The 72,089-nt window shown below is 34.4% G+C and overlaps 3 protein-coding genes and 1 long non-coding RNA gene across 6 annotated transcripts; all 4 read left to right on the top strand.

The window, feature by feature from the left end:
* The first annotated feature begins 3,836 nt into the window (after positions 1 to 3,836).
* On the top strand, positions 3,837 to 6,217 carry LOC128214949 (uncharacterized). 3 transcript variants are annotated; one of them, XM_052921669.1, is made up of 4 exons: positions 3,837 to 4,047; positions 4,800 to 5,004; positions 5,140 to 5,379; positions 5,678 to 6,217. In XM_052921669.1, the coding sequence occupies exons 2-4, from the start codon at positions 4,824 to 4,826 to the stop codon at positions 5,998 to 6,000; spliced, it is 744 nt and encodes a 247-aa protein (XP_052777629.1). In that variant the 5' UTR covers positions 3,837 to 4,047; positions 4,800 to 4,823; the 3' UTR covers positions 6,001 to 6,217. The 3 variants fall into 3 exon arrangements, with proteins under 3 accessions (XP_052777629.1, XP_052777630.1, XP_052777628.1); XM_052921670.1 differs by having other exon boundaries at positions 3,838 to 4,047; positions 4,795 to 5,004; positions 5,140 to 5,398; XM_052921668.1 differs by having other exon boundaries at positions 3,843 to 4,047; positions 4,795 to 5,004.
* A 590-nt stretch (positions 6,218 to 6,807) lies between these two features.
* LOC128215481 (receptor-type tyrosine-protein phosphatase alpha-like) lies at positions 6,808 to 21,041 on the top strand. Its single transcript, XM_052922163.1, has 18 exons — positions 6,808 to 6,974; positions 11,647 to 11,768; positions 11,875 to 12,056; positions 12,560 to 12,647; positions 12,807 to 12,880; positions 12,996 to 13,032; positions 13,265 to 13,362; positions 13,705 to 13,824; positions 14,013 to 14,164; positions 14,371 to 14,506; positions 15,510 to 15,653; positions 15,971 to 16,070; positions 16,184 to 16,260; positions 17,950 to 18,081; positions 18,350 to 18,478; positions 18,714 to 18,859; positions 20,029 to 20,161; positions 20,439 to 21,041. The coding sequence occupies exons 1-18, from the start codon at positions 6,808 to 6,810 to the stop codon at positions 20,520 to 20,522; spliced, it is 2,121 nt and encodes a 706-aa protein (XP_052778123.1). The 3' UTR covers positions 20,523 to 21,041.
* Positions 21,042 to 23,689: 2,648 nt separating this feature from the next.
* LOC128213044 (uncharacterized) lies at positions 23,690 to 25,779 on the top strand. The gene is made up of 4 exons (XR_008257671.1): positions 23,690 to 24,720; positions 25,005 to 25,066; positions 25,324 to 25,410; positions 25,677 to 25,779. It is a non-coding gene; the product is annotated as an uncharacterized LOC128213044 (long non-coding RNA).
* A 10,321-nt stretch (positions 25,780 to 36,100) lies between these two features.
* Positions 36,101 to 69,171, top strand: LOC128215480 (receptor-type tyrosine-protein phosphatase alpha-like). Its single transcript, XM_052922162.1, has 22 exons — positions 36,101 to 36,140; positions 54,022 to 54,258; positions 54,868 to 55,113; positions 57,361 to 57,543; positions 57,891 to 58,002; positions 58,433 to 58,545; positions 58,667 to 58,836; positions 59,373 to 59,460; positions 60,426 to 60,499; positions 60,869 to 60,905; positions 61,015 to 61,112; positions 61,990 to 62,109; positions 62,777 to 62,928; positions 63,226 to 63,361; positions 63,523 to 63,666; positions 63,829 to 63,928; positions 64,024 to 64,100; positions 64,340 to 64,471; positions 65,164 to 65,292; positions 65,624 to 65,769; positions 68,080 to 68,215; positions 68,583 to 69,171. The coding sequence occupies exons 1-22, from the start codon at positions 36,101 to 36,103 to the stop codon at positions 68,658 to 68,660; spliced, it is 2,748 nt and encodes a 915-aa protein (XP_052778122.1). The 3' UTR covers positions 68,661 to 69,171.
* The last annotated feature ends 2,918 nt before the right edge of the window (positions 69,172 to 72,089 follow it).

The following is a 72,089-nucleotide window of genomic DNA, read 5'->3' as shown; positions in this document are numbered from 1 at the left end:
AGTTGACGGTTAAGAGGAGACGCTAGATGTTAGGCCATATACCACTGTTACTTCATGATGCAACAAATGTCAATTTTGGGTTAAAAAGATGTTAAGCCGACACATTAAAAACGGACGGGCATTCTTAAATAACCAACATGATATGGTACTTTCATGACATTGGGCCTAACCATGAAAGAAGTGTCAATTAAAATGATATTCAGTAATCACCTTTTGAATGTTGTGGCGAAGAACTCTTGCAACACCATATATTGCGACAGTTTCAAACGGTGTGACTACACCTGTATGCTCATTGTTGATCATTCGGTGACTCGGTGTGATACAAGTGAGTCAAAATTCATTTTTCAGGGCAAATCGGTGGCGATTACGGCTGTAGCCAACTAACAGCGCCGTTCGACAAACTAAGTTTGTATTGGTGTTTAATACTACCAAGTCTGCCACTGAAATTTCTATATCAAGTGCAGGTATAGCAATTTAAACTTCAAGGCATCCTTATATGTTTAAATTGTTACCGTTGGCAACAACAACAAGATCAAGATCAATACCAAATCATTAAGTTAAAGTAATGGTGGCTTATTTGTAGTATGATAAAAAGAAGAAGAAACCTTTGTAACCATGACACCATTGTCAGTCGGTCCTTTTGTGTCGTACCACGACCAGGACAGTTCACTCCTAACAGTAAGGCTGAAATACTTGCCCTGTGATTGTGGTGAAATAAAGCCTGAAGGAGGGAAAGCGACATCCAAATGCGGTGACAAATTCATCAACACGCTGGCCTGCGTAAAAGAAATCCTGCATTGTAATGCTTTTGCGGGATGGTTCTCCATAATTTACCTCAAGCGTATGTAGAATGTAGTCAAAATCTACATGTGTCTCCAAGGGAAACATGAGTTCCTCGAAGGGACGACCGAGTAGCTAGTGTAGCTGAATTGGCTATATTTTTGTCATGTCGCAGGCAGCGTACCTTATATCGCCAAACATAGAATGCAATTTCAGTCATTGGGACAGGGTCATCTCCAGAAAAGGGAGGTAATTTAGATATTTCATAACTTGATAATTTACCCAAAGGGGTTGCTAGTGAAGGCACTGGAGAAAATTGAAATGCACCTGGTTGAGATATGAGCGATGCTAGAGGCTGGGGCTTTGATTTGGGATTGGTTCCTGTCTCCTGAAATGAAAATTTGACAGGGAGGTTTTCTTAAAGGGAATATGAATATTTTTTAAATCATCTGCTCTTCAGTTATTTTTGGAGTACCAGAAGTGGGTGTTTGATCCCCACGTCATACTGCTCCAAATGTGTCCTCTTAAGAATCCATGGTGAGAATAAAACAATCAAATGAGTAAATTATATCAATGTATATTTACCAATACCAATTACCGTGTGGTAATGATATTTAAAGAGAAAACAACAGGACTGTTATATAACTACCGAGATATTTCAAAGGTGCTAATGTAAATTTTACATATGACACATTCAGCCAAAATGTGTTATTACATAAATTAAATAGTTTTGGATTACTTAACGCAAAATTTTATCTGTAAAATTTTTTATGACTTAATGGGGTTTATGTTTAAACTTCTGGCTTATTAGCTTCTTTCCGTAGTTTTTCACATAAATAGTTATGCGTAATTTTTAATTAATTTATTGCCGTGGAATTATACAAGAAGAAATAATTAAACACTTAAATTAAAACACTAAGCAGTTTCCATTCCAATTGGTAAAGTAAAAAATATGCTAAAAGTACACCACTGATAAAAATGTGAGAAAATATTTTACTTGGATGAGTTACTGAAAACCTGATAGAATATGTATATATATACGTCCTGACATACACAGTAATTGACCCGGGTGTGTGAAAGAGATTTGAATACAAACCGAGTAATCAATTGACAGAAATATAAACATTTATATACATGGGAAGTTATTGAAATGTTCTAGTAAAGAAAATAAAGTCAAGCAAAAACAAATATGTATGAGAGTGAATACAAACTGAATTTGTAAAAAGTAACAAAAAAGAATACTCCCAAAAGGAGAAATGTATGAAACCTAAAATATTGTATAAAAATATGGACACTGAACAGTTATTGATAAGATTTCACGCAAATGAAATCTAGGCTTATGTCAAAAGGCGCAAAATGTTTTAAGAAATTATGAAACACTAAATAACAATAAAACAATGACATGCACTTACTCACCATTTAGGAATAGCATCAGAAAGAGTGTTTAAAGATGTGGGGAAGAAATTCACAATAGGCCGATAAATTAGAAGTTTCATCAATTTGGTTCGCAAAATGATTATTATGACAGTTTTAAAGAAATGTGGCTAGAATAATTACCGTATTTGATTTGTTTGAAAAGAAAACAATAACTTTGTCAAATTTGTAATGGAAAAGAAATTTCATATGTTTTACTAATATCGAACCGAAAAAAGATTATCCAGCTAAAATCTACCCAAATATCAACACGTTCATACATTAATTCGTTACAAATTCAAATAAAATTATAGCATTTTTTTATTTATTAACATTTAAAACACACAAAACAGACAAACAAAAACAGCGATCCTTCCGCGATGATCAAGAGGTAAAACTTCAGAGGGCACAGCTGATTTTCACATGAACTCAGCAGTCAATGTTTATGATACACAGGTCGCACTAGATTTTTTAAGTGTCTGAATGCACTATGGATGGGATGGTGGTGGGGAATAGTGGGGGTATACTTTAAGCTAACCGGAATACTCAATGTCGCCGGCGGGAACGTTTGATACGGGACTGGTCTGGAACCGTATGTCGTTTCCTCATGACTTCACCGATGGAGGACGGCGGGCAATTGGTTATGTAGTTTTCTTTACGTCAAGCGCCACTTGTAGCTGGGTCTGTTTGTCAACATTAACGGTGTGGCTTCATGGTATTATAGGTATTGCTGAAAAACCACACTCGAGAAGACTGGATCCAGTATATTAATATAATTATATACAATAAATCAAAACTCATTCATAATAATCAAATCGAGCCCTACAATATTCCAAATATATTAATAGGATGTGGCATAAAATGATGCACGTGGCATCCACGTTGAAATACAAATTACATTCTTCAAGGTTCAAATATATTGTTAATTGTTTATACTAAAAATATAAATGTAGTTGTGCTTAACAGGCACAGCGTTGCTTAATATTTTTATATTTAAAAACGTTTTTTCAAACACATGTAGAAACTATTGAAATCCTTTATATTTGTTATTGCTTTAAAATCACCTTGCGAAAATTAATGTTTTTTGTATGGCTTTAACTAACGGATTAAGAAAAATGCATAAAACATCAATTTTTTAACTAAAATTATATAGATATCGATCTAAATTTTTGTCAGCAGTCTTATATAACTGGTATCCATGCATTTTTGCAAAAATTGGCTCGTTCCAAAACAAAATATAAAAAAGTTGTCAAAACGTTCTATCTGTGATAGCGCAGCTTTAATATATAGGTGAGAAATAATACACCTACATGAATAATACAGATCGTTTGTAGTGAGTTACCATGATATTTAAACAAAGTATTCCTATCTTTTACCGCAACTAATAATGAATTTATCATAAACAATAGCTAATCATGTTTCAGTTGGACCAGCGTCTTCAGTGAAAGCCGTAAGAAAATAACATGGAAAGAGGTTACTTTAAGACGCCCTTCACATATCCAATAACTTAAAAGCAACACTAAATTTAAATAGCCTTATTAGTAAATTTCCCCATCAGTTGTTGTATGCTTCGAAAACAGACACAAATTCACTTTGAAAAAACATTAAAAGATATTCTGTCAAGTAGATATGATGGCTGTAATAGTCGCACAAGTATATCAATAAGGAAGTTTTTAACTCGAGGCGGATTTGATAGGTTGTTAAGTTTTAAACCGTCAGAATCTTCGACCTAAGCATGTGCGTCGCTGGTATTTTATTGTATAAAAATGGCTAAAGTGAACATGATATTTACCTTGATGCTGCTTGTTCTGCCTGATACAGCTTTCAGTAATTGGGCGGACTGGCATTTTACAGGTACGTGCAACGTTTGATGATGGATACTTCGTTAATCTTATCGTTATTGTGTTGGAAATGATATCTGAAACATGTCTTTTTTTGAAAACGTTAGGACTTTTTTTATTTTGAAATCGTCTTTTATGACTCTTCAAAAAGCACAATTTGATTCCTTTATTCATGATATAGTTCATTTTATATTGGATAGGCACTACATTAACATCAATATCTTTTAAATTGGAGATCTGTTATTGAAAGTATACATAAATAGCGCGATAACTATTACTCATCAAGTATTTGAAGTATGGATACAAATAATTTTAACATTCTGGTCCTTCAGAACTATTGACTTAAAAAACTCCGTATGTATTTAATACCGCATAAAGATCTTCCATCCAAATATTATTAGACTAGTACAAAAAATAATTGTGATTTAAATTGATCTGAAATTAAATTGTTTGGGGCTACTCCGATATCCCTGTAGTTTCAATTGTTTATTAATAAAATATCTTAAACAAATTAAACAATAACAAGTGCCTTTAATGTCAGATAGTTAACAGGAGCCAAAGCACCATTTTCATTAGTTATTGAAATTTGTGTTGTCCAATGGAATATCCAGTTCTTCACCCCGTGCCTTAAATGCATTACGTGGCAAAACAAGTTAGAACAATAACGTTATGATTATTCACCAATATAAATTCAAGGAATGTTCAGTCTGTTAACTGTCATCTGTAATATAACCGTTAACTGTACTTCTAATTATGACAGGACAGAATGTTGCGCTGTACCGGCTAGCTATGCAACATCCTGAAGGTTACATACACAGAAATGCGTCTCTTGCTGTGGACGGCAATAACGGCTCCGATGTCAGAATCTGTGCGCAAACAAATGAGTCGCAAACTGAAGCATACTGGAACGTTACCTTTGACAAAACCTATCTTTTGAAGGGTGTTGTGATTATTAACGGAGAACGGAAAAGTATGTATGAGTTTATTACATTATCAATCTAATGGTTTAATAAAAGTAACAAGTTAATACTTTTCTAACTTAGTTAATATGTCAAATACAGCTAATATCATGGTAAAAAAATCTGATTCCATGAAAATATTTTAGATCGCCGTCGCCGGCTTATTCGTGTGAATGGCGACAACGGTGTGATCTTACATCAACATGATGTCGTTCCTAAGAATTGCACTTATGAAGAATGTCCTGACCTTTTGTTCATGGAAATTTCTCAAAGGACTAATACGGCAACGCTGAGTCTGAAACTATCTGTTGATGTAAAGGATAATCCTATAAATGGCGAACAAAATACGGTGTCTCTTACGCTTTGCGAGGTGTTTGTGTTTGCAGGTAGACCTTATGTAATTAGGTACTTGCGCTATGCAATAGACTTTTGAAAACATTGCGAATTAGAAATAAAAAACATTCCCATATTAACATCAAATCCACATTTGCCATTAATAAAAAATGTTTTTTAACAGTTTACATACTATGACAAAATACTACTGTGTACATATCAGTAAACAGGGTACTACTTTTAAACTGATGCAGTACATTTGTATCTTAATTAGTAGCCGTTTTTTTCATCGTAATATCACAGTTTATCACTCAAGTGTTTATCTTGATATTAACATGAAGTATATTTCAGTTGTTCGTTGCCCATTGATTAAGATTCCAAACGGCCAACCATTACCGGAGTCATATGAAGGTGCTAACACTATGGTTAAATGCCAGTATGGACACCGAGCAAGTATCGAGAGAGTTACTTGTTTAAATAGCGGCGAATGGAATGATTTACCAAAATGCGACCAATGTGATTGGAATGTCGACAATGGATATATCGTTGATAATCATAACAACATAATAAAGTCGCCTAAAAATGGTTGGATCAATGTAATATGCAATTTGGGATATTGGTTGGGTAACAAAATCACGAAAAGAAACTTTTGTGTTTCAAACAGCGGATGGTAATATAAACCGAGACAATCGTGTGAACCCTTGACATGCAAGTGCCCACCTTTGAGTTTCGGTTTTTACGAGGTCAAAACAGATCATACGGTATGCGATGGATTTAAAAAATATGATACCGTAATTGTTCCGAAATGCAAAGATGGTTACAACTTAGAATCAATCACTGAACTAAGGTGTTCCAATGAAGCACAATGGAATGGCAACGAACCAAGATGTGTTCCTATGAAATGCAATACTCCAGGAATTATTACGAATGGGTATTACGATTCTCGAAAAACTGCATACCAATATGGGGACACTATTTACGTCAATTGTGGCAGAGGCTATAAGCTCAAAGGAGGTGGCGGAACGCGCATATGTTCTGAAAACGGCACATGGAGCGGAATAATCCCAGAATGTGTAATAGTCACATGTCGAAAACCATCCCGATTCGTCAATGGCTATTATACACTTGAATATCAAACACAGAAACTTTTGAAGGAAGAATATAACTTCAATACAACAGTGGTACCTCATTGTGATTTAGGTTATTACCTTAGACACTCTTACGTTCGTTCATGTGATTCAACCGGAAACTGGAAAGGCATTGAACCAAACTGTAAAAGAATACAATGTCCTGTGACGAATACTTCTGACCATTTTCATAAATTTTCGGCAAACCATACAAGTGTCAGTACAAAATTTATTGATGTAAACACAAGTGTGTATCTAGAATGTAGAACCGGCTTTCATTCCACAACTTCACAAAATATGCAGACATGCCTATTAAACGGCAGTTTAAGCGGAAGAAAACCACGATGTAGCAAAATGGCATGTGTTTCATCTGTTGGACAAGTTGAAAGAGTGGTATCAGGAATTCATCTTACTGTCGTAGGTCCGATTAAATACAACGAAAACCGGAACGTCAGTGTAAATGATTCCTTATTCCTTCATGAAGGCGGTGACCTCACTGTGAATTGTGCTGCTAATGGATCGTTGGTGTGGGGCATCGCTGGTCCTCCTAGTGTACGTAAGTATGTTTATAATACACCATAAGTACACTGAATCCACATACAAATCACAGTTTTCTGACTGACTAGCCAATGGAGTGATAGTCCTCCTGAGTAGATCCATTTCTATGGTTAATGAGGCGTTAATTTCATATGAATAAATCAAGCTGCAATGGCAGTTTCATTTAATAAAAGCTCATCCCATGACTTCTTTGAGGCAGAATGACATTGTAATGCATTACATTATGTTGAATTACATTTAACAATAGAAACAGTTTATTCATATTTCGCTATTCCAATTTGTTTCATATGCATTATAATCTTGTACTTGTTGAGCATACACATATGTTAAAGGACCAGTATGTCCTCTGATAACTCCTACCAATGGTTGGACGAACCATACCTGTGTCACTAAAAACAGATGTGAGGTTGGAAAATCGGTCAATATCACCTGCAAAAGGGGATATACAGCAGCCCATGGTATTGCGACATGTATGCCGGACCACACTTGGAGTAATGGATTGTATTGTGAAGGTAAACTAATAACCATTTAAAGAATGGCGAATTTATTATGAGCAAAGTTATGACCCGGGCTACACAGGTAGAATATATATTGCTTAAATATCATTTTAATGTTTTGTGTTCTGGGTTTGTACTGGTCCTGTTGGTCCAAGTGTTTGGAATTGAGATGTTCTTCTTATTTCTTTTATTATAAACTGACAATGTGTTGTTATTACACGGTGCGTCGGCGCCGTGAGATGAGGAATGGTATATGAGGTTGCCTATGGAGGGGCACGTGACTGGTGGTATCCAGCTTCTGCAAGAATATCGTTTAGTCGATGGTTTCAAGCATTTTCCGTGGCAGTGGAACCATTAATTTAAAGCTCAATGCGAAGGGTCGGGTACCAGACAAAGTTGCAACCTAATCTATAAATAGAACGTATGCTGCATTGAAAGCAAGTTTTATTAAAAAAAGTAAGAACTTGACCCGATATAAACAGTCACTACGTATAAACGTATGGATGAAGATATTATTATTTAGTTCTCGTGAACACTTCGTACGAAAGTTTCGTGTGTATTTAGTCTTTAAAATGACGATGAACCAGACGTAAATGTAAACAAACCGTAGATGTGAGTACGGTAGGTGGGATTACCAGATAACAGAATAACCGAAAGACCGAAAAACACTTTAATTTATATAAGCATATACAATAGAGTGCGCGAGGCGGGGTGGTGTGGCTGGGTGCGTATATTTAAAGAAACATCGTTTGTGTGGGCAAATATGATTTGCTATTCGACAAATCAAAGGATATATTAATTATTTATTTTAATATATATATAGATGGGTGGCTACCTGCCGTCGACAACGGTTGCTATGGCACGGTTTGATATATTTAAACAGCTGTTTCATGTGTCACGTTGCACTGAAATGTAATTTCTCATTCTGATTCATCTATTCTACATGTACTGCGTTTACAGGTTAAATAGATACATCCTAAAAGATAAACATACTTGTCCGTACTGCAGTACGTTCGTTAATAGTTTTCTTTCATGCTTTTCGATGGAATATGGAGTTTTACCAGTGAAATAACAACAGCGAAAATATAAATCTGATATTTTCACTGCAAAATAAGGAGTGAAAATATCAATTTTCAGAACTACTTTTAATATGCATTGAAGTCACTTCCCCTTGTTCAAAACAGAACACTTCACTTTGAACTAGAAAATATTTAAAATTTTGTATGCAAGTCTTTTAGTTAAAATTGACGTAAAAACGCGAATTTTAGAGGAACTAATTTACGTCAATAATGATCTAAAATTAGTCGCACACACTTTTTGGTGAAATAAACAAAAGTGCATTTTCTACGTCAATCCTTCCACAAATTTATGATTTAAGATATATGCGGGAAAAAAAGAAATATTATTATACGGTCTGGATCGAAAAATCCGACTCTCAGGCCCGCTGCGTGGCGGCCAAGTTAACTAGGCTAGCCTCGTTACCGGCTTAGGCGCGTGCCATTGGGTCGGAATTTTTCTATCCGTACCGGAAACACATGATATATACTTAATATATTCTTGCATACCGGACGTGTGTTTCCAGTCATGTGAACAGTGCTTGAAAACGCCCATCTTACCCCTCCATGTAAGATGATCACGCGGAACAACGCGCCATTTCTTATTTCTTTTGTGGGTTTATGAAATGTATAGTATGTCATTTAAATAAAGTGCAATCAAATATATAAGTATGCAATACTGTTAATTGAATTTGAAAATTAATACAGGAACTATTTGTAGTCAATAGAGAATTATAATTACTGCGGTTAATGACATGCAACAACGTTGCACATGTTTTTTGGTGAAATGTACAAAAGTGCGTTTTCTACGTCATTTTTTTAAAAAATCGATAATTTTAAATATGCAAGAAAAAATATCAATCATGTTTTTCCAGCTCGGATAAAAAAAAATCCGACCCACGGGCACGCCTTGTTACTTGGCAACACAGGTGCCCTTGTGTCGGATTTTTATCCGAACAGGTAAACATGATTGATATTTTTCTTGCATATCTAAAAATATCGATTTGTGAAAAAAATACATAGAAAATGGCATTTTTGTACATTTCACAAAAAAGCGCGTGCGATGATGTTTACTGACGCCATTACGCGCAGTAATTTATTTTCACTGCATACGTCAAAAAGTTCCTCCGATGTATTTTACCGTTCTGTTGATTGTCCTAAATAAGACCATTGAAACAAAAGGCATCTACAGTAGACATGTTTTTCCTGAACAAAACTTGTACATCGGTGATAATATTGTACTTCTCATAGTTCAGATAAGTGGTGGTGAATAACAGATGTGAAAATCTAGGCGAAACAAAGTAATACCTCTGTAATTATTTACGTCATTTTGGGCTCCCTTTTTAAATACTGTTACTATAATACCAATCATCCATTCATTAGGGAATACTCCGCTGTGTAGTATATGGTTAAACAAATCGACTATATGACCTATCAAAATATCGCCCGCTTTAATAAAATATTCATTAATAAGCAACTCAGGTCCACCAGCTTTCCATCGTTTTAATGTCTTCACTGCACGTTTAACATCGTCCACCGTGACGTCGACGTGTAATTCCTCGTGCGGAACGGACTCATCCGCTTCTACATTATTCGCGGCAGCATTATGACCGCTATCTGTTTCTTCTGATAGAGATATAAAGTATTTATAAAGGCCGTCACACTTATGTTTCCTCCAATCGGCGACTTTTTCTTCCCGAAGTCCTTTGGGCATTTACGTTTTAAACCTTCAATTTCTATAATTTTCATGTTCATGATATGTTTAGTCTTTCGAGCTATGATTTTATTCGCTTTCTTCATTTTACTCAATATATTTCTATTTTCTGCATTTTTAGTTACTTTCAAAGTTTGCAACACAGTTTTATATTCCGATTTTCTCTCACGGCAATCGGCATTAAACCAGTCTGATAAATTGTATTACAGACCCCTTTTATTGTTTCTCTCTTTATACAATAGTGGCAAAGCAACACCGTTAATTAATTTCGCAAATTTTGAAACACCTTTATTCATGCTGTCCTGACTATTTCTGTCAATTCAATTACATATTGAATTAAATTCAGGCAATGAATATATTATACTTCAATGTAATTTGTCGTTATTCCTTTAGTCCCATTTAACTGAATGTGACCCATTTGAATCCGGAGTATTTGTGATGGAGTTATTACAATTAATTGTAAACATAATAGGGGCATGAACAGAAATGGTGTTAAACAGTGGACCTGGGCAGTTAAACTTTGTTATGACCTTAAAGTTGCATTCCTTTATCAAAAGATAATCTAACAAACTATCAAACATTATCACACACGAGGCTGGAATACAATTCCAACAACGTCATTAACGAAATGACGTCTTATTTGCCTACAATTTGCCACGCTTTTCTAAAAAACGACAGTTAACTGTCATTTTTAATCCTATATAACAAAAGTATTTTGTTTCATTTTAAGATCGCAATATATTTCACCCCAAGAACACAAAAAGTAAATGTTTTTCATTCGAGCCACTCATGTAATCTAACTATTGGTGCTCACTTGGCTTGGTGAAATACATTTTCATTGTCAACTAAGATAAACATTATACTGTATGTACTCGGCTCTTTTATACCAATACTTTATCGTACAACTAATATACCTACAGTACATGTACTTAATTACACATGATTAGCCATTTCCGATTTAAACTAATCAAACGAATTCGTTTTCCGCCGTGTATTCTCTTTGCTGCATTTGTAGCAATTTTTAATTTGCGTTTAATTTTATGAATGCTATTCCTGCAGAAGAAGACAGTGATTCTTACAGTCAAGGGGCGTTAGTTGGTGGGGCAGCCGGGGGAGCTGGGGTTTTCTTGTCGCTTTGCTGGCCGTTGCTGGGTTTGGTATTTATCGAAGGTGCAAACATTGTCCCTTACATACATATCCACAGGTCAATTGTCTTGCATTAAACAATTATATTGCATATAACGGGACCGGAGTGCGAATTTTGGTTCCATTATATATCAAATAAACAAAAAGTTAAATTAAGTCAATCTTTTGCATGTCATGCAGTTTTTCATTATTTAAAATGATGTCTTTGTAATGTATTTCGCAGAAGATATAAAGGTGATGAGAAGAACGAGACCGAACGGTACGAAAAAAGCCCATCTCAAAATAAGGATCAACAAAATGCTTATTCAGAAATTGGAGCTATCGAATCAGCATTTGTATCGAAAGGTAAATTTCTCTTCTGGCTTTTAATCATTTTTCGGGCCTGTTAAAATTGGAAAATGAACATATTACTTTTTTTCTGAAGGTAGTTCAGATTATGTTTATGCGACAGATTCAACAAAGGCAAAGTGTTTGAACAACGACTTCGAGGAAAAAGATGAAACTCAAGTTGACAAAGCCTATTATAGTTTTGATATGCACGATTTGATACCTCGAACTGCTATCAAAATTGATCATCTTTATGATAAAGTTCTTTCGACTTCATATTCAGAGGAAATGGAAATCCAATTCAAGGTATATCTATTTTATTTCTTTGACATAACATTTCGCTACCAAATGAATTAAAAAATAGTTAAAAGATCCCGTGGCTTATTAATAGAACGCATTAAGCCTTTTATTAAAATCGTAGTGTATGACAGCAAATACAACGATCGTTGTATTAATAGAATAATCACTTATGAAGTTAACCAAATTATTACTCGTCAATTGTGTAAATGATTACTCGTCAATTGAGTAAGCCCTATACATGCTAGTCTAAATCCAAACGAGAAAATATCATAATATGATTCGATGTTGGCAATAACCAATAGGCAATCATCAACTTTATGTCATATACTTAATAATTTGAATACTAATCAAACTTAGTTCGAAAATAATCGAACATTTCTATTCGATTTTAGACTATTTATACTACCTTGTGTAGTTGTAAGACGTCATGCTAAGAAAACATCAGACAAAAGGCAATCAGTAAAGTTATCGTTTGATTCCATGTATTAAATCTTTTTTTTTAATTTCAGAATTTCCCGAAAGGTTTAACTAACGACTACAATGAGGCTCTAAGTATTCAAAACAGACCCAAAAATAGATACAAAAACATATATCCATGTACGTAGTCTCGTAGCACCATTTCGAATATGTTATTTCAAAATGTGTTTCTTATATCATACAAAAATCCAATGAACAATTTTATAATGGTGAATTTCATGTGAGCAATGCATTATTCAAATATTTGCTTATCATTTTACAAAAACGTTTTTTTTTCAGATGACGCTACGAGAGTTATTCTTCAGAAGGATGAACAACACTCTACAAATTACATAAATGCCAGCTTTATTCACGTATTGTTTATGTTGTTTTCATAATGTGAAATAGACTTCTATATGTATTGTTTTATTCATTTATTTGTTTAAAGAAGGTCAATCCTTTAATCCTTTATTTTAATATTTGCTTCAGGGCTACAGTCTAGCAAAAGAATTTGTTGCAGCGCAAGGTAATATAAATTAGGACAAAGATTGATTGAAATACAGATAGCTGTAATATTAATTCAAAAACAGATCGACTGTTCTTATATATTTGACTTTAAGACTATGGCATATGTGAACGCATGGCAATGAACGGCATTGGTTGAATATGTAATATATATATATTCGTTGTAATGTCGAGTATCAATATCATGCAAAACAGTTGTGACAAAAGTAATAAACATTGTTTCTTATATAAAGGCCCAACTGACGAGATACTAGTTGACTTCTGGCGTATGGTTTGGCAATTACGAGTTGGCAAAATTGTAATGTTGACCAACCTGGAGGAGGATAAAAAGGTATCTTGGCCTTTCGCATCTTGACAGGGATTTTCTTTAAATGTTTGATTGCTGGACTCCTCTTTTATGTTTTCATTGTTGTTTTGTATTTATATGTAGTGTTAAATTTGCCTTTGTTGTATTATTCGGCAAAGACCACATTACACTTTCATTTACTTAATACTCGGGAGCTTACGTCAAAATTTCCTTTAAAACATTCTAGATCCTATTGCCTTTGTATAGACAGCGTTGATGCGATCATTAAATAAAAGTATTTGTTTTTAAATCATTTCTTATGTATAAAAAATGAATAATACACTTGTTATATGTTTAAACTAGTATACACTGCGTGTATTCTTCTAGATGAAGTGTGTTCAGTATTGGCCTGGTGAAGGAAGCATAGAATATGACAGTTTTAAAATAACACACCGAAGCGCAGAACTATTTTCAGACTTCGTCATACGAAAGCTAGCATTGCAAAAAGTAAGACATGTAAGATAAATACTTGTGGACCAATACCTTATTTGAATCACACCCTCTCAGGAATTACCTTAAGAACGTATAATGTATTAATTCTATTACCGTTTATCGTGGAAATAAAACTAAGTTGAGTTGAATTAAGTCATTTTAAAGGTTGTCTTTTCTAACACAATTGAAACTTTATTCACCAGGATGGAGAAGAAGAGAGAATAGTTTATCATTTTCAATTTACTGCCTGGCCCGATAAAAGTGTACCAAAATATGCATCATCACTTGTCCACTTCCGCCAAAAGATTGTCACCACCGCTGTAAAAGATAAAGGCCCTATTATAGTGCATTGCAGGTTTGTGCGACTTGTTTGCTGAAATGGAATATACAATATACTCAGTCTGGTTTTCATTACCTTTGTGTATTGACGTACAGGTTTACAACCAATTCACTCTGCACAAGTGAGATAAATAATGACAACGTGTGGAATATATTTATTAATTGTTTAAAATAATTTTCTAATAGTATTATATTTAATGATAACTAGCAGTCAAATTTTAGCGCCGGTGTGGGGCGGACGGGTACGTTCATAGCCCTGAATGTACTGACAGAGCAAACCTCCACGGTGGGATATGTGGATCCAGTGGGCTGTGTAAATTCACTGAGAAGGCAGAGGCTCGATATGGTGCAAACATCGGTACGAAATTATAAAAATGATGACCATTCACTTAGCAATTTTTCTAATTTTTCTAATTGGTCACTTTTTACAGTCCAATATATTTGTAAATGTACAAATAAAATCACATCGATTGTAATATCAAAACTATCATACCTTTTATAGCAAATACTAATCAGATAGGATTGTATCAGTGGATGTAAGATTTGCTATGGAACACCACTTTCTTCATATATGTACAAGAAGTATATCTATATGTGAAAAATACATTTCGTTTTGCTAAAACAGCGGACCCCCAAATTCATTCATACTAATAATATTTTAAATGATCTCCCTTTCAACTGAAAATAAAAGAATACTTAACCCTTAAAATATCTATATCAGTGAATGTCAGCTAAATGAATCTTTCAGCAAATAATCTCTCAATCGACATTGCTATTATACATTAATTATTCTCAATTATCTTTCCTTTTAAACTCTAGTTGGAGCGTTTACGTTTGTAAATTCATTAGAAAAAGCGCGAATATGGTACAATATCAAACGCTAGATATATACGCTATAGGAGTATGACAAGATCACTTTTAACGTCATACTATTATATATGTAATATTTATATACTGATTATTGTGATAATGATTATTTTGGTATTTTCAGTTCATCCAAATGTTCGGTGACAAATTATATATTTTTCAGTATATTTAATACAAAGCAGCTTAGATTGATCTAAGAAGATATTTTCTGGCTTGTTAATGGAATGAAAGAAAGCACTTTGGCCTGATTAAGGATAACGACTAGTTTACATTGAATATGGTTTTTGTTTCGAAAATGGTATTACTAAATGACTAGTGCGCGACGGTTAAGACTTTTATATCATTCTGTTATAATAGTGTTCTAAAACATGCAACATACCTGCCTTAGAAGGCGAGAAATTCAGAAACGATATCCAAGACATACCAAAAGAGACACCTCTAAATGTGTTAGGTTTTGTTTATTCGAATTTGACTGTCACTATGGTTTCCATCAGGAACAGTATATATTCCTGCACATGGCACTTCTGGAGACGTTGATGTTATCCACCTCGGATTTACCTGCGTCAAAATTCATGAAAGCGTATGAAGAACTTCTGGTTTTCGACAAGCACCGACGGAAACTTGATGTCGAGTTCTCTGTAAGTCAAAGTTATAAATTCGATCTGTACGACACATTTCAGGAAATAATTGCTAGTTGAGTTTCTTTTCTTTTATTATATTACAAGAATAACCATGTAACAACACTAAAATGCACGTCTTATCCAAAATACAATGGAAACTACAGGGACAAAGTCAAAGCCAAAGCCAAACTCTGGTGAATGTCTAACCGACACTTATCGCTATACACAAACAGACAGACCATAACATACAAACCAACATAGACACACGACACATAAATCAAACAATATCTATTAGCAACTGTAGGGTTTACCACGTCTATGTGGTCTTTTCACAGAGGTTAGAGAAAATGTCTCCCGTAGCTGATGAATGTCAAAACGTCAGTGCGAAAGAAATGAGGAACAAGAATAAGAATCGTTATTCAAACATTCTCCCAGGTAATTTTGTTTTGTTTCATTCACTGAAATAATGATGTGATATGACCTGTAACTTAAACAGTTCTTTATTCTTATGTTGATAAATGTTTTCTTAAAACGTGGTTGTTTTAAAGTCGCAGATAATATGCCGTACTTGACTCCATCTGGTAACAGATCTGATCCTGATTACATCAACGCTGTTTTTCTACCGGTATGTAGTATTACCATGACAAAAAAACATCGACGTCGTGTTATTTGTTAAATTATATGCTTTAACATTGACAACAATACTTTGATGTGATTTGTGGCACAATAGTAAGTCTTGAATTTCCTACTTTTAAACCTGTGTGGTTATAAAAAAAATAGTCCGACATAAAAATATAGTATTATTATCTTTTATAACATATGATCTTCAATGAGAAAATATCCATGAGTTATAAAGCATTTGATTATGTTGTTATATATATACTCTGGTACAACTTAATAAAATTTGGTGTAAGGGGAAAGATGTTAGATATGATACGTTCTATGCATATGAATGTTAAGTCAAAAGTGAAATATAACAATGAATTAAGTAATCTCTATCTCCGTTTTTATTCTCAATGCATCTTAATGGCATAGAAGAGTATTTATGTGCTAATAACGTTTAAGGTAATGATTTTGATGTGTTTAATATATTTCTATTACTCTATGCAGATGATATAGTTTTGTTATCTGATACAGAGTCAGGATTACAAGAAGGGTCGTTATTATTAAAAAAAATATTTTAAAAGATGGAAATTAAGTTTGAATCCAGCAATAACGAGGTAATGGTGATTAGAAAAGGAGGAAGATTATGTAGAAATGTAAAATTTTGTATAAGGGTAGATAATTAGACATAGTGGATATATTAACTTACCTTGGTATAGTTTTTACACCTAGGGGTTCTTTTTCAAAAAATCTGTTGATGCTTTGTCAGGACAAGCATTGAAGGCGGTTTTTAGGCTTAAAAGTTTGGATATTTTCGATAAACAAATTCATCCAGTCTTGAGTTATGGATCGGAAATATGCGGTCTCAGTAATAGTCCTCAGATTGAACGAATACATTACATCTTTGTAAAGAATTGTTATGAGTTAGTTACAGACTCAAAATAATTTTGTTTATGACGAACTTGGAGGAACCTCATCATTATGGATTGTAACAATGGACACTGTTAACTATGTTAAACTTATGTATGATACACCTTGTATGCACTAAAAGGACAATCCTCATTGCAAGTCCTGAGCTTTTATGGTAATACATTAGCTACAAGCATTAAGTTTTAATGATGTGTGGCTTAGTCAAGGAGTTGGTGATATCAATTCGTTTCTATGTATGTTTTAAAAAAGAGCTACTAACAAGTATAAACAAATTTGGCAGTCTGAGCCCAGAGAGTGTAGTGGAGCCCAAACTTATGTACATGTATCGTTATTTGAATTACAACACTGTTTGTGTAATGCAGATATAACACAAAAAGATGTATTGTTTAGGATAGGAATGTCAATTTATATGTAGAGCATCGAAACAGGTAGATGGCATAAACCAATCGCAACATCTTATAATGAAAGAACATGCCTATTTTGTAACACTCTTAAAGACGAATATCAAGTCATACTATAGACGGAATATATTTAAATTAATTGAATTGATGACCTCTAAACAAGCTGTTGTTAATAGGAATTTGGCGATGTATGTTCATAAAGCGTTTGAATTACGAAAAACTTTTCATATGTATTATGAGTAGAAAACGTATCGTCTTTTCGCTGTTAGTACATCATGTCTTACGATCTATGACTTATTTGTAAAATAATGAACGTTTCATAATGTGTATACTCATGGACATATTGTCTAATGTATTATGAAATAAACTGTACATTTAAGAATTACAAGAAAAAGAGAGCGTTCATCGTCACCCAGACACCACTTGAAGCGACCAAGACTGACTTTTGGAGGTTGGTTGTTGAACATGATGTCCATACGATCGTCATGATAAACAATAGAAGTGAGATGAAGGTAAGATTCATTTAACAATATTAATTTACCCATTACCACTTTGACTTTGTTGAAGATACTAGAGATATGTAAGTGCCAATACTTTGTCAAAAGGAAATTGAAATAAAAGAAAGGAAACTACTTGTGCCCTTTTTATTTGTCCGTTCAGCAAATAAATTCATGACTTTTGATTTAAGTCCCTCTAATATCAAAGTATATGCTACTTCGCTTGTTTGCCTTATAAAATAGAAATAACATTTAGATCTCAATTGTGCACTGTCGTTTTAAGGAAGACGAGATATACTGGCCTGAGAACGAGGAATCGAAAACATATGAAAACATGACGATTACAAAGACAGGGGAAGAATCCGAGAGAGGATTGAGGATAATAAGGCTGGACTTGAATCGGTTTGGAAAGGTACTGTGCTATTTTTAAAATCAGAATCATCATCATCATCATCATCATCATCATCATCATCATCATCCGCTCTGCCATTATCATCGGGAAAACAAAATCATTTAAGCAACTAACATAAGCGATACATATACTTTTAACTCAAATGATAACTAGTAAATTGATGAGGTGAAAAGATGGAAAAAGATGATGATAGAGAATTAACAGAAACAATAAGAAACATAAATACATGTTTCAGACACGGAAGCTTCAACAAATACAATTTGAAGGATGGCCTGATGATTCAACATTGCCATCTTCCCCTAAAGGTTTTATAAACCTCCTCGATGCAGTGCAGTATTGGCAACATCAATCAGGAAACAATCCTGTTCTCGTGCATTGCATGTAAGTGGAAGCACTTCTTTGCTCTTAAGTCTAACAACAAACAAGATATAGGGAACTCTTATTATATTTTGTTATCAAAATGTTTTTTTTTAAAATAAGGAAGTTTTTAACGAGGTTTAATTCATAGATTAAAACTCTTTTAACAGTAGTTTTGTCACAAGTGTCATTGAAACTTTCGCTTTCAAACAGATATTGTTCAAAATTTATAAACGTTTGAACTTAAAATATCTTAAGTATTTATTGTGCGGTTTGTCGCTGCCAGCTCTTAAAATGAAGAGCTTCTTTCTATTACTTGGGTTTTGCTTCTTATGACAGATAACTATTTCCTTATTGTTGCTTTGAAGCAAACTGAAAACAATATTGTTTTCAATGATTCCTGAATGAACTTACCTTAATGTTGTCAGCGAGTTTACTATATAAAGTTGTTTCACCTGAATACCAAAAGTATACAAAGTATATATCATTTGCTGGACCAAGTCATAGAAAACTCTGAGAGTAAAACTATATCTCTAAGTCTTCACTTCTTCCCTATATATGAAGTTTTCAAGAAGTCAAATAAAAACAAATGAACAAAACCTGCGTTTGGTTGCACAAACACTCTCGTGAGTAGTGTTAACAAATATCAAATTGTTTTGGTGTTGCATCATCGTTCTTGGAAAATATGACACAAAATATAAGACACATAACAGTTGTATATTTATTATCAATTCAAGTCGTTACACTTAAGGAACAGATTCGAAAGAAATGACTAGGTCTGTGTTGGGCCAGCAGTAAGTGCTAACAATCCTAGATAAACATACCTAGTTTTTTATAGAATATATATACACTGTGTTGTTGGTGGAGTTTTGTGCTGTTGTTCCATGTTTGTGATTTTGTTTGTGTGTTCTATATCTTTGGCGTATACCCTATGCCATTATTCGGGGGTTTTGCTTAAACTTTTGGCTACTTAGCTTGTTTCTGTAGTTTTTCACATACATATTGGAGAGGATGTAGATGGATACACTAACATTATATAGATCAATAATCCATACTTCGTTATATCTCATGAACGGAGTAGACAGAAATAGCTGGGCCTGTGTGTTGCCAGCTGTCTTAGAGAGGATGTAGATGTAACTAGACACACACTTACATTATATAGATGATTAATCCTTTATCTTTAACACATGCAGGAACGGATCAGAAAGCGGTTTGTTCTGCGTAGTTTCAGCGGTGTTGGAAAGGATGAAAATAGAACAAGACGTCGCAATTACCCAGGTTATCAAAGAGATGAGGAACTACAGGGAACAGGTTATCCCCTCAGTGGTACGTACATATACTTTGACAACACGTGTAACGACGTCAGTGGAAGAGATAACATGTTAGCTATTGTTATATGTTAAATATATTAATCAAATTTCTACCATTTTCCAGAAATGCTTTATTAAAATACAATGAATGTTGTATGCTGTGCTTTGGAGTTCGCCTAATACTAAAATACGGCAATTCAAAAGATATATCTTTATATAAAAAAAATCCGTAACACATATTTCAATCGACAGTGAAACTTATATATATATAAATTTACATAACTTGTTTTCAGGACCAGTTCAAGTTTGTACATGAGGTAGTCAAGGAGTACATTCTGCAAAATGAAACATACTCCAATTTTGCCGCTAGATGCTAAATGGCTATCAATCAATGCGACACTTCATATGGCATCCCCGATCTTGTTTTTAAATTTTGTTTATATGCTTTTTTGTCATTCCTTTTGTTTCATAAACTACGCATTATCCGTATATATGCTTTTAAATATAGTGGATCCCTTTATGATTATGTCAAATTTGCGTTCAAAAATTATCAGAAAATATAGTGATGAATTAAGCTGAAGCTGAAGGGTGTTCCTACGCCATCTTCCAATAATGACGCGGGAAGTACAAGTGTTCATACTAAGGACTTCTTTAATTGTGTTTGAAGTATTGAAGTGTTTCCCAAGTACCGTTACATCTGTGATGTTGCTGAAATTATTTCTTAGGGAGTATGTACAAGGGGTAGTACAAAAATACGTTAAGATTTATAACCTAATATCTATACAATTTATTTCTTATATACAAAAAAAGATCGCATTATCTGGAACAGTTTAGCAACGTTTCTTCAAATGTTGATTGTTACCGAAATTATTATAATTTTAAAACAAATTACTCAAATAAGATATTTATATATATATATATATATATATATATATATATATATATATATATATATATATATATATATATATTTGTAAGGAAGTCATTTAACTACAGTCGCAAACGTCACGCTGCCATTTGCTATGTTCCCTGTGCTGTCAGGTGTGAAGTGGGTTTTCGCCTTTTCAAAGTATTCACGAAAGACGAAAGTTTATGAAATGCATTCTCTTACCTTCACCTTTCCTCATAAGCTTTGTTTTGTATTTCAATTATTGTTTTAGTAAGTGAAATTTTTATTCAACATTCTTTATTTGTACATGTAAAGCGCATTATTGAGAACGTCATTAATTTGACGTCAGAGTTTATGAGTGTTTGTATTATAATCTAAATTATGTATATACTATTAAAGATTAATTCACATACACTTATTAAAATAATGTAACCATAACATCATGTGATTTAAAATGGTACTTGTAGTATGATTTAGTTATGAATGGTTCAACGCTGGCTTTTCACTTTGTAGTCATAAGTCTAAACACAAGAATGGAAAATATGAATTAGGTAGTAGGGCAATGCATAGAAAAGTCCGCGTATCTTTTGATTACCCGTTGTCTGATTATTATTCACATGTTATGTTTTTTTATGTGTAACATAGTCAGCGAATATAATTCCCGTGGTGGAAAAAGAAATACTGATTTTTTTAACGAAGTTGTGTGCCTCATAAACAGCAAATTGTGTGTACCCCTGTTTGTTTGAATTGGGTATAAAGTATCGGTAATTTAATTATACACATAAAGATCAAGTTAGGTTGAATTGCATCCACATACTATTAGATAAATCTCGTTTTTCTTGAAGACGTGACTTCCTTCTTATGACTGTTTCGCTCGCTAAGTCACACTATGTTATATAATCACTTAATCACTTTATTTGATGTAGATTTGTATATATGCCAATAATTTTATCGCCAATTCAAGTATACACATTATGAACAAGTTCAGTTTCATTGCGTTCAAATACTAATAGGTACATGTAGTTTTTACTCACAACGTCACACAATGGTATATAATGTATATTACTTAATTAATGTAGATCTTTATAATATGCCTATCATTGTATATTTTAAGTAAGTATGCTTAATACTATATAATATAATGAATACTATAATTCCATACCGTTCCGTGTTATGCATATGATTAGGTAACATTTTGTATTTCCGTCCCAGGATATTATGCCTCAGCCATATTTATGTCTATATTTATTGAATATCAATAGACATGGGCCATTTAACATTTAGATTTAGGACATCATAAATGTGAAACGAATAGGTTACTGGCTTTATATGAAAACATATGAACGAATTTTGGAGCGAAGTTCCATTGACCGAGGTCAGGAGATGATTGCGTCTATATTTGCATATTTCTGGAAAGACATGGAAACATTTGCGTTTTAACTGACCAAGTATGTGACATTAAGGCCCGGTTGTTCAAAACACTCGTTAAATTACTTACACTTACGCTAACGTGTTAGCGTTAAATTATCAATGTCAACGTTAACTAACGACATTAGCGTTATCCTGTTGTTCAAATCCCTCTTGATGTAAGCGGTAGCTTATGTTGATGTAACGCTTACGTGTTAGAGTTAGCATCAGCGTTAAGCTCACTTCCTGTTTGTTTTCCCATAATCCTTTACACTTCCTGTTGTCTGATACAATCCAAGATGAAGTCTGTAGAATATGTTCTTGCTGTTATTGAAGTAAATAAAAGAAAAAGAAATAAAAACTTCAGTCTTGGCGAATTAGAAATGCTGACTCAAAGCTACAGAAAACATGAACATAGGTATTTGAGAAGTAGCAATGTTGAAAAGAAAAACATTTGGGAAATGATTGCTGATGATGTATCAAGTGTAGGAATTTCTTTAAGAACTGGAAAGGTTTGCAAGAACAAGTGGGCAAATGTCCACAGAGTAGCCAAGCAGGAGCATGTTTGCTACAAAAAAACATCAAAAAAGGCACAGGAGGTGGGTCTCCATCGAGGAGCCCATCCATTAATTCGAAGATGGCCGTGGAGAGTGCCACCGTAAATTCGACAAAATATGCCGGAACAGTTGAGGGAGTAGCAACAAAGCTTGGTAAGTGTCAGACTGTATATTTATAGCCAAATAAAACTTAAACAAGGCGATTATGATGACAAAAATAAAGTTATATCTTAAGAAAAATGTAAATGTTCGTCTGACAAATAAGAACTAACCCTCTTTCTAAATATGTATTTTTAAGATCTAAAAATAGATTTTCGGGAGTCTCCAAATGTTGAAGACAACTAATAAGAACTGGCATTTATTAAGAAGAAATATCATATTAAGAGCAAAGAATATCTAACTCAAACCGGAAATATGAAAAGTTACAATCCCTTTTGGTGACACATTCCTGACAGTAACTTATTGTTTGTATTAGAAAACATTATCCTCAATGCGATAATGATTTCGCTGAAATACTTCCGGTCTTCTATTTCCCGTTCGGTTTCGTACACCTCCAGTCCCGTTAACCGTTTCGTTTCCGTACATTTACAATTCTTGATTTTGATCGATATTTAACCGAATATTACTGCTGCAAACACAATACTAATGTCTTATTACCTTAGATAATAAAAAGGCTTACATGAATATTTTTTTTACTTAAACTTATTTCTTGTAACATGTTTGCACTTTTGGATACTACACTTATTCATCCTGCCAACGTACTTGTTGAAGTTACAAAACAAGATATGAGTGTTTTATAGCTAATTCAATCAGTTGTTTAACGTTCATACATATATAAGCACTATATATAATTTGAACATCACATGTTTATGAGAATAAATGCTAGATATGTACCAAGTAAACCTGGGAGGAAAAGTGTGCCCGGTAAGGGCTCCAACCCACGACCACCGGAACAATAACAAGGCGCTCTAACCAACAGTCTAGCCGGTCGGCTAGTTCCTACCCAAAAACACTACAGTACATAGGGGCTTTAAAAATAATTAATGCAATAGGATGAAATGAAAGCCAGGTGTAGAGACCTTGATCGTATATGTTGAAATTGTTTGGTATGCCTTTTAAATCAAATGCCTGTGTAGAATAACCCCAACAAATGCCTTTTTAAGTTAATTTGTTTCCATCTTCAGAATGCAGCTACGACATACGAATGTGCTTATCAAAGCCCCTTCGTAAAGAAGTCGTGAGTTCCAATACCTAAATGATACAATAATGTTTATTACTCATATTTGAATATCATAAATATTAACATTAAATGGCATTATAACAAAAATCATTAACAAAATTTAAGAAATGTAGGAACAGAATAAGTGTAATTTAAAGTGTATAATTATTCATGTAAAATAAATTCGTATTGCACAAGGTTAATATAGGACTGTCAACAGTCATATAATTTATTATCACAGATGTTTAGCCCCTTTTTACAGAAACATTTGAAAACTAGCTTTTACTAAAACTTGTATATAAAATATATATAATTTGCATATATATATATATATTATTTTTATTCATAGGGAAGTTGTATATTTCCAGTGAGGTCTTGTTAATGTGTTCTGTTATAGCTGATATAAATTCAACATGTTTCATTGTAAACCATCTCATTGGGGGAAATGATAAATTTGCAGACGCAGTGTCAGTTACATAGCTGAAGGTGAACGGATGAGTGTCGTAAGTAGCATTATTTCAAATATGATATTTATTGACGTTCTGTACAGATGTTATACATAAACACATGTAAATTTAACTTTAAAAACATTAAGTTTGAAAAAAAGTATTCTATTTTGAATGTTGATATGCACATATATCTGTTTTCACTTTCATAGAATGACACAGTAACCATCAAACATGGCTATGTGATATATTTCATTGAATGTATGCTTATGTTTTCTTATCAGGTATGTCCCTTTAGTTCTCATTGCAGTTTTGAAAATATTAAATGATTAATGTTGCAGATAAACAACCTTGTCAGTGGAAGTGGAAAAGAAAATGTCAGCATACCTGGTGGACATAAAAGGTAACAAATTTAATAAGGTTTAAAGAGGATGTGGTGAATTCAACACCGTGTAATAGTTGATAATACAATAATTACACATAAGTAAGTAATGTTATGAAGTGATATGAAATTGCCTGACATACTACAAATTGGGAAATTCAACCATGTTTATGGTCCAACTGTTATCTTTCTAGCCAGTCTATAATGTAGATTAACATTCTGGCCAAAAGTTGGACAACCTATCCAGTTAAATATTTAAACACATTTCCCTTTTTAAGAAAATCTTACGAAACGGCCAGATATCATCAACAAAGATGACAACAGAAGACATCAACAAGATGCAGTACAGCTTTTTCCAAAAACAGGTAATGAGATAGTCTTTATACATATAAATATATATTTATATTTATTAGTAAATGTTGCCAAAGATTTGGGTAGGGTTTGCAAGAGTTAATGGTGTTAATAAAATTGTTAAATTTAAAGGCATTCTTCTTTTTCTTTAAATTACTGCAGTTTGTTATATCACAGAGATTTCTCTAAGAAGCCCTTCAAATATTGCAATTATTACTTTGACAGAAAATGCCTAAAATTAGATTTCCATATTAACTGCACTAATGCAATTTTAATACAGAATAAACTGGCAGATGTCCAGATCCGAAGCTTCACAGCAATGGAGACATTCTTCAAATGAGCAGCTGAAAAAATGCAAGAGAAGGATCAATCCTTCAGCCAAATACTAGCGGGATTCATGGGTAAGCCTTGATATTTGATCAAGAGAATAAGTGTGACATGTTAGATTGTGTTATCGATATCCATATTTCACAAGTGGCAATACATATAATAAACACGAAAAACATTTTTTTATTATATGCCTTCCGGTGGTTAATAAAGATTTATCATTGAAATAAAAATGTAATTTCACTGTTTCAATTGCTATTTCTAAACTGTTTTAGTTTTAGCACACTTTCAATTACAAATCAAATGTCAGCGCATTTCAGAAATGATGTTACATTCGCATAAAAATTGGCACGCTTTTCTTAGAAACAACAATCTGTTGTCATTTTATTTAATTTTTATGCATATAATAAAAAAGAAAAACTGTTTCAGTGTAAGATTGAAATATATTTTACCTCGTGAACACCAAAAGAAAATATTTAACTCATGGGTACGCCACTTTTATCTTTTGATGCTAACTTGTTGAAATATATCTTACATTGAAACAAACAGTTATCCTATATTAATTGAAGTATGCTCTAGCAATATGATCTCTTATGGCCTGCCCCTGCTCCTGTTCTCTGTAGTCTTCGCCTGGCTGTGGCGCTACAGGAACAACGTCATCCACATCAGGCTCCTTTAGGTCGATGGCAAGGTTGTCGAGTACAGCAAAGGCCTCAGTGACCTTAGACGCTTTAGCTTGCTTCAGACGTAGCTAGATGGGAAATACACCTAAGATTGATTAATTGAACAATTACGGAATTTTGTACAAAGTAAACATCTGATTTAAACACTCCCCAACCGGGAATCTGCAACTAATATTCCGTTTTGTTGCTTTGTTTTCCGTGAATGTCAAGGCCATGTTTTACCACAAAGAAAATTTAGAAGGAAACAATTATTCGAGGTTACATAACACTATGATATTCATGTTTACTGAATTACTAGCCCTTAGCTTAAGACGTTAAAGCACAAATATCGGTTGATATTGTTTTAAAAACCGTCATATTATTTAAAAAAAATACTAGTATAATAATATAGTTTAATTATCTATTATGCTTTATTTATATTTTATACTTACCTCTCAAAGTAGAATTCCGAATCGTCGCTTCCATCGACCAAAAGCCATTTCCACGGCAACCCTTGTCCTTGAGTGTGCCCGGTTGAAATTAATTGCTGCGTATCAGCCACTCTGTATGGTGTCATCATGACACGAGAACAGGCATACCTAAATACACAATTTTAAATCTTTTATTTTTTTCAGACCAGTGATGTTCAACATCTCAAGTTTCCCTTGCCATCTCAACCCCTGAATTGAAGAATTTGGTGGAACACTTCCATCCCTACTCTATTTCTTTTTAATATTATGATATAATATGCAGACTATTTTAAGTTGTTATTATAGTTTTGTTAAGTTTGGTGGTTATTTTAAAAAAGTTCGTAAACGTTTATGTTTTTAAAAAATGTATGCATATTTTACCACATGCGAATATAATATATGTTTATTTTCAATGTTATTATATCGTACCCACTGTCAGCAATTAAAATGCCGTCAGTCCAACTTCTGTTCATTGCGTCCATGTGGGCCGAAAGATCACTTGCACGATAAATAAAACTGTCGTGCGATGAGCCTGGCCATCGGGCGTCAAGGAATGTAAAGCTTCTTAGAAAACAACGAAAACGATAGCCTGCTCAGACATGTTAGATTGTGTTATATATATATTGAGATAATGGCAATCTACACCCAACCAGCATATCCACGGCGATTTATAACGATTCAATTATACATCAAAATTACAATTCAGACTTATATAATAATTTACCTTCGTAAAAACATACTCTAAAATCAAAAATACAACTTTCAAGACACATTTTTTATTGGTACTTTTCTGTACCAGGTACTGTACTACCTGTAATTGAACATAAATGTTATAAAGCTGTAACATACACGTATACGAACAATTTTCCAATACACTACAATGACACCTGCCCCATGCATAAACCATCGCATGTCTGGTTCCCAGCGTACTCTGCACAACAAGAGAAATGAAATGGTAAGGGCAGGTAACCCAATCTAAACCCATCGCATCCGAGTAAACTTCCCGTTTTACAGTATGCCGTTTTATCTAAATTTGTATTGACCTTCAACTTCAAACAAGTAAACCTGTTTTGTACCTTTGCTGTCACATACAGCCATGACGTTGATCGACGCGAAAATCTTTCTATTTATAAAGTCGTGGCCATCTTTCGGCGTAATGAAACGTATGTGGGAGCCATCAACAGCGCCTATGACGTTGGTAAATCCAGCAGATTTGAAGAACTCCCGCATGATTTCCTGCTGTTGAACGATTTGGCAAGGTGATGAATTGATGAGATATGTAGGCCATACTGTCCATGAAATTTGATATTATCCTAGATACTGTTGACTTGTTTGCATATATATTGTCGCGGCTAGTAGAATCACCAACAACCTTTAAACATTTCATTCAAGTAAGTCCGGAATATTTTAGATAAAACTGTATATGTTACAATTTTGTTCCCTACTTATATTTGTTCAGTACAAATCTTAAGTCATTGTTAACAGGCTTAGAAATAAATATGGTTACCAAATAATTTCAGAATATTAACCTGCATAAATGACCCGGAGGCTTAAAACCTTAGAGCCAAACAAATTTGCTCCCGGACTGACACCGCTTCTGACCATTAAGTCTTCCGTTGAAGGTCTTAAGCAAGCAGCTGTACAATTATTCAATCCCATTGTTATCAAAACGGTAGCGGCGTCTCATCTCTGTGTTATCACAGTTCATGTTGATGGAAAAATGTCTATAAATCCTCTCTTTTCTTCTGTTGTTGAGAAAAGCAACAACTATGGCGGCCATTTTTAACATCAACTGACTAGTTAACGTTGACTCTAACGTTGGTCCAGACCAACGTTAGAAGAGTCGTTAAGTTAACGCCTACTTTATCGCCGTCAGCGTAAGTGTTTAGTTTGAACAACTCATTTTTGTCAACGTTAAAGTTAACGTTATTTGTTTTAATATTTAACGATGATAGTTAGCGTTAAATCCTTAACGAGAGTTTTGAACAACCGGGTCTATATATAATGTATACGATACATTTGTTAGTTACAAACACGCATATCAATACATGTATATCAAATCTGTTCAATTTATTTCACAGACTCGTAAGAAAGTGCACTTTCATATGTTCTGTTCACGGTGACCGGTACCAGGTAGCTCGCAGACTGCGATGGAATCTGTACCCCAACTACAACAACATTTTTATACATATAGAGCTCCTTTGGAAGTTCAAACATATATTAGTAACACTATGTTTTTTTTTAATTTTTTGTCCTTCGGGATTATTGAAGCTTATTCCTTAGATATAGAATATCGCTTAAAAGAGACTAGACACCAAATTGTCCAAAACTGTATTTCCTTGAAACAAACCCTGAATTGTTTTCATGATTGAAAGAATAAACGCGAAAATTATTTTTAAACTTACTGGGATTTACACGGCAGAAAACCAAAGTAAATTTAAATTTGAGAAGTGCGCAAATACTTCGAAAGATGACTGTGTCGTACGCGATTTGATAAATCAGTAAGTAAGATTCATTACGTTGTACACAACGATGTAAATTTTACGTAAGTTTTTTTTGTTGTTTCTCTTGTTTTTTTTTAATTCTGAAACAAACGATAAAAAAGAGATAAGTGTGAACTTACATATTTGTTTTCTTAGTTAATGAATTGTTGTTATATGATGCATACACCAATACAAGCGTCAGCACTCTTCACGATCTTTAAGCTGTGCTTTTTTGGATAACATCAGACAATAGTATAAATCTAGTTTAATTGTTTGGTTTGTCGAAAAGTTGCATTGCTTGTTCAATATTTATCCTATAATGACTTGATATTGACCAATCAAATTGCTTGTATTAACCAAAAAGAAAACTTTTATGTTTTGTTCAAGGTTATCTGATTTTTGTATTGATTGGTCGATAATTTCCCAAGAATGTGCATTAACTTATGCAATCATTTAAATATAAATACTTGCCCAACGACAACCTGTGGGCAACATAACGAAGTTTTATACAATGGCTGGCTGCATATGTATTTATATATAATAGCTATACATATTATTGTATGCAAACTTTTAATAAGCGATTTGTCTGGCTTTATTTATTTTAAAACTCTTGACAGGTTAAAAATACACTCGGAGAGCTTTTATCAACAAGTAAGAATTGATAGTAGATAATACTTCCACATTCATTCAAGAAAACAGACGGTAGGCATTGGTCGAATATTTACCTCCCTTTTCTGCATAGCACACACGCACAGCAGACGATTATCAACGCAAAACCAAAAGCTACGCACGCACCAATGATCCAAACCCAGTAAACTTCCTTTTCTGTGGAAAATCAAAGAATCAAAGACTTGTATAAAATTATATTCTATATGTGATGGTCTATTGGTTACACACGAACTAAATACAATGCCTTTGGTAATTTAATGTTGCCGTGAGTGAAAACAACTTTAGTGAAAACAAAATATAAATAAGGATCGTCCAGGAGAAAGTATAGCTGGATATTGTCAAACTAGAAATCTGCTACAGCTAGTCTAATGATCCTTATAGAGTAAAACCTTCTTATCACACATTATAAAACACGTACCGCATACAGGGGGCAAGCAACCCCAAAAGAGTGAACCACATTGTGTGCACATGCATTTTGTAGACCCCTTGATATATTTATACCTCTCCGTGCACGTCACTTTAGCCGTTTCGTTAAACTTGATGGCCGTTACACCAACGGGGTTTACACCGACGACGTTAAATGGGAACGGACATTTCAGTTTGCTACAGACTGGCTCATCTCCGCTCCATTGTCCATCTTCTTGGCAAGTTCTTATTGTTGGTCCAGATTTTATCTCATAGCCAGGGACGCACTGCGGGGTTACTTTAGATCCGTAGGTGTATTCGTTGTCCATCATCGCAATCTCGTACCCTTGCTGTAGTAAGATGTAGTAACCATAAGAAACGTTCTCTGGATGTTGGCAGGTGAGACACTTTCGCACAAAGGAGTTTCTGCGTGGTCCAAGCTTCCGTTTGAGAGGCAGGTAATGTTCATCCATGGCGTTTTCAGAGTGAAGCCATCGTTACAATTTGGGTTCCACAAGGAAGGAACGTATATCCTTGTGTGGAATTAATAAGTCCTCATCCGGGTAGATATAAGTCCCGTTGGGATATGTGCAGTTCTTTTCACAAATAAATGAAACAGTGAATCAAAGTAAGCATTATCTGAAAACAAATAGAACAAAAAGATATTTTACAAAATGCAAGTAAAAGAATATTTACAATTAACTATATCATAAAATTCACAAAGGCATACCTGACGTCTGAAGAATTTCGGAACATAACGTTTCATAGTAAGTGCGAAAGAATACGATGAACAACAATTGACGAATAGTCATGATATTTTTTTGAAATCTTTAAAACTTATTTTCAATGCACAACAAAAGTCGGCACCTGAGTGTTGCTATATTTGTCTCATTTCTTTCATCCCCAGTCTCATCTTAACTCTGTCCATCATTTCTGACTGTTTAGTTAGGCTTATTTACCTTTATTAATAATATTAATGTTCTTCGTATCTGAAATTTCGAATTCGTCAAATCAAATATGTAGGAATGTTAGAATGAAGAAATGTAAAAACAACTCTCTCGAACTTTGATATCAGTTTTCACTTAAAGGGTATTTTCTACCACGGAAGAATGTAATACTGTTAGATGGGGTATGCACCTTATACCATTATTTCCATACAAATGACATTGCCTAGGATATAGTTAGGCCGATAAAGTATGCAAAGCGATTTAATAGCCAACGGGTTAAAAGACAGCGAACTGCGACATAAAATGATAAGAATGGATGAAACAACGTATAATTTTTTCTTTCTAAAGTTTAAACATCAAGAACAAGATCTTAAACCACTGCCTATAAATATTCATGTGACGTAGGTAATTTGGTTTGGGCTTGTCTATGTCATTTCATTTGAAGAAAAGTTTTAGAATAAATAAGGTATTTCGGGTGTTGATATATCGACTTGACACTACATTTTAAAAAGCCATATCTTTATCTGTTTTCATTAATTTATAAATGGTATTACTTTTGTATCTTTAGAAGAAAAATATAGGTCACACATATTATTGGTTGTAAAAACGAGTGCCTTTCTTGCATATGTTCTTAACACATATACATGCACATGTATGCACACATTCCATTATGCTAATAACAAGTATATTCTTGAAAAGAAAGCGGTATTTCTATTCAAACTACAGGGATAAGCCCATAAGACTGAAGTCAAACATTTAAGTAGAGCCCAGTGTAGAAGCACAGGGCAAGGGCCCGAGGCCCTGAACAAGAAATGCATAACGCACAGACGCTACACTCAGAATTGCATTTAAATGATGGAATTACCGCCTTGGAACGGTCAGAGAAACATGCGTTTATTGGAACACGATGTTACAGGGGCTTTAAACCAGTGTAAACGTACACAACATCACACTTGTCCCAACTTTCACAAAGTGTTTAAGGGCCGAGAAAAATGACTGCGCAAGTTCATTAACAGTAATAGTAGGGGCAACAGTGTCCAGCCTCCCTGACACCGGTTTAATGGATATCTATTGTCAATGCATCCTTGAACCATATATGCTAGTTTTAAAGGAATGCTTATTATTTTCCTTATTTTGTATTTCTGTTAAATAATGCCCCTTTCAAGTTTCGTAATAAATTAAATCTTATCCTTCCTGAGTTCAAAATGTGTAAACAAAAATGACAGCTTTGATTTGAAATATGGTAACAGCTTACTACGTAAACATTTGACATCGACAACGGTCGCATCCATGATGACAAAATCAGATCTGAAATGGGGTTCGTTTTATAACGCGATTCAATCTTAAAGGTTCGGCTGCTGACGGGAAATGACGTTCTTTATCTACTTCTATCGTACTCTCTTAATTTCATATTTGTAGTAAAAATCTAGCCAGTTCGAAATGATAAAAAAAATATTGTATAACTACTAAACAGCAGCTAAATTAAATAAAAGCAACAGACTATTCATTGGCAGCAATAGCAGACGCAACACTGTCAACAGCTTCTATCACTAAGGCTTGACTGTACATTGGCGGCAATGACAGGTGCAACACTATCAACGCCCCCTATCGGTTGACTGTACATTGACAGCAATGGTAGGTACAACACTGGCAACGCCCCCTTTCGCTTGACTGTACATTGGCAGCAATGACAGGTGCAACACTGTCAACGCCCCCTATCGGTTGACTGTACATTGGCAACAATGGTAGGTACAACACTGTCAACGCCCCCTATCGCTTGACTGTACATTGGCAGCAATGATAGTTGCAACTCTGTCGACGCCCCTTATCGCTTGACTGTATATTGGCAGCAATGGTAGGTGCAACACTGTCGACGCCCCATATAGCTTGACTGTACATTGGTAGCAATGGTAGGTGCAACACTGTCGACGCCCCATATCGCTTGAGTGAACATTGGCAGCTATAGTAGGAACAACACTGTCAACGCCCCCTATCGCTTGACTGTACATTGGCAGCAATAGTAAGTACAACACTGTCAACGCCCCCTATCGCTTGACTTTACATTTGTATCAGTGTTCTTAAGCGGAGTAGAATTTATAACTATCTATATCTGTATATTTTATTTTTAATATTAATAATTATGCCAGGCAAGAAAAACCAATATAAGTTTACGTTACTATGGTGTTTTAAATAAGTATTGATATTTATTATTTCACGGTAAAATAATTTGATGGTACATTATTAAGCTAACTAAAGATCCTATACAAGTTGATATAGAGTATACATTTTACGATCTGTCCTAATATCAGTAAATTTTGTTTGAATATAGAAATCTATTAAGATGTGTACGATATGGCAGTCTTAACAATATTCAGAATTTAAAATTAAATAAACGAATGATCTAGTTACTTTGTGTTGCACCTTCAAAGATTTGAACTTATCACTATTGAAATACAATCAGCATATTCATAATAAAAATCAATAGTAGAACCCCCTTGTAAATATTTTATTTATCATTCGGAAGGACATCTGGTTAACTATCCTCGTACTTGAAAACAGTACTGATAGGGGATTATCAATAAGGAAGTTTTTAACTTGAGATTGTTTGAGTGTTTATATGTAGCCCACGATTTCGGGGCGCGTTCAAAACGACTCTTGTTCAGAGAAGATGAAGATGAGAAGGGAATTTGTGTTCTCGTTCATATTTTTGTTTGGAAAAGGTTTATGTGACGGGAATTTTGAAGGTACACACGTTTACGTTATTTTTCAATGTTATGTTCAGTTCAGTACCGTTGTTAACAATGTTTTATGATCAAACTAGTAATTTATTTATTAAGCTTAGCTTAAAGGGGCTGTCTCACGTATGATAAAATAGCGAAAAAAAAACAAAAAAAAAACACGAAAATTGTCGAAAACTGACATAAACTTGGCGTCGATGTGTACATTGCATTGAAACTTACTAAATGAAGTACCACATAGTTTACAATTTATTTAAGTTTAGCAGTTATTTCGTATTTTTCCATTAAAAAAGATTACTGGGTATGTCTACCAGGTAGAATTCATTTCTTATGCGTGATTGGCTAGTCGGTGTTACCACGTGATATTACCGAGGTAGGTGTATAGCTTACTTATGTTACCCGTTTAGAACAAGCCTTTGTAGCTCAGTGAGTTAGACTCCGGACTGCAATTTTGACTGAGATTCGTTACAGAAAAAAACTTTTTTGGTGCCAATCTATGACACAGTCCCTTTAACGTGAACTCTTGTAATCAAGGTAAATGTATGATGTCAGTCTGCGTATATTGAAGCATAAAATATGTAGTCGCTTAAACCAACTACATCAATACGTGCACACTAAATTCCTTTGTTTGTTCTTAGTAATTTATCTCTTGAGTGCTATGAAATTTCGTAAATACACCAATATGTATAAATAATGAGCGAATTAAACAATTGTAATTTAAACAAAGTCTATGCTAAAACATTAAAGAAATTAAACCTATTGTGTAACGTAACGAAAAACTTGAAAAACAGTGTCTTTGTGTTCAAAGTTGAGTTGAAGTGTTGAGAGTCTGTGGCGTTACGTCTCATTCGTAAAAAAACTAACATATTTGAAAAAGAATTATTGCGTGAAACTGAAGTTCTTTTGTTTGAATCTGGCATTGATTGACATTATTTAGTAAGCATTTACGTAAACCACAAACAGGCGTGTTTATTCAAACTAAAGCTAGCTCAAGAATATGGTACACGTTCGTTTAATTAAAAGATGCAATCATAATCATAATTCTTCCTTCGCAAGGTTTCCTTTACAACGAAATAAACTAACTTCTAAAAGTACTTACAAATACTAATTTCTTCGAAAGAGTTAACATAAAGCGTATCAAAATGATCAATCTTTTTGAAATTAAACAAGCTCAAAGAACAAATGACCCTTATAATTTCCTTTGCCTTTATCGGCTCGATCTTGCCACGCATACAATGGAAGATAATTATAATTTTTACGCCAGTACTGCACGGAAGCCATTATAAGATAGAGATCATGAATACCAGATCAGCCAAAAAGATAGCAAAGTTATTGTTCAAAGATTTATATCTCATCTTAACTTTCATGAATACATATTTTCCCTATTTACATCGTTGGTATGTGTAATGTTTAAGAAAAATATATCTCAAAATAAGCGCATAAGTATCCATCAGGGCATAATATGTGTAAAGAGCGTAAAATTGAATGCTGTGTTTTGTAGGCACTCCCCAAAATGCTTGTAAATACACAAATGTGTCGTTTGCAGCTCTACTCTTATTACAATAATTGAAAATAGTTTTTATACATGTGAAGCTCATGATGTCACGATTAAACAATACTATTCTAGGATTCTATTATCCACCTTTTCCTTTCTTTGTTTCTGGGACTCAATAGAGCATTATTCTAAGTTACACATCATTGTGATGTGTAACTAATTCAATGGTTAAGAATTTTTATTTCATGCTTTTTGATGGAGTTTTATCACTGAAATAACAACAATTAAATTTTGATATGTTCATTGCATTGCTTGGAGTGAAAATACCAATGTTGGGACTACTTTTTAATAAATTGTAGTTACATCCCTTGGATATTAAAATTGGAATTACCTCCCTTGTAAGTTTACATATACACTTAGGTGCGTCTGCAACAGTGTGGCAACAGAAAGATATATCCAAAAAATAATTGATGATTTCCAGTATAACTAACACCGAAAAAAGGTAAAAATGGATGAAATTCACGAAAATGACTTTGATCTCATGTTTGGTAACATTTTTGATGCAGATGCTTTTCTACATATGTATTTGAGCATTTGAAATTAAACAAGTTGATGAAGCAAGAGGATTAACAGAACAAGATATTTTTACCCAATGCTGATAAAAACAAGACAAGAGAACCATCACAGTTTTCAGGAAATGTAAGTAAAACAGAATTTAGAAATGTGACTGTTGATCAGTGTCTTGTAGAACATTAATTCTGTAAATAAAACGGAGAGAGAAAGCTTTCCGCCAATTTAAATATCACAAAGGAGAACACGGGGAAAACAATTCATTCCGCATGATCAACTGAATGACTTGATCTGTATTGTTTTGCAATCTGTAACCAGAAGAAAATGGGGAAGAGTATTTGTCAGTTCAAATGACATACACTTAAAGGTATCAGAATCCAAAGTACGCATCGTAAACGACACAAGAGTTTGCAAAATGTCGAAATGTACTACAAACATATAAAAATCATAGAAAAGGAAGGGTTTTGAAACAAACCCAAGGCTGCAGAATTCCCAGTAGATTGGAAGATTGAAAATGATGTATAAAGCAAAAACCCTTGTAGATTTCACTGAAAAGTCAATAATACATCCATCTACCAGGGATTCTGTGGTTTATATATGTCACTGTCTTTGGAATGTGCACTGGCATGGAGATCTATTATCTCAAAAATGCACACATTCTCCCAAATAAGATTTACCACAATTAATACAATTATTTTGATTTACCGAAAAGAATGAATATATTTCGAAAACAATGATTCTTATGAAGGATACCGTGATTAATTTCAAAGAATAGTGCAGAAAATACCTCTAATTTTTTTCTATCTGATGAGACAATAGTTGATAACTCTAAATATTTTAGGACTCACCAATCATTTAATATTTGTGCGTTTTCAGCCATTAAATACAAGGTTACTATCTTGTTATCAGTGATTTATATTTTACATAAATGCATTATTTAGTAAGTAGATTTATCACTCAAAAATTATGTTTAATATATGGAAGAATGTTATACTATTATATGGGCTTTGCACCTTATTCCATTATTTACATTCAAATGACTTCACATAGGATATCTTAAAGCCGATATAGTATGCAAAAACGATTTAATGGGAAGCGGATTTATAAACAGCTAACTTTGACATGAAATAATGAAAGAAACAATGGTAGGACCTTTGTTAATTTCTGCAGAATAAACTTATCCTCTATATATTAAACCACTGCAATGACATTTCAATTAACAATGCCACATATTTATTTGTGTTCATACATTTTTCGTATTCCTTATGCAATTTTAGAGAAGAAAAGGTCTTCTCTACACATCAACATGTATATACGTATTCCATTATGATCCATTATTAATAACACTCGCTGGCAACGTCCCCTATCGCTGGACTGTACATTTGCAGCAATAGTAGGTGCAACACTGTCAACGCCTCATATCGTTGGACTGTACATTGGCATCAATGGTAGGTGCAACACTGTCAACGCCCCCTATCGCTGGACTGTACATTGGCAGCAATGGTAGGTGCATCACTGTCAACGACCCCTATCGCTAGACTGCTCATTTGGAGCAATAAAAGACAACATTGTCGACGCCCAACATAGCTTGACTGTACAAAGGCAACAATAATAGGAGCAGCATTGTCAAATTTCCTAATCGCTTACAGTGTCAATGGCATATATTGCTGGACAGTATATGTGCAGCAATAGTAGATGCAACACTGCCAACGCCCCCTATTGCTGGACTGTACATTGTCAGCAAAAGTAGGTCCAACATTGTCAGCGCCCCCTATCGCTGGATTATTCATTGGCAACGATAGTATGAACAACATTGTCAACGACCCCTATTGATGGACTGTGAGTTGGCAGTAAAAATAGGTGCAACACAGTCAACGTCCCCTGCATATCGCTGGACTGTACATTGGCACTAATAGCAGGTACACTATTGACAACGCCACCTACCGCTTGAATATGTCAGTTGTCAAGATTGGAACACAGCAATCGGTTCATGCATTAAACTCTTTACAGTATGAACCCATTCTATTGTTATTTCACGTTAGTTACAAGCGTTCATATTTTCTATGCATTTGTAAAGAGAAAATCATGAAATTTAGCCTTTTAAGCCGAATCTTAACCCAAGTCTGTAATATATTAGCGATTGCTCTATTATTGACCAGAGTTAAATTGATAACAATGATTACATTTATGCAAGTACTTGTATTTTCATAAATCCTGACACGCATATAAAAAAGGGATCTTCATGAATTCGTACTCACTTTTAATGTAGCGTGGTAAACTTATAGCATCTCCGAACACTACTTAAATATAAGACTACTTAAATATAATGAGCATATTTAGCCATAAAACTGCTTTCAAAACATTGCTCTTAGGCGCTTATCAATAAGGAAGTTTTTAACTTAAGATTGTTAAGAATGTTAAGGTTTCGACAACGTTTGCGGTGTGCGTTCTAAACGTCTTTTTTGAAGAAAGGATGAAGTTGAAAAGAGAATATTTCTTTACGGTTGATTGAAAAGGGGTTTTGTGATGAACATTTTGAAGGTACACGTGTTTATGTTATTGATCGAAGATTTTCTCAGTTCACTACCGTTGTTTTATCAATTTACGGTGTTCTATGCTCACACTGGTTATTCATTTATTAAGCTTAAGGTGAGCTTTTGTAAAAAAATTGTATTATGTCATTCCTCTTTTATCGAACGTATAAAATGTGTAGTCGATTAAACCAATAAACAAGTTAATCGTAGGATATTTTTATTTCTTAAATAAATCGTCAGAAAACTGTCTCTGTTAGAAAACTTTGTCTCTTTAAGAGACATTTTTGTTATTACTACATTTAAGTCAATTTAGCTCGACTGGTCACCCTAGCGCCGGCGTCACCCCTTTGTTGTGTTAATGTTCTGCATGTTAGCATCTTTAAGTCATTGTCTCAGCAATTACCATATGTATTGCATTGAAACTTAAGATATGTGTTCCCAACTATATAACCTACATAATTCATGATCAGAAGTTAGATAGCGCTATTTTGAATATAATGGAATATGTTCAGGTAAAGGTTTTGCATATACGCACACATAGGTTAAATATCAGCAGGTACTTGATGAATTTGATTGAGACTTTAAACAGTGGTTCTCAATCAATAAACCTACTTGAAAAAAACACAAGTTAGATAACTCTTTTTTCACAAAATGCAGATAAATGCCCTTTATTACTCGACTTAAAGATGTTTACGGTTTTGTAGGTTATAATAGGCTATAAATATACATATACATCATGCATTGCATTGAAACTTTAACACGTGTTCTTAACTACTCAAACGAACTACTTAATTAATTAAGTAAGGTAACTCTATCTTGCATATAATGCAAATGATTTTCCTTTATCATTCGACATAGAAATTCTGGTTAGGGTTTTGCATGTAAGCACACATAGGCCACTATCTCAGGAAATACTAGATGTATTACATTGAATTTGGTGTACTCAACCACCAAACCCACTTGATATCTACGTTAGATAATCATTTTTGCATTTAATGCTAATTATGGCCCTTAAAGGGACTGTACACCAGATTGGCAGCAAAAAAAATTAAAAAATTCTGTAACGAATCTCAGGACAACTATTTGATAAAATGTTTTACTCGTTGATATCATAATTGTAAAAAAGAATACCAAAATATAAAAAAAAATGTGTCGAAGACTGGGTTCGAACCGGTGTCGCCAAAATTGCAGTCCATCGTTGTATCCACTGAGCTACGAAGGCTTACTGTCAACTGGTGATATAATTAAGCTATACACCTAACTCGGTTATATGACGCGATAACATCGACTAGCCAATCACGCATAATGAATGAATTCTACTAGGTAGACATACCCAGTAATCTTTTTTAATGGAAAAATATGAAAACACTGCGAAAAATAAATTAATTGTAAACTATGCGGTAGTTCAGTTAGTAAGTTTCAATGCATTGTACACATCGATACCAAGATTATGTCAGATTTTGACAATTTTCTTTTTTTTTCTCGCTATTTCATCATACGGAGTACAGTCCCTTTATTTATTTGACTTAGAAACCACATTTTAGCCAATAGCTCAGCAAATAAATTATGTACTGCATTGAAACTTTATACACTTATGTATGATAACTATATCTATTGCATATTACATTTTCCCCTTTATTATTTAACTTATTTTGAAATTCTGGTTAAGGATTTGAATTTGATCTAAGTTAACAGTGATTAATGCATGATTCATCGAAATTTTGCAGTCAGTAAACTAAAAAGCGGCGAAATACTCTCTGTGACAGCTATTTTTTTCTTGGTTACATATCTAAAATTTATCCATTTAAAAAAATTATTATTTTGAAACATTCGATCGCTTAGATTCATGATGCAGAATTTATTTTTCTTTCATTTGAACTCATTAAATCATGATTTTAAGCTCTACTGGCCAAGAGCCAGAAACCCTTATGCGATGGCACCTGGTCAGTCACCCGTGTGTCCGTGCACCCGTTAACAATTTCTTACGAACGTGATAAAGACATCAATTTTAATCAAATTTCTACAGGAGTTAAAAATCCACAAGAACTCGGTTCATTTCGTTAACCAGCCAGATCCGCCAATGCATGACTGAATTATGGCTCATGAAATTGACAAAATTACTATAATACAGCTTGTGAACACAATACATATTTATATGAAAAACTACGGAAACAAGCTCAGTAGCCGAAAGATTTAACATAAACCCCGTTTAATGGCACAGGGTAAACACCACAAAAATAGAACACAAAAACAAAAAATCACACACAAGAAACATTGAACAGCAGCACAAAACTCAACAAACAACACAGTGCATATATACTATATAAACAACGATGTATGTTTATCAAGGATTATTTGGCACCGACTTGGAACGGTCAGTAAAATGTAAATTTACTGGGGGTTTAAACAAGTTAACGTTCAAAAACCTCACTCTTTTCCCAACAGACCTGAAAAACTTTAAAACTTGAAAGGTATATCTTATCAAAGTATGCATAAACCTGAGGAAACTTAATAATAAAACAAATGATAATAAACTAATAATTAACCCGAAGTACTTCCATGATTAGGGATCCCAACCCTATCTGCAGACGGAGGAATACAATTCAGAGTACCTAATGCAAAAACTTTCCAAAGAAACGATGCAGTTATTATTTAAAACTATGAGCATCAAACGCAGTCTGCCTTGGAAATTAAAAGGTTTAAGATTATGTGCTCATATGGTTTAAAAAAAAACATATAAAAAGCATTATTGTACAAAGACTGGGAACAAAAAAAAGAAAAAAAAATATCAAAAATAAAAACGATATGTATTCGCTAAACTTTTCTTCCAAATGATAACCTAGATATAAACTTTTTGAAGAAAAAACATCACATGCCGGAGCATTGCTAGCCAGCCAAAGACGGTTTTAAAGATAACTGGATTTTGCAAAATTTTCATAAAATCAAAGGATTGAAAGTTTAGTTATGTAAGGACGCTATATTCAACCTGAGATTTTGTTTGAGGAATTCATACTTTAAAACTAGAAGGCAAGTATTCTTAAAAGCGTTGCCGTTGTATCCACGGTTTAAATATAATCCAAGCAACTCATTGAGTCTATCTGCCCAATAACCTGCTGGAAACATTTTAATTTTACGAATTGTCTTTAAAATATCACCATAAAAGTCGGGATGAGCGATACTTTCCGCAATCAGCGATTTAAGATTACTACTGTACTATGATATAATATCATAATGACTATTTACAAATTTTGAGAAAGTTTTCCTTAATTCATGATATCTGAAACCCTCCTTTAGAAGTTTTTCCGTCATAAGTTTACTGCGAGAGCTGAGATTATTTGCATCTGTACATATTCTAGCGAATCTTATCAACTGTGCAATTAAACAGCATTTGATGGTGAACTAGGAAGAAGGGTTATTATTTATTTTAATTAAATTAAAATCATCACGTTCATAATAAAGATTGATATTCAATATAACTTCCCTTACTTAAGCCTCAATTTCTTATCTGATCTTCACCAAACTTAGAAAGTGGTTAAATATTGATGAGACTTCTTTTTATTTAGCCAGATCAACCCATGCATCAGAAGTTAGATATTTTCTATCACGATTCCTTTCGAAAAACAGCCGTATCTGCACACTCCATGACTGGATTATGACCCTTAAATTGGACAGAATTAACCTTCATTAACCGATCTTCAACAGACTTAGACAGTAATTAGATACTGACAAGACGTTTCGAAAACAAGCATAAATGTTCATGAATGCCCTTGAAATTGTCAAAATTGCCATAATTTATATTTTGAACACAATAGAGCCTCCGTTTAGTATCAGATGTTTACTAAACTTATACAGTAGTTTAATTTTGACTTAATCACGGTTCCTTTTAACAACCAACCAGAGCCGCCTATGCATGACTCGGTTATGGCTCGTTGAAATTGATTATTTTTTTGTCAAAACTGAGCTACTGAACAGAATAGAACCTCCAGTATTTATTTGGTCTTCATAAAACTGGACAGTAATTAGGTATCCATGAGGCATAGGGAAACACCAAGATCTGCCCATGTATGACGTACTATAGCCCTTAAGAATGGCACCCTTTATGAAATCAATAGAGCCACTATATTTACATTGCATGCTTGTGTATTACAAGACTTACGTGAAATTTTCCAAGTGAACTATCAGTATGTTGTTTATGACCCATATGTACATGCTCACGATAGAAAATGGCCAAACAATACATGCAAGTTAAGCATAATCCCTCGCGGGGCTCTTGTTAAAATATATTTTGTTCTTTTTTGAAATTAATGTGAAAAATGGTGCTTCTGAAAGGTAAAACTGTGTTGGAAAATGGGTGTTATATCGCCTCCAGGCATTTCATTTATTAATAAGCTCGATTAAGAATACCCCGTCAGCAAGTAAATTCCAATCGTTCATGACCGGCTGCCGACTGTTGGTTTTTGATGGTGATAACATATTTATTGATGAACGTTAATTAGTCTATACTTTTGCTTCATAAATGCCAAATGATTTGTTATCAGGCTATATATGATTTACGAATATTTAAATGAGTGTGAACAAACTTATATTATAAAAGTAAATGTTATAATCGAATATATTTTAAAACAACTTAGCTATATAATACATGCAAACTGTTTTCAACTGTTTATTCTTAGTGTTTTATCTCTGAAATGGTATTATTGTTTTTAAATACATAAATAGTTCTGAATGTTTAGCCAAGTTAAACAATTGTGTTTAAAACAAAGTAAATGCTAAAACTTATATTAAATAAATGTTTGTGGAACTTAATGACTGTGGAAAAGTGATGATTCTTATTGAACCGGCGCAAAAGGTTATTTAAAGACATGACATAAAACGCTCAGCATCGATAACGGTTATTCAAGGGCCGGCAGTGATGCAAAAGTAGGTTGAAGGACAAAAAATTAAAATGTTTACAAAATAAATTTCTATCTAGTTTTCCCGTTAAATATTTTCATTAAAAAGCAGTTACGTTTTCCCGGAATGTTTATATACAAAAATAATACGTTTATGAATCAAATTTATCGGAACTGCCCAATCAACAATGTCTTGGGGCTTCATGTTGGTTGCAGCTATTTAAAAAAAAAGATATATGCATTTTTGTAACCCGGAAATAAATTTCATCCACTATTTTTCATTATTTTTCTGAATAACTTTCTTATTTGACAAAATATCATCAATAACTCTCAGGACATTGTCGAATAGGAAGTCTTGGGCATTTTGACATACAAACAAAGTGATTATATCGACAGACTTTTCCGAAATAATGTGAATGCTTTTCGATCCAAAATATGATAAAATTTTCTTTTGTAAAGTTTGTTCAACTCCTTAATACACCGAAACATGTAACCAAGAATATAGGATTCACTGCCCAAAAAGATCGTTCTTCAAAATTAAATAAATCAAACCTTTTAAACGTTTAAGTTTTTTTTACCTTCTCCACCCACTTTTGCACTGTGGTTTGCCCTTAAAGTATAAACACTCGTTTTTATTCAAATCAATACAGGCTCAGGAATATTAATTAAGTTCATAAAAGATGATCCGTTCATTTTTGTAGAGCACGTCTCATTTATATACAGCGGAATAAATTCATTGACTTGCAGAGGACTCCAAAATACGAATTTTGGCGAAAGCTTTAATATCAACAAATATCCAAAATCTGTCTTCGTGAAATTGAGCAACTCAACTTAAAATTTCTTATTGCCTCATTTACAGACGATAAACATTTTCAAGGTAATGTAATTTTACCTTATTAATTAAAAATGATAAAAAGTAGTTGAAATGAAATGAAAATAATCGACTTGTATTTCATGTTATATTGAGTTCGAAATAACATACAAACAATAAATGCATTCGTGCATAATTTCGAGATAGAAAATGAAACGAAAAACAGAATACCATTTGTGAACCATACTATCTTCACGTGACAGTGGCTTAATGAAACGAAATATAAGGCAATGTCATTTACAGGCGCGTGTATATGCAAGCTGTTTATATCTAAGACAGTAACATAGAAAACTGCGTTCTTTAATTACATGCGACATATAATTATATCTTAAGTCACGTTTGTGATTGGTGAAGAGGCAAGCACAATGACAATAATTGTATTTAGGTAGACCATACCACAATGGCTTTAAATATGCCCAATGTATATTATATTCTATTATATCTTGAGTGTGCATTTGAAAAGTTCTTTTAGGGTTTAAAAATACATGAAGTTCGAGAAAAAGTATTAATTCAGTATAGTTTCATTGTTTGTTTGAGTAACAACTTGATTTTTATTTGTTGAAAAAAAACGCATATAGATTAAACATTACTGTTCAATTTATTTAATAACTTACTTAATTTATTTAACAGACTCGTTCGAAAATACACTTTTATATGTTCTCTCTGACCGCGATGGAATCTGCCCCCCCCCCCCCCCCGTTGCCCCCCTCGCCCCCTACAATAACTTTTAAATACAATCTGGTGTGGAATCCTTTGGTAGAAAACAGCATTGTAACAATGTAAGTCCTTTTGGATCAATGAAGCTTATTGCCACTTGGAAATAGAATATCGCTGTTGTCGGAGCTAGAGGGCACTGACGGTTTCGCACTTTTCATTTTTGTCATTAAACAGGTAAAATGACACAGAAACTGATATGTTCTAACTTTGGATTTGGTTTGTGTTTTCGAAGCAACCCCCTTCCAGAATATATGTACATACATACAATTATAAATAACAGATTCCGTTTTATCGAGGCAACAGCAGTGTCAACACTTACTTAAATCCGCATAAAAGTGTAAAATAAATAGATAAAATCGTTCATAATCAAGGATCCAAAGGATAATACTTAGCAAAACTACGTTCTGAAAATAAAAAAAACTTAACTTTTATAAAGTGTATTAACTATAAACAAAGCGTGTCACATTAAATCGTTGATATTTTGAAATAAGCACAGCAAATGAAATAACTATTTGCGATATTTCATAATTGTACATTGAAACATCTCCTTGTTACATGTACTTACTTGTGTTGGAAAATACATGTTCAGATGTTGAAGAAGGTTGCTGCACATCAAAGTTGATAGAGGATGTGTTTACCTCTTCAGCTGCAGACGTCACTAGACTTGTTTTCTTTCCGGTTGTTTTATTGATTCTATTTATCTGTATCTAAGAACAAGTTAATCCAAATAGGAGCTACGCTGGCAGGGTCAGTTTTTGTCAAGTTGGTTGGAATATCAGAACTATCTCTTCATTACTTTACTCTTGTCTTGTATTTTTTCTCGTGTCTTGATTCTGAAAACCAAAAGAAATCAAATTCTATAGAAATGTTACAGATATGTTATCTTAGTTGATTAATCATCTATATATCAATATAAGCATTTAGCTCTCTTCACGATGAAGTTGCATATGTTGGACTAATTATGTATACTAGTCATACTATATAATTGTATGCGAAATATTCTTAAGATATTTGTTTGCCTTTATTAATTACAAAACAGGTATTCATTTGTTTTCATAAACAAATCAATGTTATACTACATATTACTTATGTCATCCCTTGATATAACTGGTGGTAGGCTTTGGTCATATATTTACACCCATTTTCTTCAAAGCACTCCAGTACAGCAGATGATTATCAACACAAAATCAAGAGCACCGCACGTACAAACGATCAATGCCGAGTAAACTTCCTTTTGTGAAGCATTATCATTTAACCACTGTATCGTAAATAGTCTTCATGTGGTTGTCGATTTGTTACACACGAACCAAATATCAAACACTTAGTAACACAATGTTGCAATGAGGGCACACAAATGTAATGGAAACAAAATTTAAAAGAATGATGATCGTTCGGGATAAGGCATACTGATAAGATCAATATCGTCAAAACAAGAAATCGGCTAAAGCTTTTCTAAGGCTCCTTTTAGAGGATTATCTGCTTACTACACCCTATTAAACACTTACCGCATACAGGGAACAAGCCATTCCAAAAGAGTGAACCACATTGTGTGCACATACATTTTGAGACGCTTTTATAATAAAAACCCAACATGCAAAACATTTAAGCGGTTTCGTTTAATTTATTGGCTGTTACACCAGCAGGGTTTACACCGACGACGTTGTATGAAGACGGACAGTACAGTTAGTAACAGACCGGCTCATTTTCGCTCCATTGCCAATCTTTCTGGCAGGTATCATTTTGGTCCAGATTATATCGCAAAGCCAGGAACACACTGTGGGGTCCACTTTAGATTCGTATGTGTATTTGTTGTGCACCATCTCAATCTCATACCCTTGCTGAAGTAAGATAGTAAGCGTTTGATACGTTTACCAGATGTTTGCAAGTGATGATGTCGCACAAATGAGTGTCTCTGGTGCTTCGGCGACAATTTGACAGTCATGTTATGTTTGTTCATTAATGCAAAATCAAAGTGTAGCCATCATTGCCGATAGGTACAATTTGGGATCCACAAAAGAGGTATTTATTGGTATTGTGTGGAATAATAGATGTCATCATCCCGATAAATATATGTTGCGTTGTCAATACGTTTCGAATATGTACAATTCTGTTCACAATTACCTTAAACAGTTTCAAGAACACTTAATGAAAGAAAATAGTAAAATCTACTGAAACAATGAAGATTAGCCTTTAGGTGCATATTCAGGAAATATAAAAAATACATACCTGCATACACTAAGAGTTTCAGAACATGGCGTTATAAAGGAAATGAGACAGAACACAACCAACATCTATAGCATATAAATTATTATATAAAATCTATAAAACTTTATTTGTATTAAGAACAGAAGCTGTCACGTGACAATGTTGATACAGTTAAAGACTGATCACATCCGACTGAGTGTTTACTTAAGGTCATTTAAAATTGTTAGTATTATTATTGGGCTTCGTGTCTAAACGAATTCAACCACCAGCGACTCAAATATGAAGTAAGTAAGATAAAGAAATATTACAACAAAGTTTCTCAAAATGTTGATAACAGAAAGGGTATTTTTTCAATACAGAGTATTTTTTTATATGTCAGATTGTGCCTTATGTAATTAATTTATATTCTAACTGCTTTTCCGAGGTTTATTCAAAGTTAGTTAGCTAAATCACAAATAACCTTCTCTTTGAATGATTTAGTTCATAAAGTCTATTTTACGATCTGCAATTGTTTCCTGATACAGAAACGTTCATAGTTAAGGTATCCGGCCCACATATATGTGAATGGTCGATGCCTGATGATCCCATAATTTTGATATCATTTGAAAGGGTTTTACGTGTAAAAAAGACAATTTTAAAATAAGACAGTAAATTATATAACAAACAAGCTTTCTTGGCATTGAATATTGCAAATAGGGCATATCACGTCTGATGTCAGTTGCATTAAAGAGTAAAACTACAAACTACAAAATACTATTTTTAATCTAGTTCTGGTCATTTAGTTAACATATGAGTAATTAATTAAAATTACCATTTCAAATCATACCAAATTCACATCGGGTCATATGATATCAAAAATTAATATGAATAATGTAGCAATCTGAGAACTAGCTTATTTGTGGGTCGGATTCCTTATTCCATTGATGACAAGATAACAATGAAGAAAAAGGAAATAATCAAGTTATTTTCTTGTAAAAAATGCAACTTAGGGAAGTTATTCGATTTGCAGAGTGTACTTAATTTATCTTGATTTTTTTGTCCTTTATCTACGAAAATGTAAATCCCTGTACGAGCAACACAGTCAAGAGTTAGTTTCTGACAAGTTAGATGAAATATCAAAAATGTCTCTTCGTTCTCTAACTGGTGTATTATTTTCTTTTTATCGTGCTTTGTTTCTTTGACTTTTTCCCAAACATCTACAGAAAAATGTTTTCTAAATAGTTTTGCTATATAATGTTTATATCGATATAAGCGTCGAACTCTCTCTACGATATTTAAGCTGTTTGTTTTGGACCTCATATGTATAATTTACACTATATATTTTAAGCAACATATAACACTTTATTTTTTTGGCCTTAAAAGTTCAAAATTAATAACAAGTATTGAAAATAATCTTTGAGTTTCGAAACAAGTGTATTTTTTTCTTCAGTCATCCCTTAATACAACAGGCGGTAGGCTTTGGTCTTATATTTACCTCCTTTTTCCAAAGCCCTCCAATACAGCAGATGATTATCAACACAAAACCAAGGGCAAATAACGTACAAACGATCCATGCTCAGTTTTCGTTTTTCAAAGCATAATCATGGAATCATGGTATCGTATGCAAAAGTCGATAGGTTATGTGCAATGAAATTAAATGACAAGAAAATAAAATAAGGATCAAGCATAATCAGCTTTTTACACACTATGCAACACTTAACGCCAACCGGGGGTAATCCATTTCACAAGAGTGAACCACATTATGTGCACATGCATTTCGCAAACCCCAACCGTGCACGAAACTTCAGCCGACAGGTAAGATTTTGGATCCATAAGTGATGTATGTATCACCATGCGTGGAATTATAGATATCCCTATCTCGGTTTAATGTAACTTCCATTGTTTAAACGTCTGGGCTATATGCAATTCTTCACAATTATTTAAATCATTTTTTAACTAAATGCTTGCCTTACGTAAAAGAAATTTCGGAGCATAATGTGTGAAAGTAAAAGTACAGAAAACGATAAACAACAGTAGAAGAATATTCATGATGTTAGTATGAAACCTTTCAAACTTATTTTGTTTATAGAACGTAAATCGCCACCTGAAGGACATTTTGCACATTTCTCGTATCCCCAGCCTCGCGTTAACTCTGTATATCATCCGTTATTTTGAATTGTTCAACTTTATTGATATTATAAATATTATTCATATCAAAACTTAAACTCGTCATGTTGAATCAAATATAAGTTGGTGCAACCCTACCAACGTCCACTTTCGCTGGACTTTTCATTGGGTGCAATAGTAAATACATCACTGTCAACATCCCCTATCGCTGGACTATAAATTGGCAGCTATGGAAGTTGCACCACTGCCATCGTCTGCTATCGCTATATTCATCGGCAGCAATAGTAGTTGCAACAGTCAACGCCTCCATTTGCTGGACCTTTAACTGGCACCAATAGTAGGTGCAACACTCCTCCCAACGCATCCATTTGATGGACAGTTCAACGGCAGCACTAGGAGATGCAACGATGGCCTTGCCTCATATTGCTTAAATGTACTTTGGCAGCAAAACTAGGTGCATCATTTTCAACGCCTGCCATTGCTGGTTTGTACCTTGGCAGCAACAGTAAAAACATCCCTGTCAACGCCCCCTGTCAATGAAATGTTTATTGACAGCAAAAGAAGGTGCAACTGCGACTCATTTTATCGCTTGACTGTCCTTTGGCAGCAAGAGTAGTAGCAAAATTGTCAAATCCTTCTATTGCTTGATTGTTCCTTGGCAGCAAAAGTAGGTGCAACACTGTCAACGCCCCCTGTCGCTGAACAAGTCATTGGCAGCAATGGTATGTACAATATTCGCGCTCAATGCCCCCTATCGCTTGCCTGTACATTTGAAGCGGTAGTTGGTGTAACACTGTCAAAGCCTGCTATCGTCGGACTGTACATTTACAGCAATAGTAGGTACAACACTGTCAACGCATTCTATCGATGGAGTGTTCACTGGCATCAATTGTTTGTGCAACACTTTCAACGCCCCCCTGTTTCTGAACTATTTATTGGCAGCATAAGTAGGTGCCATACTTTCAACGCTCCCTGTCACTGGACCCTTCATTGAATGCAATAGAATTTGCAGACCGTCTAAGCCCCCTGTCACTGGACTGTGTATTTGCAGCAATAGAACATTTATCACTGTCGACGCCCCCTGTCACTGGACTTTTTATATGCAGCAATAGAAAATACATCACTGTCAACGCCCCAAGTCACTGGACTGTTTATTTGCAGCATAAGCAGTGATTGTATTTGCAATAGTAGATGCAACACTGTCAACGAACCCTATCGCTTGCCTGTACATTGGCAGCACTATAACTTGCAACACTGACAACGCCTCCTATCGCTGGACTGTACCTTGACAGCATTAGAAGGTGCAACACTCGCATCGCCTTCTATCGCGGGACTGTACCTTGACAGCATTAGAAGGTGCAACACTGACAACGCCTTATATCGCTGGCCTGTACCTTGACAGCATTAGTAGGTGCAACACTGGCAACGCCTTCTATCGCTGGACTGTGCTTTAACAGCATTAGTAGTTGCAACACTGGCAACGCCTTCTATCGCTGGACTGTACCTTGACAGAATTGGTAGGTGCAACACTGGCAACGCCTTCTGTCGCTGGACTGTACCTTGACAGCATTAGAAGGTGCAACACTGACAACGCCTATCGCTTGACTGTACCTTGACAGCATTTGTAGGTGCAACACTGGCAACGCCTTCTATCGCTGGACTGTACCTTGACAGCATTAGTAGGTGCAACACTGACAACGCCTTATATCGCTGGACTGTACCTTGACAGCATTAGTAGGTGCAACACTGGCAACGCCTTCTATCGCTGGACTGTACTTTAACAGCATTTGTAGGTGCAACACTGGCAACGCCTTCTATCGCTGGACTGTACCTTGACAGAATTAGTAGGTGCAACACTGGCAACGCCTTCTGTCGCTGGACTGTACCTTGACAGCATTAGAAGGTGCAACACTGACAACGCCTTTTATCGCTGGACTGTACCTTGACAGCATTAGTAGGCGCAACACTGGCAACGCCTTCTATTGCAGGACTGTACCTTGACAGCATTAGAAGGTGCAGCACTGACAACGCCTCCTATCGCTGGACTGTACCTTGACAGCATTTGTAGGTGCAACACTGGTAACGCCTTCTATCGCTGGACTGTACCTTGACAGCATTGGTATGTGCAACACTGGCAACGCCTTATATCGCTGGACTGTACCTTGACAGCATTAGTAGGTGCAACACTGGCAACGCCTTCTATCGCTGGACTGTATCTTGACAGCATTTGTTGGCGCAACACTGGCAACGCCTTCTTTCGTCCTTTGCAGTTGTCACTACATGGCGCAAAAACGGATTAAACACTGTCAATGCCCTTATCGCTCTGCTGAAGTTTTTGTCAAGATTGGAACACAAAATTGATTTATCAAACAAACGTTTGACATTTCGAACCCTTTCTGATGCATTTTCGCGTCCATTACGACCGATCAATTTTATATCGAGGTATATTTAAAAAAATATATAGCTTATCCCTAGACTATATTATCTTTGATCAATCTTTATTAGGAATGCAAAAGGATATTCGAATATTCGATCAATCGTTTGTTATTCGAATGTCAAAATCGGTATTCGAATATTCGATGTGTTTTTTATTGAATAAATAAGATAATAACCTTTTGCCTACATCGTTGTTGTTGTGTATACAATTCGTTTGTCTTGTTTTTACACGAATGTCAAAGGCGTGAATGTGATGACAATACACTAAACACGCGTCATGTGTCAATTAGGGCATATGGTCGTGCACTATAAACAGTCCCAGTAATTTTACAATAATTGGCGTTTGGACAAGTGAAATCTCACAAGTTTCAAACATTTTCGGTGAAATGTAAATGACCAGATCAATTTAGGACTTAAGAAATCGGCCTTGATACCAAATTGTTGTTTTGGCTTCCAATTAAGTTTTGCAATATATTTCAAATCGCCGTGACGATATTAATGAATTGTGTTACTTACATGTACGTGCCACAAACTGTTGTCCGCGTTTCAATATATCGTTCATGCTTTGAAATGTAACTGTATAGTATAGCATTTTAGGTTATATTGCCTGTATTGTTGTACAATAGATGGGTCAAAGTCCACGTTTGTTTTCGTTTTTATTTTTAAATAGTACCCACAATGGTTTGGTTTTTTCACAGTTATATTTAGTAAAGGTCAATCCAAGAACGAGGCTGCTCTCCTACAGAAAACTACTCCTACAGAAAACTCCTCCGTTATCTAATAACGGCCCTAAACCGTCGCCGGTCTGATTTCGCATTGTTTACAAAACGAAATGTGTGGAATTGAAATTTTTCATTTTTTTTACAAATGTTTTGCCTTTTGATGTAATAGGGAATTTCAGAGGCTAATTTAGGGAAAAATCAGGATCCGTCGCGTGTACCGGCTACGACAAAGAAGGTTATAAAGACCCCGGCTATTGCTATAGCGAATAATAATAGTTTACTAGATCTCCTAAAATATTAGTTTTGGTTATCGAATATTCGAGTATTCGATCGAAAGAATTACCGAATATTCGAATATCAATTTTGCCATTCGTGTGCATCCCTAATCTTTATTAAAGACAAGAGTTACATTGATGCAAGCAGTCTCCAAACTCATGGTAAAACGAACGAATGAACTAAATTGGATCTTAACTTTCTTTGAATTCATATGGTAAAATAAGTACACATTGTAAATGGAGCGGCCTAAACTTGTTATACATATATTGAGCAATTTTAACTATTATAACTATTCTATTGATTAAGACATATACTGATAAATAACTAAGATCGATTTTTATTAACCAACAAGTGACCATGTAAAAGACGGATCCATAATTTAAGTAATTTCACAAAAATGGTTAAATGTCCTCATATTATTTATTTGTTATTCTATGACAGTGTAAAATAATTGAGGTTAAATCTTTTCCAAATTACAGTCGAAATATTTTGATAATAAGACTAATTAAAAAAGCGCGAGTAGACATTTGGACAACATTTCGTGGTGCGCAATCAGCAAAGAAAAGAGTAATTTTAAATAAAAGTTTTTTTTTTCGTTCATATTATTGTTTTGACAGCTTATTTGCCACATGCATTTGGAAGGTAAATATCTTTCGTTATTTATCAATATTGTTTTCCAATAACAACCCTTTGTTAATTTTTTATAGTAATGTATTATCATACTGGTCACCTAAGTGCTATAAGTGAGCTTGTGTTGTAATCGTAGGTACTGCATTCACTTCCAGAGTTACATATAATAATAATAAACATAACAAACGCAAAATTACTCTCAAATAAGCTACAAATAATAGAAAATGAGTGGTTGCGTTTGCCTCTGTTGATGTAAGGTATACAATTCGAATCAATAAAACCAATACAATTTGCTTGTAACTAGTTATCCCTATAAACCTTTTCAATTGGTTGAAATTCAATGCTTTGAATTGATTTCACCGGAAAACAAAAACGGAAACATATATTTCTGGTACTATGAGTGTGTAATGTATGGTGTTCCTTTTCCTGCAATCTCGCTAATGTGTTCTGATGTTTTATTTTTATTTCAGGACGAAATGTTGCATTAAGAAAAACAAACATTGTAACGCAAGGTCCTGGTACGTTCGGAGAACACGCCGAACTAAAAGCAAGTTTAGCTGTAGACGGAAATAAAAGTAACGCAGCTGATTCTGGGGTATGTGCCCACACTTCTTTGGGCAACGCTACACACAAAGCATGGTGGCAGCTAGACCTTGACCAGGTTTACTGGATCTCTGGAATTTTAATATACAACAGAGAGCCAAAGCGTAAGTACTATATACCGTGTATAAAGTTACCTTTATATGCTTATTTGTTCACAACATTGATTGTAGAACTGCTTTCGAATGGTTATAGATTACCGGTGACTTACCGCTTCACATATATATTAACTTTTTGCTTTGATCTGAGTGCGAAAGTTGAGAACACATATGGGTTTTTTTAGGTTGACGATGTAATTGATTAAATTTATACACGTTGTACCATATTGAAACGCGTTTTTTGTTATTTTCGTTCATTCATGAGTTTTATATAAAATCGGTAACCATTAGGCAAAGTTCTTACCGTGCAATAAGAAGTGCGTATAAATAACAACGATATTCACTTATATAGGCTCGCTACTTATTGTACAATAATCTTGAACATATGGCACAAAATAGTAATTATAATATCTACCTTAAACCTAACTTTAAATTTTAAAAATTGCGCTTCCTAATCGTTACGTAAATTTTAAAACCTGAATAGTGAGTGTATTTCCATAAATCACAGTAAAAAAACGGAGCGATGCTTGCATAGTATGGTGCTTAAATATTCCAAGTGTCCATGTCTAATCGTATGCTTTAGAGACGGTCCATGAATAAAACAATCTATGTTTTCAGTGAGGGAACGACTGTTTGAAATGACTGTAAAAGGATTTGGATATTCAGAGAATGCATGGGCACCAGCGATACACTTGTTTGAAGATAACAACTCAAACGGTTCCTGCCCTGATCCTTACAAAATCCCAAAGAATGACGCATGTGCAGATGTTATTAAAATTGAAATCAACCCAGCCAAACACTTGAGACGTATTAAAATAGAAACGCCGCATTATTTGACGCTTTGCGAGGTTGAAATTTTTGAAGGTAAGTTTGTCCTTATCAGTTTGATTAAAATGCCATTTCCGTCGAAACCAAATTTATTCAGTATTCCCATTTCATGCACATATTGATATGGAACACTTCAATATTATAACTGGCAGTTACAACTTTGGCAGCGTTTTAGTTAAATAAAAAATGTGAGAAATAATACACAACGCTACATATTAATCTTATACTTCAGTTTTTATGCAATTATACTTGCAATTATTTTGAAATCTCTTCAACCGCTTCGTTCTCTGTGTACAATTTATACTGTCCTTCAAATGATACATGCGTTTATAGTAGGATATAATATTCTTCCGTTTTTGTTATGTTACTATTCATTAAATGCATGTTATAAAGTTTGTTTCATGGAAAAGCACATACAAATATACTTACAATGTTACCCAGTCGAAAATAACATACACATTGTTCTCTCTATATTTTAGTTGCTTGTCAAGTTCCTGATGCCCCTAGACACGGCTTGTATCAGTATCATACTACTAATGTCTCAAAAGGTTACGTACCTTTAAATTATTCAATAGAAACCGCCTGTGACACTAGGTATACTATTGTCAATGCAAAATCTATCCGACGAACATGCATGAAATCTGGTAATTTTGATGGCACTGAGTTTGAATGTACTATATACTGTCAGATACCACAGGTTGAGAATGGCACATATTCTACGGATAGCCAACTTGATGTAAATGGCACGGTGCCGCCTTTGGCGTACATTTTCCTTAATTGTTCTGAAGGGTATACAAGTACACTAGACGGCCTTGGTAGCAGGTTACAGTGTTTTGAAAATGGGTCTTTTGGGAGTTCAACGCCTTCATGCAAACAAGTCAAATGCCAGGTACCTAGTCTTGAAAACGGTAACTACCTTTCTGGGAATATGACTTTAAGTAATAATAGTGTGCTTTCTTTCGGTGCGATAATTCAGCCTAATTGCCGAAACGGATATTCGTTAACTAGAGGTGAGAATCGGAAATGCCATGGAACAGGACAATTCAGTGGGAGGAATTCAACATGCATGATTGTCACTTGTTCAACGTTCGGGAAACTTGCAAATGTAACCTTGCAATACAGCGACGGACATAATATGTATGCTGACGGAAGCAAAAACTACCAATATGGAGTCAAAGTAAGAGCATTATGTGACTCTGGTTTTCAACTAGTGAAAGGATCGAAGGAGCAAACTTGTTCGGAAAATGGGACTTGGGATGGAGTCAAACCAGTTTGTAGTAAAATAAGATGCAACGACACAAGCATTCTTAGTTCACGATTTCAACAAAGTTTTTCAATGTTTTTCGTTTCGGAACGAGGAACTGCTTCGTACAACAGTAGTAACTTTTACCTCGTGGATGGTAACTTGTCATACATCTGCCATGCGAACGGAAGCCTATTATGGGAATTTCAACCACCAGAACTTGGTAACTAATACTGGTTCTTAATACATATCATTTATTTTCGAAGGCTATGAGAATCAGTTGATTTAAATGGACCTACTTTAGTCTGTGAAAGATTAAGCAACACATTAACGGATTTCTTGTTTTAGTTTGATCCATGCAGAACGTTCTCTTGTACCGTGTTGTAGAGTGTTTCCTTTTTTTCGTCTATTTATTTGTTTTCGGAGTGGTTACAGGTAAGCGGTGCAAAATCTAGCTTGCGGAACGATATTCACTTTTACGAACGCTAGTTAATGAGCGCTGTCTCTCGAAGCAGTAACGTTACCAACAGACTTCATGATTGAAATTCTAACAACTCGGAAAGTTGGTTCAGTAATTATAACAACACGATACCCGTTTTAGGACAGTTTGTTCAATAACATTTACTCAGTTTTGATGAACTGGTATTGTTAAAAATTTCGACTACTGGGCTTGTTCCTACAGTTTTTTTTATTCTATAATTGTCAATAAATTAGCAGGTATAAGTATTACCATGCTTACGTGATTTGTTTTCTAACCGGCAAAACGTTGCACAATATATAAATTATCACTTTATACAACAGTTGCAGTCTACAAATGGTGAGGGTGAGAGTGGTATAGGTGTCTGCCTCTCACCCTAGAGGTTGTGGGTTCGATCCCCATCAGGGGTACTTTCGTATGGCCTCTCAAAAAAGGACACAATACTGGTCTCTTCCCAGGCAACGGGCACGAGAGTGATTGTATAAGCTTAGCTTTCGTCACAATCGAGCTAAACTAAATTTGAATATATAAACACATGAATAATGGCACTGTTTATTTTCAGCATCGGTTTGTAAATTGCAACATAAGGAAAATTTAATAGTTAACACAAGTGAATGCCTACGGATAGACACATGCGAAATCGGCAAACGTGTTTCATACGATTGTGTTGGGGACTACGAAGCGAGTGTTAGATATGGATCCTGTCAAGCTGATCATACATGGAGTTCCGAACCAATTTGCGCATGTAAGTTCAGATACCTCGTATTTCATTAAGGGAAACGTGTATACTATATCTTGAATATTGAAATTTAATAATTATATTAATTTGATAAGTCATATCGGAGGTGTTACTGAATGACAACGCAAGGTCTGAGAGTAACGTTGTTACCTGATTCAAATAACAATTTCCTGCACGCATTTGAATGGACATCACATGCCAGTTTAGAACATATTTTCTTACAAGAAAGGACCTTATATTGACAAAAATACAACAATTAGAACAACCTGTTATTACTGTGATCATAAATAAACTTTATTTGAAACCGTATCCTTTATAAGTCAATAATTAGATGTATTTTTTTTCTTTTCAAGACCACGCACAATCTACTAAAACTTCCACTGGAACAGTTGGTGCAGCTGTGGGAGGAATAGCTGTTGTTATTGCTGTCGTTACAGTTATATTGGTTATTTACCGACATAGAAGGTAAGCAAACGTATTTCTCACATTCCATTTATTATAGTTTTACCAGTGATGTATAGTTTGGACATGAACGCAACAACATAGTATCTTATTTAAATTATGTATTCTAAATTAGACCTGGGTTTGTAATATTAAAATCTAGATCATTTCATCAAGGTCATTTGGGGAATTCACATGTGAAAACTCGGCTACAAAGTGATCTATACGAAAATGAATGCTTTATCCTGACCAACTTACCTCCCTTAAATACTTTATCTTTTTAATTGGTTTAAACCAGCACGGTTTTATTGGTCAAAAGGGAAGTAATGAAACACTACCTTATGAAATTTTGAAGTAAAACTATTTAAACATAGTGTCTTAAAATTCATTCTTCCTTACATTAAATTGACAACATTATGCTATACAATGCTTTACCCTTTTGTACGAATTATAGGAAAGCAGCAAAATTGTCAAGAGAGTGTCGTTATGAAAAACGGATTGAAAATGATGGCAAGCCATCGAATAATTATAGCGAACTGAACGAATTACAACTAGCAGTTCCAAAAGGTAAACTACTGTTTGTTTATTGATTTTATTTTGCATCCAATGAGTTGTTTACTTGGTCATTTCCTTATCATGCAAATATTTATATATGATTATAAATATTTTTATATATTGTTTAAAAAAGGAAAAGACGAGTATTCAACTGATACGTACGAGGAAGAACCTATGAAAGAACAGTCCTACTACAGCTTTGAAACCAGGAAGAAAATACCAGAGACTGCTATAAGTGTCGATGACCTTTATGAAGTAGTGTTATCACTAGACTACGTAGATACTATGAAAAATCAGTTCGAGGTATAAAGCAGCAAATTTATATTGATTGAGTTTACGGTTGTGTTAATATCAACAGTGACGTACCGAATGCTTAACTAAATCTAAAACTTTTTACAGATAGTTATTGTTTTGTGATTATATTTAATGATTCCACTCGTTGAGTTTGTTTTGTGCTATCAAAAAGCTGTGGTGATTGCCATTATTGTCGACTGTGAGACACATACGTATTATTACATAATATATACAGTATAAATCATAAAGCATTCTGCATATATTTTCGCATCTAAATATTTAAATATTAGGTTAGCTATCTCACGCCAAAAACAATGTTTGTCCTATGTTAACACTTCAAGTAGTCTTCTGTTAGCAAACACATTAACATTACTGTTTAATGCCAAAGCAAATTATGTTTATAAGATTAAAACTCAATCAAAATCTTCAATACTGAATTTTTAAATCAGATATGTTTTAACTTTAACCAAAAAATGTTGTACAATTTATTTAAGGCAATACGCGTTTTTATGTTGTCACAAGTGATTCATTTCAATTACTTGCAGGCTTTTCCCAAAGGTTTGACGGAAGACTACACTGAGGCGTTGAAGATTAAAAATCGGTCAAAAAATAGATACAAGAAAATATATCCATGTAAGTCAATTGTATAACAACCTGCAACATGTTGATTTAAAAAGAGAGGTTGGCCATACCGAACACTGCTGGTAACATACAAATCCTGTTATATGACTTCAGTATGGGAAAAATTAAATTCAATAAAAAACCCTCATTTTTGTCCAGGGATATTCTTTGTTCTGATATGTATACTACCAGGGTATGGTTTATCATCCACATGCACGTTAATAAATGTTGGTAACGTTTTTGTTTATTAAATCACTCGTACAGTAAGTAATATACCTCATTGAGAGTTACAGAAACTCGTCTTACAGTTCATCCGAATGGCTAGTCCGAGTTTCGTACGCAGTGATATCCCTTGACAAGCAGATAAGATAGATTACTGCCACCATGTACTACATAGCTGAATAAAATGGAAAACTATTTTTACACGTATATATGCAATTCGATTTAGTAAACTTCCATTGAAAAAAAACAAAAAACGTTGTTTTCAAAGATTTATTGTATTTCTTTCAAATAAAAATAACAACATTTTTAGCACGCCATGTGATTTTGATCATCATCACGTTAAATGTGTAGTGACAGTGATTCTTGTACGACTGTGGGGAGTTTTGGTTCACCCTTGTTGTGGTCAGACTGAGTAACGTTACGTTATAACATATGTTTAGTTATGATTTAACATCATGTATTATTTACTTATTATTTACTACTCTTAGCTTTGTGGAGTATTTATTTTGAAGATACATTTTGGTTAATAGTGGTAAGGTATTCTTAAAATTACTTGTATAGTTAGAACAATACCTTAATGCTAGTCTCAGAAACTCGTCTTGTGGTGACCTACAATTCATTATCGTTGTGGTTACACTTTGTAACGGGACGGTGTTTATTTATGATTTTAACATCAAATTTAATATAGTAACCAACCCAATGCGTGTTTTTACCTGTCTAACACATTTTGTAATCAATTATATGTTTGAATGCAGACGATGATACAAGAGTGATTTTGCCACTGGATGACCAATACAACTCTGATTATATCAATGCCAATTACATCCACGTATGTTTTCGGGTTTTTTTGTTTTGTTTTGTTTTTAATTAAATAACTATAGTGCAAAACGATCCATGCAGTTTGATTTCATGTATACTTTAAATGAATTTTAAAACTTTAGAGTCGTTATACCCTGTTTTTACTTCGGTGCAGTTTCTGTATTGCGTTGTGGAAATCGCGACGTATTTTCAAAGGCTGTCGTCTACTAAATGTGTAAACAATACAGTGAAAAAATAAGCAAACTTGAACACCAATTTCAAATAGAAGGAATAATGATCGGGACTAAGCCTCGAACTCAATCAATTGCAAGTTCTCGAACGATGACAGGTTAAGTGTATTCATTTATTGTTTGAAATTGAATATCTTGTTTACTTGCAGGGCTATACTCGGACACGTGCATTCATTGCCTCCCAAGGTATAGTTCTGATGTATTGAAGTTTTTTTGCTTGAAAACCTGTCTTGTTAAATTTATAGTTTAATGCTCTTGGACAAATGCTTCTATTATAACCTAGAACTTTTTGCAGGTCCAACGGACGAAATACTTGTTGATTTCTGGAGAATGGTGTGGGAAACAAAGAGCGGAAAGATTGTCATGCTGACCAACTTAACAGAGGATCAAAAGGTTGGTAGCTTTCTTAATACAACTTCTGTAGCAGTTTGAGTAATGACAATAATAGAACATAATATCCTTAAACTTGTGTGCCCGTTTAAAATGTCGTTGATGAAACAAGTAGACCAAAGCCGCTTATATCCCATTTAATTTGTTTCTAATATTAGATCCATAATTAATATGTGCAATATCGACGAATTTGTTGATTTTTCGGGAAGCAGTGTTTTCTTTTATCTTCGCGACCGACCCACCCACACATTTCACCCGTCCATTATGTCACTTCAAGTACTTTTTTCCAGAACACTTGTCTTGATAATTCACATGTGTATTTGTTAATTGGCTCAGGACCATTTCCAGTTGACACTTTAAGAGTAGATAACTTCATTGTCTCACTAAAACATAACCATACATTCGTATGTATACAATTTGCATAGCCAATGCATTTATTAATTTGACAGATGGGAAATAAATAGTAAACAAATAATAACAATAAGTGTTTTAATAATTATATAACTGATATTTTCAATCCCTCTTAAATACATGGTCACCATTGTAATATCCAAATTTTGAAGCATCATGATTAAATCATATTGAATAATAATAGCAATAAACAACAACAACAACAACAACAACCACAACAACAACAACAACAACAACAAAAACAACAACAACAATTATTATTATTCGGAAAATGACGAAATAACACACTAATAGACAAGATTATTTGTTCATTTCTATAATACAACCTAGATAACCCAGATCTGAGATTAATAGACGGAAATAATAATTAAAAAAATACGTAAATGTTGTGTACTTCACATGGATTGGGGGACACTTAGAGAAGGCTAAAATTAGGCCTTTAAAGTAAACCATAAACTTTACTTTGCAGATGAAATGCATTCAGTATTGGCCTGATGAAGGATGCGCTAAATACGATGATTACAAAGTCACCATTCGAGGCAAAGAATACTTTTCGGATTTCGTCATTAGAAAATTCACCATAAAGAAAGTAAGTGCTGACTTTAACCGAGCTCCGACACCAAAGTTTCGTATGTTAAATATCATAGGCTATATAGTGGTTTGGAATGTAACGTTACTATCAATAACATAATATCACACTCTATAATAGTAACACATAAAAATTAGTTTAAAATATTTTTAACCATATTGTTATAGAGCAAAAAAACGTTTAATTCAAGTTGTCACGCAAATATGTTTAACCTGTTTCACCATGGTTGAAGACGACCTTAAACATTTCTATAAAGATTGTGACAATCATGATTATACAACTCCATCTTTATCAACGAGCATATCGATGGATTTTCCGAATCAATCATCATGCTAGCATATAGGTCTGATTTATTGTTATACTTTGTTTCACTTTGCAAGGGAAAGTTTTAATTTATATTTTGTGGCACTTCTTGAAATGAGAAGCATATTGACATGACGGTCTAGTTTTTACGATATATATATTATTATTTTGTGATACTTAATAAAATGAGTAGCATTTTGAGTATTCATGGTACTTCTAGATCAGAAATAAAATCATTAGAAGAAAAAATACTTACACGTAAATAGTTCTACAAGTACATCTTGGTAATTTTCCATCAACATTTTGAAGTGCATACCTGAAGCCAATTTTTTCAAAGCACCTTGAACAGAAGCTTCATTTTTAGGCGGAAGCGGAAGAGAGAAAAATCTATCAGTTTCATTTCACTTCCTGGCCAGATAAAAGTGTGCCGAAGTATGCGTCATCTTTGGTACATTTCCGACATAAAGTGGATACAACCACTGTTAAATGGAAGGGCCCCGTTATTGTCCACTGCAGGTTTGCCCATTTTGTGTCTGTTTTAATACCATTACCAGCGTTAAGCAAAATGTAATACGATAACTTGTGCAATGCATTGTCCTGATGTCCTTATTACCTGCTATTATGACGGCATATTTCCCTGCTAATCAGTAAATAAGTGTATAAATTTGTCTTAAATTACATTTGAAACAAGCCCCAAAGATTCTACATAAACACTGTTGCTTCATTCGTTCTGGTTTATTAAATAGAAATTTGTCGGTTTTGCCTGTACTGTATAATACAAAGTTGCGTAAGTTTGGCGGTGTTTTGTTACAGTGCTGGTATTGGCCGTACAGGGACATTTATTTCCTTAAGTTTTCTGGCTGAACAAGCCTCCGTCATGGGATATGTCGACCCTGTAGGCTGTGTGAACACGCTGAGGAGACAGAGGGTCGACATGGTCCAAACACCGGTAAGAAGATACTACACATGTATTTAACAGCCAATAGGGCTGAAACATGATAGTCATATTTGATGAATACTTATCTTGGAACTAAAATGAGTACTTTAATTTGCTGAATTATGCACCTAAACAGATTCGTGAACCTCATCTATGGATATGTTTTTATTCAGGACCAGTACATATTTCTGCACATGGCACTTCTAGAGACGTTGATGTTGTCCACATCGGCTCTACCTGCGTCAAAGTTCCTTGGAGCGTATGAAGAACTTCTGTCCTTTGACGAGGATCGACAGAAAATTGATTTGGAGTTCTCTGTAAGTCAATCTATAGATTCGGTCTTGCACGACGGACAATTGTACGTTGTGTTACCTACATGAACTATTTGGTAGTTAAGACGATTAAACTGTCTTATTTTCTGCAATTACAACATGAATTTGCACAGCTGATATCAACCTCTATCACGTGATCTTTCACAGAGGATGAAGACAATGTCCCCCGTGGTTGATGAGTGTCAATACGTTAGTGCAAAAGAAGTGCGGAATAGGAATAAGAATCGGTATTCCAACATTCTCCCAGGTAATTATATTTTTATTTGTTGAATTGTTTAAAGCTCTGCCAGTTCTTAATTCAGAAGCTGATAATTGTACACCCCAAATGTTATTGTTTTACAGATGCAGATCACATGCCGTATTTGACTCCCTCTGGTAAAAAGTCTGAGCCTGATTACATCAACGCTGTATTCCTTCCGGTATGTTGCACCGACATCAACAAATTAAGGGTATATCAAAGCATGCAGTCACCGCCCGTCTGTGAAAAATATGCATGCGTATGAAAACGTGATGTTACAAATAGTAGTATTGAACTAATGTTCCTTTCTTTATTGAAATGATCTACAAAAAGGACAAAATAAGACTAGTTTACTTACCACTTATCTTACATTTAATCTTCAACGAACGACGTTTAATGAATTAGTTATGTGTATTTTAGGGGTACAAGAAGAAGGGAGCTTTCATTGTCACCCAAACACCGCTAGAAGCGACCAAGACTGACTTCTGGAGACTGGTGGTTGAACACGATGTCCGTACAATCGTCATGATGAACAACAGGATTGAGATGAAGGTGCGATCCATTTTGAATTTTGTCAAGAGTGATTTCTAACAATTATTAGGAGGTGTTGGTAAAAGACAGATGGTTGAAAAACCAGTTTATCCCGTAGTCCAAAGAGTGTTTAAACTTCCAGTATAGGAAACTATCTTATGACAAATATGTGACTATAAGTGAAACATAACGACAGGGGATTCATATCCATTAACATACTTTGAAGCACGGGACTGGGCTTTGTTCCACATACTACTTTTGTCGCAATACTAATTTAGGAAAGACATTTCTGCCGCCTGATTTTATTGTTGTTTTATCGTCTATTCGGGTGGTAAGATTTCAGGCGGGAAATGTATTTCTCGTCTTAGTTGTTTTGTGAAAGTTGACCCGGTTTAGTGCGCATCATAGTTCAAGCTTGTAACCATTGGTTGCGTTTTTATTTTACAAATTCGGACACATCTATCTTTTAACAATATGAACGCAATTGCTGCAACTTTAGGACACATTTTCGGTTTCTTTGTATTCACTCTTCAGTAAATTGATCTTTTTGAAATAAAGTAATTATATGAAAGTGCTTCGATTCTATCTAGTAAACGAAAAGTAGAAAAAAAACTAATTGCTGTCTTAATGTTTGTGAAAATGAAATAGTTCCTGTTGTTCCCATAGTATCATTTCGGAAATATTGCATACCTATAACACACTGTCAATTCTAGGAAGGCGAAATATATTGGCCTGAAAATGAGGACCCGGAAGCATTTGAAAACATCACGATATTCAAGACAGACGAGGAATGCGAAAGAGGATTGCGAAAGATTTCGCTTGACTTGAAACGGTTTGGAAAGGTTGCGTGTTCTTTTTTGCTCGAAAGATCCTTTTGTAATTTTGTAAATAACGTAACATATGTTTTCATTTTTCTATCATTGTCAATATCGTAACATCCTTATTCCCTTTATCTCAATCTGCCTGCCTATCGCCTCCATATCCGCCTCATCATCACCATTGACTTTATCATTATCATCGACAAAAGTAGCATTTATACAAAACATGAATACTTAGAATTACTGTGTTAATTTTAATGTTGACGAAGGAAATGAAGTTGAGGAAGCAAAAGGAGAATATGGTAAAGGAGAAAGAAACAGGAAAACAATGAGTGCAACATTTTTCTCCTTTTAGACACAGAAACTTCAACAGATACAGTTAGAAAGTTGGCCTGCCGGTTCAACATTGCCCTCTTCGCCTAAGGATGTTTTAAACCTTCTTGATGCAGTGCAGTATTGGCAACACCAATCCGGAAACAACCCTGTTCTCGTTCATTGCATGCAAGTGAATGTTATTATATTTTTCTCAAGTCTGACAACCAACATTTGCATTATCGGCCATTCATTTACACAGACATAATTTATTCTCGATGATTTTCTTCACTTTTAACCAAAAAAACAATCCGTTTTACTTGTCTTTTATTACATTAGATATTACCCAGTTAGCATGGACATATCTTGACGAAATCGGTGTTGCCTCAAATATCGATCCGACATAGTTATGTCTTGTTTATGAAACACGGCCTAACATTGGTGAATAACATTAACTCGAAACCAAACTAAAGTTTGACCGACATGTTTTCTTTTAAAATCGACATCCGTCCGACATCCGTCCAACATCAAAAAGAGTTCGCCAACAATATCGGTCATCGGTTAAATGTCGGTTTGATATCTGTGCCCCTTGACTTTGCAACACGGCGCACACCCGGAATTATGTTCTTATTATTTGATACTGAAACTAACGATTATTAGTTAAATGCCGGGCAGACGTTGTTTTGATAAAAAGGGCTAGGCACCACGAATAATATGCATAATATTGCTGAGTAACGGGGGGAAATACATTGATGACAACAGCAAGTTCTAAGTTTTCAAAGGAACGGTGTAGTATGTGCAATAGCCAAACCTACATTATCTTGATGACGGCCAGATACCGTGAATGTTGATGATATATGATTGAAACTGGCGTTGGTCAAATATTGGCATACACGCTGGGTATTTTTTAAAATATAAATTTAAGGATTTGCAATATTTGTTTTATGTGTGTATATGGTGTAAGGATGCCGGGCCGTAAGCATGCATATTTCTCAAAAGCGCTTGAGGAGATGCAGTTTGATTCGTGCTGTGTTAAAAAGTGGTGTTGGAGTCAACACATGTTAAACTACGTTTCATATATATATATATCAATTCACACTTTGTTAGACTCCGGAAAGGGTTTTGATAACACTGTGTTACGTCAACCTCAAAGTAAACTGTCCACAGGGACAAATTTTAGTTCAACTATATATGAACACATAAAAAGTTGTACTTTGAAATGATTAAGTCGAGCCGTCAATTATTGTCATGTACCTTTGATGGCTAATTCATTCGTTTGCAGGTATCTTTTTTGCCGTCCGTGTATAGTGTTTGTTTTTAAAAGTTTATACCTCAAGATGATGCCAATTCCGATTGAGCTTTTTAAGTTTGCAATTATTAACCAATATTTGGGGAAGTGTGAAATTGAGGAACCATAAACTATTTAAACCCCCAATAAACACATGTTTCACATAGACTCTTCCAACGCATGAACCCAAACTTTTGTTAATAAATATATTTCGAAGCGTGTGTGGTATGTCTGTGTTGTTTTGAATGTGGTATGTCTGTGTTGTTTTGAATGTGGCATGTCTGTGGTGTTTTGAATGTGGCATGTCTGCGGTGTTTTGAATGTGGTGTGTCTGTGGTGTTTTGAATGTGGTGTGTCTGTGGTGTTTTGAATGTGGTATGTCAGTGTTGATTTGAATGTGGTATGTCTGCAGTGTTTGGAATGTGGTATGTCTGTGGTGTTTTGAATGTGGTATTTCTGATTTGTTTTGAATGTGGTATATCGGTGTTGTTATGAATGTGGTATGTCTGTAGTGTTTTGAATGTGGTATTTTATGATTTGTTTTGAATGTGGTATATCGGTGTTGTTATGAATGTGGTATGTCTGTAGTGTTTGGAATGTGGTATGTCTGTGGTGTTTTGAATATGGTATTTTATGATTTGTTTTGAATGTGGTATATCGGTGTTGTTATGCATGTGGTATGTCTGTAGTGTTTGGAATGTGGTATGTCTGTGGTGTTTTGAATGTGGTATTTTATGATTTGTTTTGAATGTGGTATATCGATGTTGTTATGAATGTGGTATGTCTGTAGTGTTTGGAATGTGGTATGTCTGTAGTGTTTTGAATGTGGTATTTTATGATTTGTTTTGAATGTGTTATATCGGTGTTGTTATGAATGTGGTATGTCTGTAGTGTTTGGAATGTGGTATGTCTGTGGTGTTTTGAATGTGGTATTTATGATTTGTTTTGAATGTGGTATATCGGTGTTGTTTGGAATGTGGTATGTCTGTGGTGTTTTGAATGTGGTATTTATGATTTGTTTTGAATGTGGTATATCGGTGTTGTTATGAACGCTCTGTTTCTCTCGTTTAGAGTATGTTGGGCTTTGACCACCGTGTGCCTTCAAACAGGGTCATCATACTGTTTGGGTTCTTGGTTTGTCCCTGTAGTTTTCATTGGTTAATAACTGTTGTAAAATAGATTAAATGAACCCATTTTATATTATGTTCCAGGAACGGAGCAGACAGAAGCGGCCTGCTCTGCGTGGTATCAGCAGTGTTGGAGAGGATGAAGATAGAACAAGACGTTGCTATTACCCATGTCATCAAAGAGATGAGAAACTACAGGGAACAGGTTATTCCCTCCCTGGTACGTACTCTTATAGCATGTGTACACAACGTAGTATTTTAATAAAGACACACATCTTTCCCATCTGTTGATTGCTACCATTTTGCAAAATATGTATGCCTAGTTATGTTTTGGTTTATTTTAATGGTTCTATCCTAATTTCAGTGGCGACTTTAAGAAATCGATTTGCCTCCAAACAGGGTCATCTTTAAATAATTTGTTCGGCTATTGGGTTTATCCTTGTATTTTCCACTGCATTACTGGAACTGTTGACCTGGTTAAAGTTATTCGTTTAATATAAAAAATGTCAAAGTATTCGTGTACCATGCATTTTCGCCAGAACCAAAGCCAGTTGTTAAGCATGAACATGAATTTGCTTTCATTTTAGGAGCAGTTTCAGTTTGTCCATGAAGTGATCAAAGAATACATTCTGCAGAATGAAACCTACTCCAATTTCACCGACTGAGGCCGACGATCGGGCAAACCTTTTGACATCTCCTTCTGTTTATTAATAAGATTGTAACATTGATCGTTTTAATAAATTTATAAGTCGTCCATTTCAGAGGGAAAGCAGGAAGTGTTTGCCACTTTCATACCTTACTGGTAGAAAACAATTAAAACGTTATTTCTGTCTTTAATAATGTTTCTTGTGCTTTTGCAAGTGACTATTTCTGTTTAAATGGACGTACGTGAGCGGACTGACTTATTCGTGTGTTTTGGGGTAAAACAACACCTTTTACATTTTGTGTTAAAACTGTTGTAGATACCGACTGTACTACGTTAATATTTATATATATTATAAATATTTGGTATTTAAACTGCTAGAATGTATAATAACTGTAATTCTTTATTGGTATTGATCTGTATATATGTATGTTGAACTATTATGATGTATAGTATCTGTATAGCTTTTTTGGTATCTATCTGAACACATGTTTAATAAACTATTTTATGATGTAAAGTATCTGTATTGCGTTATAAGTATAGGTATGCATATATGTATGCGTATATAATCAATTAACATTATATTCCTTTTATTGTATAATTTAATACGCTTAATAAACGTTATATATCAAAAATCCCTCCGTCCTTATCATATAATCATATAAGAGGAATCTATATGAAATTAATGTATGTCATTCCAACTGTTAAAAACAATTTAGTCATTTTTTTGTGTTATTATTTGGAGAACATGATTTCACAAAATTTATTGACCATTCTCATATCCCAGGTATGACATTTCATTGGCAGAAATGGTGCCATTACACTTTTCCATGTATGTCATGCTATTGGCAGCAATGGGTGCACGTCTCCTTATGATTGATCAGCATACATTCAGGAATGACATTTTCATTGGCAGCAATGTTGCATGTCCCACATCCCATAAATGACATTCCATTAGCAGCAATGTTGCATGTCCCACATCCCATTAATGACATTCCATTGGCAGCAATGTTGTATGTCCCACATCCCATTAATGACATTTCATTGGCAGCAATGTTGCATGTCCCACAACCCATTAATGACATCTCATTAGCAGCAATGTTGCATGTCCCACATCCCATTAATGACATTCCATTGGCAGCAATGTTGCATGTCCCACATCCCATCAATGACATTCCATTGGCAGCAATGTTGCATGTCCCACATCCCATTAATAACATTCCATTGGCAGCAATGTTGCATGTCCCACATCCCATTAATGAAATTCCATTAGCCTTGGTTTGCACATCAATTTACAACCGGGCAGAGTAAATAATTGATATGTATAAGTAAAACAACTGTGATGAAATATAAATATTGGAATCAAAAAATACACTACAGATATTAAAAAAATATCATTGGCAGCAAAGGTGCGCGTCCCGTTTCCTATGCATGACATAATATTGAAAACTATGATGAAAGTCCCCTATCCCGTGTATGACATATCATTTGCAGCAATGGTGCACGTCTCCATCCAAAGTACGACACTTCATTGGTAGTAATGGTGGACGTCACCTATCCCATGTATGACATTTCATTAGCAGCAATTATGCCTTTATCATATCCCAGGTATGACTTTTCATTGGCAGAAATGGTGCTTGTACACTTTTCCATGTATGTCATGCTATTGGCAGCAATGGGTGCACGTTTCCTTATGATTGATCAGCATACATTCAGGAATGACATTCATTGGCAGCAATGTTGCATGTCCCACACCCCATTAATGACATTCCATTAGCAGCAATGTTTGCATGTCCCACATCCCATTAATGACATTCCATTGGCAGCAATGTTGCATGTCCCACATCCTATTAATGACATTCCATTGGCAGCAATGTTACATGTCCCACATCCCATCAATGACATTCCATTGGCAGCAATGTTGCATGTCCCACATCCCATTAATGACATTCCATTGGCAGCAATGTTGCATGTCCCACATCCTATAAATGACATTCCATTGGCAGCAATGTTGCATGTCCCACATCCCAAAAATGACATTTCATTGGCAGCAATGGTGTTCCTACCCTTTCACGGACTTAAATACATTCAAGGTATGACATTTCATTTGCAGCAATCTGGCACGTCCCCTATCACTGTACACAATATTCCAAGTGTGACATTTCATTGTCAGCATTGGTGCACGCCCCCTTTCACGGACTAAAATATATCCAAGGTATGGCATTTCAATGGCAGCAATGGGGCACTTCCCCTATAACTAAAAATATATCCTAGGTGTGATATTTTCTTTCCATCAATAGTGCATATCTCTTATCACTGAACAAAATACATCCAGGTATGGCATTGTATTGGCGGCAATGGAATACATAGATAATCACTGAACACATTACAAGACAGGCGTATTCAATGACAGCAATGGGGCACATCACATATCTCTGGAAAAAAAAACTCGTTCGAAGCAGGTGTCACAAGTGGAACCCAAACACGATCTATCCAACCACAATAGGATTTTAACCGTTTTAATTGTGTGTGTTTTATTGTATAAACGATAAATGTACTTCGAAATTTAGGTCGAACCTGATGGATTGATGCATGTTGTAGCTATAGCCAGGGTTATTGTGCATCGATGAAAGCATTTCCCAATTACGATTTACACGTTAACAATTACTACAAGGGTTGGTCAGCATAGGTTGAATTTGTATGCACATAGCTTTCATTTTCAAACAAAGTACCCTTTTACCCATTTGAACACAACCTTGATCTAAATGTCTGTAGGAGAATATAAAAAAATATTCCAATACTTTCTATTTAACTAATAGTTTTGAGTACGCTTAAAAAAGGGTAAAGGTCCCAATTTCTCGAAACTTCTTAAGTCTCTTATAACAGGATTAAGCTTAGCTCACTATTTTTGTTTTTCAATAATTTGCATAATGTTTACTTCTTTAAAAAGTTTGATACTTAGATAGGAATTATCTTTCTGATAATCACAATAAACCATTTTTTAATTACAACATTTGATTTAAGTTTGTATTTTCGGTAAATGAAAAGGCTAGTTAAGCTTAAGCAGTTTCGAGAAATTGGGGCCAAATGTGTAAGATAATCAAAACAGATTTTAAGACATATGTAAGGAAAAGATTTGAAACCATTTGCCTAGTACCTTAATCACTTTAACATCATTTGCAACTGTATCATTTACTTCGATTGGTTTTTAATATAAAATTTAATACATGAAAGGTATTAGTAACTGTACAGAGGTAGCACAAATAGAAGTCGATATACATTTTCACTATCACTGTAAAGCCAACGGCGTGTACTACCAAAATGAAATGTGTTCAGAATTCCATTATGGTCAGTGAGTTATTTTATTCATCCCAGATTATGTTGGAAATGAAAGCATGTATCAAAGTAGGCTTACCTCTTTTTCGGTATGGCCAAACAAGTGTTCCCTTCT

The sequence above is a fragment of the Mya arenaria genome, chromosome 13 (assembly GCF_026914265.1).
Source record: "Mya arenaria isolate MELC-2E11 chromosome 13, ASM2691426v1".
NCBI lineage: Eukaryota > Metazoa > Mollusca > Bivalvia > Myida > Myidae > Mya > Mya arenaria.
This window is presented reverse-complemented; position numbering and strand designations above follow the sequence as displayed.

Bases quoted from the DNA above. Each gene is read 5' to 3' on its own strand.
- LOC128214949 (XM_052921668.1), top strand. From the start codon at position 3,960: ATGGCTAAAGTGAACATGATATTTACCTTGATGCTGCTTGTTCTGCCT. The intron at 4,048-4,794 runs GTACGTGCAACG...TAATTATGACAG, and splicing joins GGCGGACTGGCATTTTACAG to GACAGAATGTTGCGCTGTAC. The intron at 5,380-5,677 runs GTAGACCTTATG...AGTATATTTCAG, and splicing joins CGAGGTGTTTGTGTTTGCAG to TTGTTCGTTGCCCATTGATT.
- LOC128215481 (XM_052922163.1), top strand. From the start codon at position 6,808: ATGGCATGTGTTTCATCTGTTGGACAAGTTGAAAGAGTGGTATCAGGA. The intron at 6,975-11,646 runs GTTGGTGTGGGG...TGTATTTCGCAG, and splicing joins AATTGTGCTGCTAATGGATC to AAGATATAAAGGTGATGAGA. The intron at 18,082-18,349 runs GTAAGATTCATT...TGTCGTTTTAAG, and splicing joins ACAATAGAAGTGAGATGAAG to GAAGACGAGATATACTGGCC.
- LOC128215480 (XM_052922162.1), top strand. From the start codon at position 36,101: ATGGATGAAATTCACGAAAATGACTTTGATCTCATGTTTG. The intron at 63,667-63,828 runs GTAAGTCAATCT...GATCTTTCACAG, and splicing joins AAATTGATTTGGAGTTCTCT to AGGATGAAGACAATGTCCCC. The intron at 68,216-68,582 runs GTACGTACTCTT...CTTTCATTTTAG, and splicing joins AACAGGTTATTCCCTCCCTG to GAGCAGTTTCAGTTTGTCCA.